We start from the raw sequence: 72,089 nt of genomic DNA, 5'->3' as shown, positions 1-72,089 counted from the left end.
GCGGAAATTCCCGGGTCGTCACAGTACCTACCCGTTAAAGAAATTTCGTCCCGAAATTTGAGTGAGGTCGTCATGGCTAACGATAAAAATGTTTTCATGACGAATATGAGTTGATAAAATAGAATTTTATTGCCATAGAGTAATATAGATATTATGATTCGATTACTTGAAGCGTATGAGTGAAGCTATCGCAAAAGACTGAAATGAGACAATAAATATTTGTCTTAACCTCTGACGTAGTCAAGGTTGATTTTCGGAATTCAAGGGATGAAAAATCTTCGAAATCTAAAAGATTTTATTCTTCGGGATTTATGGAATTTAAGATCTCTTTAATTAAATGCGATCATCTGTCTCAATTGTTTTGTCTGGTATTTTCACTATAAATGAACTTCTTCCGTTCCATTACTTTCACCACTCCAATACTTTCTTTCTCGATTCATACTTTCAATGATTGTGAATATGCTTAATCCAACTCTGGTTCTTAACCTCATTCTGACTATCACAACAATCATTCTTCTTTTTTAACTTCCACCAGAGGAATCTACTTTCTTCTACTTCGCCCTTGGAGTTATAGTGTTTTTAATTCTCCCGTGTCTTTCTGTTGTGATAAACATTGATATACACGGTTTGTAATTCATGTGTTGTTATCGGGCTTTATATTCTCCCTTATTTTTCGAAGCTCAATGCTTTTGTTTTCTCTTCCCAACTTTAAGTCAAGCGAATAATGATTCAGAATTCATAGATATGAATTTCGAAATGAACATAGTTAATGCTCTAAGAAAGAAATGGTAATAGCACGATCTTGATTCGTCAAATTACCAGAATATCCGGGAAAGATAGAACTATCAAGAAAATATGTTCTTGATATGTTTATATATCAGATAGAATGTAAGAGTCGTGTAACATGGCACATGATGATATTATGGTCTGTGAATCATCACGTTTCATTAGAAACTCAGCATGACTTACTGTAATATAATCACGTTGATCAAGTGTCATTATATTATACTAACTCATACTTCAGTTCCCAACACTACTTCAAAATTCATTCATAATTTATACTTAGGTTTTACAGAAGTTTCCAATATAATGTAATACAGATAGCACGAAGAGGTATATAATTTCAGACGAGGATATTTATGAAAATATCTTCAGAAATATCGAAGATATTTATGATGATATTTTGGAATTTCTAAGCTCGAAAGTTGATGAAGAAAAATTTTCCGCAAGATTTTAACATGACTTCGGAGCAAGATATTCTCTAAAGATTTCAACGGATCCAGAATTACCTGGATTCTTTGAATATAGAGTTTGGTCCTTGTATTTGTCCTCGGTCTCCTTCAGGGTTAGCTCAATCCTTTTTTCAGTACTAAATTTTCTATCGAGCGTTCCCAACCTTCCATTCTTTATTATCAAACTTTTGGCCATTTAGACCATCTACAATTTTGTTGTTTCCTCTGCATTTAATGCTACCATATCTAAATCATCGGTTATCAATCCGAGGTGGTTTCAAGAGAATTGTGTTTTTAGATGATTAAACGCTGAGGGTAATATGGTGGAATATAAAAGGTTCCCCGGTAATAATAAAAGAGCACGTATACATATCAAGGTTATAATAAGGTTGTTTCGAACGAAAAGTCGAAGTTGACTTGTTGGAGCTGTGACAAAATTTGCTACTTTGAAAGGAATTATCAACTTATTTTGGGTAATAATAATACTAAAGGAATTAGCATAGATACGTGTTAAACGTTTACTCAGGTTCCGAGAGTTTTCAAGTGCATAACTATATGCATCAATCTCTTCTTACGTAGATGAAATGCGGTTGGTTCATCCTCTCGATTGAGGTGTTTTCAAGAATTGTGAAAGGTTTGAACGCAGATTGTAATCGTCAAGATACAAATGAGGTTTAAGATGAAATCAAGTGGCAAACTTGAAGAATTGTTTAGTTTCATATGTTATAATCAATATTTTAATTCATTTTAATTGTCCAATGTTATTAGTCCACGGTCGATAGTCCACAGTTGACAGTCCAATAATTCATATATAGTTTAATATATAATATTCGAATTAATTAATACGTATCATGACCCGTGTACATGTCTCAGACTCGATCACAACTCAAAGTATATATATTATTTGAGAATCAACCTCAACCCTGTATAGTGAACTCGATCATTAAAGCATATAGAGTGTCTATGGTTATTCCAAATAATATATATGGATGCATCGATATGATATGTCAAAACCTTGTATACGTGTCCCGATATTTAAAGTGCGTAAAATAAATAACAGAAAATTAAATAACGATAAATAAAGTTGCGAGAATTAAAATTGCGATAAAATAAATTGCGATAATTAAATTGCTATAATTAAAATGTATTACGGAATTAACAGTTAGCTAGGAACAGTTAGCTAGGATTTCGTTAGCGTGGATTATTAACAAAATTTCTCATAGTTAATTTGTTTGTTTCTAACAAATTTTATTTTGTCCAACATTTTCTTCATTATGCCACTTGTTGGATTCTGATAGATCAAAATCCAAGTATGAAATTGAAAGGAAATGGTTATTCTGCGGTGAATGGTTACGTATATCTGTGGATGTAAGTAGGATAGAAAATGACCATTGAATCAGATTCGAAGAATGTACAGTGTAACTTATTAATGTGAAATCTTAAATATTCCTCGGGTATTACCTACCCGTTAAAATATTTTCATCATTAACAGTTTGTACAAAAGAATTTTTAATTACAATCTTTATGAAAACATATATACATATATATTTTCTTCAGATGTAATCATGGATTTAATGAGTCAATATGATATTCAACTCATTTGATTTATCGTTAGAACAAGAATATATAATCTCTAAAACATTAGAGATTACATAATCATCATGAAGAACGAAGATAATTGATGTAGAACAATACGTAGAGCGATGATTATACTCGAGGTACAGAATGAGATGTTGAAGCATGGATTGTTGATGGTACTGGTACTGTTACTGATGGTACTGTTGGTGCTGGTGATGTTGTTGAAGCTGGTGAATTTTTCACCATATACTCCAAATTGATTACTCGAGCGCGAAGTTCGTTGACTTCTTCTATTATTCCGGGATGATTGTCGGTTGGAATGAGCAGATGAATAAGGTTCGGAATTTTAGATAGAATATAATCGTGGTGAGATACTCTAGAAATGAGGCTGAAAATGGTGTTTCGAACAGGTTCGTCGGCAAGTGCTTCAGGTTCATCGTCAAGAGGTGAATTCGGTTGATGGAAAGGATCACCTTCTTCTTGTCTCCAATGATTAAGTAGACTACGAACCCATCTCTAATTCATCTAGAATAAATGATGGCTAATTGGTTGATTCATTCCGGTTACACTGCTTTCGGAGCTCGAGTGGAAATCCATATCGGAATAGCGGTCGGAATAACTATCGGAATAGCTATCGAAATTTGAGGGACTCGAACTGGTTGAGAGATTCATCTCGTACGATTTAATGAAGTATTTTTGATAAGAAATGGATTATAGGATGTAGGTTAGTACCCTACAATACATAATTTACATATGCATATATAATACTAAAATCCCATAAGTTACGGAGGAATCTACGGAAGCTGTCAGGCAAAGGTAACAATAACAGATACGCTAAGATATGAATTTATCTATATACTGTCTATGCAATAGAGGCAGTAAGACGTGTCTAGACTTTAAGGATGATAAGCAAATAATTTTCGACACTAAATGATAAGCAAAACTTTTGACATGCAGACACGGTCGAAGTCCAGACCCACTAATGTATCTAAACAACTATCAGTTAGACACACTAATGCAAGACCTGGTTCACTAAGACCACCACTCTGATACCAACTGAAAGGACCCATCCTAATCCATCCAGACGAATACATTACATTTGGTTACATCGCGAGGTACTTGACCTCTATATGATACATTTTACAAACATTGCATTCGTTTTTAAAAGACAAACTTTCAATACATCAAAAGTTGACGGCATGCATACCAATTCCTAATATATCCAACTATGAATGACTTGATAATAATCTTGATGAACTCAATGACTCGAATGTAACGTCTTTTGAAATATGTCATGAATGACTCCAAGTAATATCTCTAAAATAAGCAAATGCACAGCGGAAGATTTCTTTCATACCTGAGAATAAACATGCTTTCAAGTGTCAACCAAAAGGTTGGTGAGTTCATAGGTTTATCATAAAACAATAAAATTCATCATTTTGATAGACCACAAGATTTAAATCCTGCATGGTACAAATGGGCCCGAATCCTATACCCACTTGTAATGTACATGCGATATCTTTTAAATACAGTACACCTTTCTCGTGTACGAAATCATCTTTCATAAATCTTAGTAACCGTACACATATCTCGTGCACAAAAATAACATACACATAACCTGTGTATAAAATCATTCTCTCGATACATAACATTCACTTTTTATTTCTTTCATAGCTTGGCTTGGTAACCGACCTTAACATATAATGCGCATAATAATATCCCCAAAACAGAACATCTCGTCTGTATAATAATCATATAAACTTCGAAGTACTAAACACCACGCCCACTAGCCCTTCCGTCTAGTGAACATTCTGGGTAGGAGTGTTAAACCCGGTAGCTACCTTTAGGATTCGCGTCAATTAGGCGTACACTAATTCTCAAAATTAGTGATGTTCCCTAATTCTTAGGTTACCAAGCAATAATAATCAGGGGAAAAATATTAATATCAATTATGACAATTATCACATCCACATAATTCAGTGGTGGCAATTATCACGTCCACATAATTCATTCGAGGAATGTTTTGCTTGTGTCTATCTCGTCAAACATTTATAAAAGCATTTCATGCATTCGCAGTTCAAAATATATTTCAAAAGCATTTAATAAAGCAGTTGTAAAAGTAGCGCATGTATTCTCAGTCTCAAAAATGTAAAGAGTAAAAGGGAATCAAATGAACTCACCATAATGTATTTTGTAGTAAAAATACATATGACGACATTTAACAATGCAGGGTTGGCCTTGGATTCACGAACCTATATCATTTGTATTTTCATCATTACATATAATTGTAATTGAACCAATAATTATATTATTATTAGTGATAATTTTTATATTAATAACCTATATACTTTATTATATATTCATTTTGTATATTTAGGTAAAGTGTTTATATATTTAAGTTATGGTTATTATACATATTTTTATTTACTTAATCTTTTGTTTACAAAATATTAGTTGTAGTAATACTAGAGTAATATTAATAATAAAAATGATAATAATTATAATACTTAATACTGTTAATGAAGATAATAATGGTTATGATTTCATTAGTGATAAAAATAATGATATTAGTAATAAAAATAACTATAACACTAACAAAGATAAAAATCAAAATAATAATAATATTACTTAGAATGATAATTTAATCATAAAGATAACACTTGTAATATTTATATAAATAATAATAATAATAGTTATAATCCTTATAACTATGATAATAATAATAAGTATTATAATGCTGATAATAATAATAATAATAATAATCATAACAATAATAATAATAATAATTAATAGATAAAAAAATATGGATATACCCTATAATAAGCCTCCTAAAAAGGATTGCCCACGACGGGGCTCGAACCCGCGACCTTCTGGATACCCGCAAACAACCTTAACCACTCAACCACCTATGTTTTTCTGATTAAAACCTTCGACCATATTTATTTAACCATTACTATTTCTGTTTCCTTTTCTTCCTTCTTCTTCGTAAATGACTCAATACAAACCCATCGATACACTATCGTCTGTCCTCTATGTATCATCACAGAATCCTATCATAATCATAATCTTAATCAAATCTCCTCGTTCATCATATCACTATTATTTATTTAAAATCGACCTTGGCCCAATTGTGAAGTATAAATAAACGCGGCCCCAAATCAGAGTCTGAATTATGTGGCCCACTACACACAATACCAAATACTAGATGTTACTTGAATTAAACGAGTTTGGTGAGGTTTGTCTAGAAAAGCACCCGACATAGTTGCTTTTTAAAATGATAATGGACGTCCACTTTTGCTTTCTTCATTCTAATTGACCCAACTTGCATTAATCTAGTATATTATGAAAGTTGCTTTCGGTTACAGTAATCCTCACTAAGTATTTGTAGTTGGTAATATGACCGAAGTGGGCCTATACCGAAAAGCAACAGAAAAATTGAATAACATATAAATATATGATATTCTATTATGGTTTGTGAAAAAATATATGAAAAAGGTAGGGGTTTTGACTGTTATGGAGTTCTAATTCGACAGTGGAGATGAAGTAGAGAAATGATGGTGTGTGGTGATCAAGCATAGCCGAAATCTAAGGTGATTCTTAGTGTTTCACGTAGGATGGTGGCAATGGGGCATGGTGGTGGGAGGTTGTCAATGGAGGTGATAGGTGATTGAGATTTGTTCACGATAAAAAAAAAAGAGAGAGAGAAGAGAGAGGCGATGGAGAAGGGTGGTGATCGTTTGAGCTGGGTTCTCGATGTTATGGTGGCGGATGTTGATAATCTTATTCGTGGGGTATGGTTATGGTGGAAGCTCGATAATAATCGATGGTGTGGTTTTAAAGTGGGTGTGTCGATGGTAGAGGTGGTAGAAGGTGGTGGTTGCCGAAAGATGTCAAGGTAGTGAGGTTGTGATGTAAGATGGTCGTGGGTGATGGATAACGATGATGTTCATGGTAGTTCAGAGTGGCTTGGGTTGTTTATATCGATCAAGAAAAAGGAAGGGATGCAGGAATTCAAATGGGTTTTTGCAAATCTTAGTTTGTTTGCAATATATGTATGTATATTATGTGTAATTGAGTTAGTGGGTTTATTAGTAACACATATACTGAATTTCATCAATTGATAAACCTAGTTGCTCGACATAAATTGTTTATCAAGGACATAAATAGAATAAAAAATAAAAGTGAAAGGTATGTTAAACTAATTTTTGGTTGTATACTCTTGTTTCAAAAGACTGGAATCAATTTGGAGATTGGATCCAAAATCAACTACAGGATGATTGGAACATACAACTAACTCTGCTTCCTAATCTATTTTCACGATTTTTATATAAATGATTTTAATAATTAATAATTATAATTTATATTAATAATAATAATCTAAATAAAAATGATACAAATATTAATATTAATATTAACATAATAATAATGAAAGTACTAATAGTAATATTAAAATAACAATCATATTTTTAATGTGTAATTATATTTAACCTATTAATAGTATATATTATAACTGTACCACATATAACCTATGTTGAATATTATTTATTCGTTTTACTATAATACATTATATCATATGTTTTGTATATTAAATGTAATTATCTTATATATATAAGTATTATACGTATATATTTACTTGATGTGTTATATTCTCTTATTAAAATAAATTGTGACATATAATATCTATAACTTTTATATATATATTCACGTGTATATTTATTTACAACCAAATGTTCGTGAATCGTCGGGAATAGTCAAGGTAATTGAATATGTAACATAGTTCCAAGATTTTCAAGACTCAACATTATAGACTTTGCTTATCGTGTCGAAATCTTATAAAGATTAAGTTTAAATTTGGGCGAAAATTCTCGGGTCGTCACAACGGATAAAGAGATTTCCTCCGAGAGGACCTCCGGCCTTTAAGTAGAAAAATTTTTTTTAAAAAAAAATACTAATATAAAAATAATAATATACACCATAAAATTTGTAGAATCAAATTTTCACTAGTTTTAAATTCTGCCTAGAATTTAATTTAGGCTCTAAGAGTCAGTCAAGACGCTGTGATGACCCGGAAATTTCCGACCATATTTAAACTTAATCTTCATATGTTCCGATACGATAAGCAAAGTCTGCAATGTTGAGTCTGAAAATTTTGAACTATTTCATATATTCATTTGACATTCGACCATTCCCGACGATTCACGAACCACTATTTGTAAATTAATATGTGTGTGTATATATATAAATAATTGGAAATATAATTCGAAATATTATATGTTGTTGTTATAAAAAATTAATTATGTAAAATAAAATAAAAATATGATATTATAATAATTATTACTTAAAAAAATATTTATATATAAATAAAAGTATATTAAAAATACATATTATAGGATTGTAATACTCGTTTGATATTAAGTTTAATTCGAACCTGTGAGATGTTACAAATAAAAGTTGGTGTGTAATTGTGTTATATAAATTTTGGAGTTTCTAAAAATGTATTTAATTATATTAAGTTAAGTTTTAACACTCCGTACATTTTACTTGGGACTGAGCACTAATAATTGATCAACTTTTTATAATTAATTTTACATGTTAAAAGACCGATATGAACAAAGATAATTAATATAAAAACTTGGGATTTTTCCAAAAACTTTTATCCATCACTAATTAACAAAGGAGAAAGAAATTCAATCCGTGAAAGGCAACGACTAACTTAATCACACGTTTATTATTATTAATATTAATATTATTATATTAATTATATTTTCTGTTAAAATTGGATCCGTGAATCCAATCAAAGTACTATTTTTGTTTTGACCTCTTTGTAATTGATATCTTACTGATTAGATGAAATGTTATATATTACTTTTCTAGATTTGTGTTTGCCCGAGATTTCATGAAAACCGCCCCACCATTTGATTCTTTTTCAATTCTCATTCTATTCTATTTCATTTCTAATCATCATCACAAGAGTATGGGATTATTATAACATTATTAATTATGAGATTATATTTAATAATATATATATATATATATATATATATATATATATATATATATATATTCATATATCTATATATACAATCACACTAACATAACCCATTTATTCCCTCATGATTCGATCAAGCCACCATCATTACCATCACCTTCAACCTACAATACCACCATCAAACGGGTAACTGCCATAAGATTGAAACCCACCATCACTAGTGTTCGATGATTACATGCTATTGTTTGCTACTTCGTTCTGTCCTCCAGTTTAAAATCAAAGAACTCCACCATCGAACCCACTTCAAACCCAACACCACTTTCACCCTACATCATCACCCTAACACCTATTATCACCAAAACATCGATCACCATTATCTAAATTATATACTGTTACTACTTATGGTCTCGTTCAATCAACTTGATTCCACAACCATAACACCACGACACCCATCTCAATCGTCACCCATGATCATCCAAGAACAACCATCGACCACCATCAACTTAAAACAACCACCACCACTTATCTTTTTGTTTTCAGTTTCATCTATATCTACACTATCACTTCTTTAACACCACCACCTTCCAACATTACAACCACCACCTCACGATACTGCTGTAACCATGAACCATCAAGACGATAACCACCATCCAAACACCCTTCAATTGTTCCTTGTTTCTGTCTACTGCTATACGTACTATTTTTGTCAAGGAAATCCAACTCAAAACCAACCACAATCCTCACCAACCATCGAGCACACCACTGTTACGTTGCTGCTGCTACTTTGTATTATGTTTCTGCGTTCTTTTTTTTTTTTTGAGCTGCTGCATTCCTGTCCGACATGTTACTGCTACAATTCGAAATCACCATCTGCTCATTTCCCATTTCTTTTCCTGTTTTAAAGCCAACAAGAAACCCCAAAACTGAATATAATTATTGCCATTATGATTACGGTTTTCTTTTATAAGGTTAGGAATATGTTATTTCCTTTTGATTGTCGACAAATTGAAGCACTTTAATTGGATGTTGTGTTAGATAATGAAATAGTTGGTGATGGAGGGACCGAGGATGATGGGTGTTGTTTGTCACCTTTAGTTTTCAATTTTTTTTTTTATGGAGATTATGATAGGTGGTCGAATTTTGCAAGTGGTTAGGAGAAAAAGAATACACCACCTTTTACAATAAATCATTGACTACTGGTAATATTTTTTTTCCTCGTTCGAAATTATTGTTGGACCACTATGTTATCAATATTGTTTTGGGCCATATATTGTTAATTTTTTTCGAGTGGGCCGTGAATTCAGATTGCATTCCCTCTTCTTGTGGACTGAACGAATGGTCTTGGATTAATAAAGGTATTAATGAACTCCATGAAATAAATTGAAGATGGCATAGTGATAATGATCATGATATGCGATTATGCTGTGGATGAGTAAGATAGATTGATGTTAAGATGATGATGATGAATGATATAAGATTATGATGATGGTCACGAGGTTTATAGGATGATCTATGGTTATAATAATCAATGATGCCAAAGAGAGTGATGTTGATCACGAGTCGTAATGATAATGAATATGATATGATTATGATTATGTTATGATCATGTTATGATAAGATTATGATGATCAAAATTATGATCATGATTATGAAAGAATGATCGATGATGTGATAAGATGATGATGAATTAAAGTGAGTAATTCTGTAAATTAAGATGATAATGGATTATGAAGAAGGCAGGCACATAAGGGTTAAAATAAATAAATGTACTAATTGAATCAGAAAGATAACGTACAGAGCATTGGTTAGTAGCGTGTGTGTTAAAGGAGAGGTTGTGGGTTCGAATCTGGGCGTGGGCAGTTTTCTTTGAATCTTTTTCTTTGTAAGGTAGTTTCTTATTTTTATTTATTATTATTATTATTAATATCATTATTATTATTTTGGTTATTATTATTATTGATATTGTTAGTGTTACAATTATTATTATTACTAGTATCATACTTATATTTATAATTATAAATATTATAAACATCATGATCATTAGTACTTTTATAAGTATTATTATTATTATTATTATTATTATTATTATTATTATTATTATTATTATTATTATTATTATTATTATTATAAAGTTTAGCATTTAAGCATTATTACTATTATGATTATTTTTACTAAAATTAATATTATGTCTTTAGTAAAATTATCAATATTATCAGTATTATATATATATATATATATCACTACGTTTATGAAAATAAAATTTTAAAGATATTATTAATATTATAAGTACGTTTTAATCATATTAATAATTTTTATATAAATATTCATATATATAACAAGTTAAGATTTTTATTAAAGTACTAACTATATATATATTAATATAACTATATTAATATTAAACATTTTGAATATATATATATATATATATATATATATATATATATATATATATATATATATATATATATATACACAAATTAAATATATAATATATAATGTAAGGTGTAATATATAAAATTGTTCAATTACAATTATATGTATTAATATACATATAAATGATATAGGTTCGTGAATCTGAGGCCAACCCTGCATTGTTCAATGTCTTCATATGTATTTTTACTATAAAATACATTAGGTGAGTTTCATTTGCTCCCTTTTTAAATGCTTTTGCAATATATATTTTTGGGACTGAGAATACATGCACTATTTTTATAACTGTTTTATGAAATAGACACAAGTAATCGAAACTACATTCTATGGCTGGATTATTAAACCGAATATGCCCCTTTTTAGTCTGGTAATCAAAGAATTAGGGAACAGACACCTTAATTGACGCGAATCCTAAAGATAGATCTATCGGGCCCAACAAGCCCCATCCAAAGTACCGGATGCTTTAGTACTTCGAAATTTATATCATGTCCGAAGGAGGATCCCGGAATGATGGGGATATTCTTATATGCATATTGTGAATGTCGGTTACCAGGTGCTCAATCCATATGAATGATATTTTTGTCTCTATGTATGGAACGTTTATTTATGAGAAATGAAAATCTTGTGGTCTATTAAAATGATGGAAATGATTATTTATGTTAAACTAATGAACTCACCAACCTTTTGGTTGACACTTGAAAGCATATTTATTCTCAGGTATGAAAGAAATCTTCCGCTGTGCATTTGCTCAATTTAGAGATATTACTTGGAGTTATTCATGACATATTTCAAAAGACGTTGCATTCGAGTCGTTGAGTTCATCAAGATTATTATTAAGTCAATTATAGTTGGATATATTATGAAATGGTATGTATGCCGTCAACCTTCAATGTAAAGAAAGTTTGTCTTTTAAAAACGAATGCAATGTTTGTAAAATGTATCATATAGAGGTCAAGTACCTCGCGATGTAATCAATTGTAATGTATTCGTCCAGATGGATTAGGACGGGTCCTTTCAGTTGGTATCAGAGCTGGTATAACGCCATCCATGTGTGGCGGGTTAGTCGTAAAGGAGGTTCTCACAGTGTTACCTGTGACGAAGCATTGGCTCTTACTCCTTGCGATCCCTTACGAGGTTTGGCAGTATCCGAGAGGCAGGCCCTAAAATCAGTATCTGAGGTACACTCAGTGGTCACCAGGCGGTTAGCTGGGAAGGCACTGGGTGGGACGGTGGTTGTGCCCAACTGTATTTCAGTTGGTATCAGAGCGGTGGTCTTAGCGAACCAGGTCTTGCATTAGAGTGTCTAACTGATAGTTGTTTAGATGCATTAGTGAGTCTGGACTTCGACCATGTCTGCATGTCAAAAGTTTTGCTTATCATTTAGAGTCAAAAATTATTTGCTTATCATCCTTAAAGTCTAGACACGTCTTACTGCCTCTATTGCATAGATAGTGTATAGATAAATTCATATCTTAGCGTATCTGTTATTGTTACCTTTGCCTGACAGCTTTCGTAGATTCCTCCGTAACTTATGGGATTTTAGTATTATATATGCATATGTAAATTATGTATTGCAGAGTACTAATCTACATCCTATAATCTGTTTCTTATCGAAAATACTTCATTTAACCGTACGAGATGAATCCCTCAACCAGTTCGAGTCCCTCAGATTCCGATACCTATTTCGATAGTTATTCCGACAGCTATTTCGATATGGATTTTCACTCGAACTTCGAAAGCAGTGTGACCGGAATGGAACAACCAATCATCCATCTCCAATTTATCTGATGAGTTTGTAGTCGACTTAATTAACGGAAACGAGAAGAAGGAAATTCCTTTCCACCAACCGAATTTCCCTTTTGGTGAAGAACCTGAAACACTTACCGGCGAACCTATCCGAAACATCATTTTCAGCCTCACTTCCAGAATAGCTCAACACGATTATATTTTATCCACAATTCTAAACCTTATTCATCCGCTCGTTCCAACCGACAATCATCCCGGAGTAATACAAGAAGTCAACAAACTTCGCGCTCGAGTTGTAGCCTTGGGAAATATGGTGCAAAATGTACCAGCTTCAACAACATCACTGGCATCAACCGTACTACCAACAACACAAGTTTCAACATCACATGCCCCAATATCTCATTCTGTACCTCGAGCATAATCATTGTTCTACGAATCATTCTACATTATTTATCTTCGTTCGACATGGCAATTATATAATCTTTAATGTTTTAGAGATTATATATTCTTATTCTAACAGTAAATCAAATGAGTCTAATATCATATTGACTCATTAAATTCATGATTTCATCTAAAGAAAATATATATGTAAGTATATTTTCATAAAGATGGTAATTAAAAATTTATTTGTACAAACCGTTAATGGTGAAAATATTTTAACGGGTAGGTAATACCCGCGGAATATTCAGATTTCACATTAATAAGTTACACTGTACATTCTTCGAAGCTGATTCAACAGTCGTTTACTATCCTACTTACATCCACCGATATACAAATCCGTTCACCACAGAATAACCATATTCATCCAATTTCATATTGGGATTTTGATTTATCAGAATCCAACAAGTGGCATAATGAAGAAAATATTTGACAAAATAAAATTTGTTAGAAACAAACAAATTAACTATGAGAAATTTTGTTAAGAATCCAAGCTAACTGTTCCTAGCTAATTGTTTCTAGCTAACTGATTACATTTTATTTATCGCAAATTAATTATCGCTATTTACATTCTCGCAATTTTATTTATCATCATTTAATTTCTGTTATTTACTTTACGCACTTTAAATATCGGGACATGTATACAAGGTTTTGACATATCATATCGACGCATCTATATATATCATTTGGAATAACCATAGACACTCTATATGCAGTAATGATCGAGTTCTCTATATAGGGTTGAGGTTGATTCTACAATAATATATATATTTTGAGTTGTGATCGAGTCTGAGACATGTACATGGGTCATGATACGTATTTATTAATTCGAATATTATATATTTAACTATATATGAATTATTGAATAGCTAACTATGGACTATCAACTTAGGACTACCAACATTGGACAATTAAAATGAATTAAAATATTAATTATAACATATAAAACTAAACAATTCTTCAAGTTTGCCACTTGATTTCATTTTAAACCTCGTTTGTATCTTGACGATTATAATCTGCGTTCAAACCTTTCTTGATTCTTGAAAACACCTCAATCGAGAGGATGAACTAACCGCACTTCATCTACGTAAGAAGAGATTGATGCATATAGTTATGCACTTAAAAACTCTCGGAACCTGAGTAAATGTTTAACACGTAGCTGTGCTAATTCCTTTAGCATTATTATTATTATCGAGAATAACTTTACAACTCCTGTTCGAGATAGCTAGTTTTGTCACAGCTTCAGCAAGTCAACTTTGAATTTTTGTTCTAAACAACCTTATTATAACCTTGATATATATGCGTGCTCTTTTATTGTTACCGGGGAACCTTTCATATTCCACCATGTTACCATCAGTGTTTAATCATCTAAAAACACAATTCTCTTGAAACCACTTTGAAATGATAACCGATGATTCAGATATCGTAGCATTAAATGCAGAGGAAACAGAAAAATGGTAGATGGTCTAAACGGTCAAAAGTTTAATGATAAAAAAAAAGTGTTGGGAACGCTCGATAGAAAATGTAGTACCGAAAAGCGGATTATGTGAAATTATGAAGGAAGCCGTGGACAAATCACAAAGAATAAGTTTGACTTCAACGAATCTAAATGATTCAATGTCTGCTGAAGTCTTTAGCGAATATCTTGCTCCTTACTCTAAATCCTTGCGGACAATAGTTTCCATCATCCTCTGATCTTAGATATTCAAAGATATTATCATATCTTTCATTATAAATATCCTCCATATTTCTGAAAATATTTTTATAACTTTTCTTATATGAAATCATTAATCTCTTCGTGCTATCAGTGTTACATCATATAGAAACTGATAGTTTCTATATTCTGTAAACTTTCGAGCTTAAATATGAATGTTATTGAAGTAATGTTGGGAACTGATGCATGAGTTAGTATAATATAATGACACTTGATCAACGTGATTATATTACAGTAAGTCATGCTGAGTTTCTAATGAAACGTGATGATTCACAGACCATAACGTCATCATGTGCCATGTTACATAACTCTTCCATTCTGATTAACTTCTGAACATATCAAGAAAATATATTCTTGATAGTTCTATTCTCAGTGATTCTGGTAATTTGACAAATCAAATCGTGCTATTACGTTCTTTCTCGTTTAGAACATTAAGTTAATTCGAAACTCCATACCTATGAATTCTGGACCATTACTTACGAAAAGAAAACAAGAGCATGAAGCACCGAAATAGAAAAAGGGTATAAATCGTAGCAAATAAGAAAGAGCATTAACTGTGAATAACATTGATTATAGAAGACGGAAGCAGGGACTCCGAAATATAAGAGAAAATATAAAGCCCAATAACAACACGGAGATTACAAACCGTGGATGTTAATACGAATAGCAATATAAAGATATGGTATAATTAAGAATAGTATCACCCCAAGGAAATAGTTGAAGTAAACAGATTTTTCTGGTGAAAGATTAAAAAGAAGAATGACAGAAATGATAATTAAGAAAATATCAGGAATTAGAATGGGATTAAGCATTTTCAGAATCTTTTGGATGTAGGAAATAAGAAGGAAAGTATAGGAATGGTGAGAATAATGGAACGAAAGAGTTTACTTTATAATGGAAATATCAGACAGAGTAATCGGAGTAGATCACCGTATTTAATTAGGGAGATCTTAATTTCCTTATTCGCCGAAGAATCAGATCTTATAGATTTACAAGATTTTCTTTTGAATCCCTTGAATTCCGGAATTCAACAGTAACTACGTCAAAATTTAAGGCGAACAGTTATTTCCACATTTCACTCTTTTGCGATAGCTTCACTTATACTCTTCTGTAATCGAATTATTTTATCTATATTAACCAATTATGATAAAGCTCTAGTTATAAACTCATATTTGTTAAGAAAACATTTTTATTGTTAGCCATGACGACCACACTCAAATTTCGGGACGAAATTTCTTTAACGGGTAGGTACTGTGATGACCCGGAAATTTCCGACCAAATTTAAACTTAATCTTCATATGTTCCGATATGATAAGCAAAGTCTGCAATGTTGAGTCTCAAAATTTTGAACTATTTCATATATTCATTTGACATTCGACCATTCCCGACGATTCACGAACCACTATTTGTAAATTAATATGTGTGTGTATATATATATAAATAATTGGAAATATAATTCGAAATATTATATGTTGTTGTTATAAAAAATTAATTATGTAAAATAAAATAAAAATATGATATTATAATAATTATTACTTAAAAAAAATATTTACATATAAATAAAAGTATATTAAAAATACATATTATAGGATTATAATACTCGTTTGATATTAAGTTTAATTCGAACCTGTGAGATGTTACAAATAAAAGTTGGTGTGTAATTGTGTTATATAAATTTTGGAGTTTCTAAATGTATTTAATTATATTAAGTTAAGTTTTAACACTCCGTACATTTTACTTGGGACTGAGCACTAATAATTGATCAACTTTTTATAATTAATTTTACATGTTAAAAGACCGATATAAACAAAGATAATTAATATAAAAACTTGGGATTTTTCCAAAAACTTTTATCCATCACTAATTAACAAAGGAGAACGAAATTCAATCCGTGAAAGGCAACGACTAACTTAATCACACGTTTATTATTATTAATATTAATATTATTATATTAATTATATTTCCTGTTAAAATTGGATCCGTGAATCCAATCAAAGTACTATTTTTGTTTTGACCTCTTTGTAATTGATATCTTACTGATTAGATGGAATGTTATATATTACTTTTCTAGATTTGTGTTTGCCCGTGATTTCATGAAAACCGCCACACCATTTGATTCTTTTTCAATTCTCATTCTATTCTATTTCATTTCTAATCATCATCACAAGAGTATGGGATTATTATAACATTATTAATTATGAGATTATATTTAATAATAATAAATATATATATATTATATTCATATATATATATATATATATATATATATATATATATATATATATATATATATATATATATATATATATATATATATATATATATATATATAAGTGTTGTACTCGAGATATAAACACACACAATCACACTAACACAACTCATTTATTCCCTCATGATTCGATCAAGCCACCATCATTACTATCACCTTCAACCTACAATACCACCATCAAACGGGTAACTGCCATAAGATTGAAACCCACCATCACTAGTGTTCGATGATTACATGCTATTGTTTGCTACTTCGTTCTATCCTCCAGTTTAAAATCAAAGAACTCCACCATCGAACCCACTTCAAACCCAACACCACTTTCACCCTACATCATCACCCTAACACCTATTATCACCAAAACATCGATCACCATTATCTAAATTATATACTGTTACTACTTATGGTCTCGTTCAATCAACTTGATTCCACAACCATAACACCACGACACCCATCTCAATCGTCACCCATGATCATCCAAGAACAACCATCGACCACCATCAACTTAAAACAACCACCTCCACTTATCTTTTTGTTTTCCGTTTCATCTATATCTACACTATCACTTCTTTAACACCACCACCTTCCAACATTACAACCACCACCTCACGATACTGCTGTAACCATGAACCATCAAGACGATAACCACCATCCAAACACCCTTTAATTGTTCCTTGTTTCTGTCTACTGCTGTACGTACTGTTTTTGTCAAGGAAATCCAACCCAAAACGAACCACAATCCTCACCAACCATCGAGCACACCACTGTTACGTTGCTGCTGCTACTTTGTATTATGTTTCTGGGTTCTTTTTTTTTAGCTGCTGCATTCCTGTCCAACATGTTACTGCTACAATTCGAAATCACCATCTGCTCATTTCCCATTTCTTTTCCTGTTTTAAAGCCAACAAGAAACCCCAAAACTAAATATAATTATTGCCATTATGATTACGGTTTTCTTTTATAAGGTTAGGAATATGTTATTTCCTTTGGATTGCCGACAAATTGAAGCACTTTAATTGGATGTTGTGTTAGATAATGAAATAGTTGGTGATGGAGGGACCGAGGATGATGGGTGTTGTTTGTCACCTTTAGTTTTCAATTTTTTTTTTATGGAGATTATGATAGGTGGTCGAATTTTGCAAGTGGATAGGAGAAAAAGAATACACCACCTTTTACAATAAATCATTGACTACTGGTAATATTTTTTTTTCTCGTTCGAAATTATTGTTGGACCACTATGTTATCAATATTGTTTTGGGCCATATATTGTTAATTTTTTTCGAGTGGGCCGTGAATTCAGATTGCATTCCCTCTTCTTGTGGACTGAACGAATGGTCTTGGATTAATAAAGGTATTAATGAACTCCATGAAATAAATTGAAGATGGCATAGTGATAATGATCATGATATGCGATTATGCTGTGGATGAGTAAGATAGATTGATGTTAAGATGATGATGATGAATGATATAAGATTATGATGATGGTCACGAGGTTTATAGGATGATCTATGGTTATAATAATCAATGATGCCAAAGAGAGTGATGTTGATCACGAGTCGTAATGATAATGAATATGATATGATTATGATTATGTTATGATCATGCTATGATAAGATTATGATGATCATAATTATAATCATGATTATGAAAGAATGATCGATGATGTGATAAGATGATGATGAATTAAAGTGAGTAATTCTGTAAATTAAGATGATAATGGATTATGAAGAAGGCAGGCACATAAGGGTTAAAATAAATAAATGTACTAATTGAATCAGAAAGATAACGTACAGAGCATTGGTTAGTAGCGTGTGTGTTAAAGGAGAGGTCGTGGGTTCGAATCTGGGCGTGGGCAGTTTTCTTTGAATCTTTTTCTTTGTAAGGTAGTTTCTTATTTTTATTTATTATTATTATTATTAATATCATTATTATTATTTTGGTTATTATTATTATTGATATTGTTAGTGTTACAATTATTATTATTACTAGTATCATACTTATATTTATAATTATAAATATTATAAACATCATGATCATTAGTACTTTTATAAGTATTATTATTATTATTATTATTATTATTATAAAGTTTAGCATTTAAGCATTATTACTATTATGATTATTTTTACTAAAATTAATATTATGTCTTTAGTAAAATTATCAATATTATCAGTATTATATATATATATCACTACGTTTATGAAAATAAAATTTTAAATATATTATTAAGATTATAAGTACGTTATAATCATATTAACAATTTTTATATAAATATTCATATATATAACAAGTTAAGATTTTTATTAAAGTACTAACTATATATATATATTAATATAACTATATTAATATTAAACATTTTGAATATATATATATATATATATATATATATATATATATATATATATATATATATACAAATTAAATATATAATATATAATGTAAGGTGTAATATATAAAATTGTTCAATTACAATTATATGTATTAATATACATATAAATGATATAGGTTCGTGAATCCGAGGCCAACCCTGCATTGTTCAATGTCGTCATATGTATTTTTACTACAAAATACATTAGGTGAGTTTCATTTGCTCCCTTTTTAAATGCTTTTTGCAATATATATTTTTGGGACTGAGAATACATGCACTATTTTTATAACTGTTTTACGAAATAAACACAAGTAATCGAAACTACATTCTATGGCTGGATTATTAAACCGAATATGCCCCTTTTTAGTCTGGTAATCTAAGAATTAGGGAACAGACACCCTAATTGACGCGAATCCTAAAGATAGATCTATCGGGCCCAACAAGCCCCATCCAAAGTACCGGATGCTTTAGTACTTCGAAATTTATATCATGTCCGAAGGAGGATCCCGGAATGATGGGGATATTCTTATATGCATATTGTGAATGTCGGTTACCAGGTGCTCAATCCATATGAATGATATTTTTGTCTCTATGTATGGGACGTTTATTTATGAGAAATGAAAATCTTGTGGTCTATTAAAATGATAGAAATGATTATTTATGTTAAACTAATGAACTCACCAACCTTTTGGTTGACACTTGAAAGCATGTTTATTCTCAGGTATGAAAGAAATCTTCCGCTGTGCATTTGCTCAATTTAGAGATATTACTTGGAGTCATTCATGACATATTTCAAAAGACGTTGCATTCGAGTCGTTGAGTTCATCAAGATTATTATTAAGTCAATTATAGTTGGATATATTATGAAATGGTATGCATGCCGTCAACCTTCAATGTAAAGAAAGTTTGTCTTTTAAAAACGAATGCAATGTTTGTAAAATATATCATATAGAGGTCAAGTACCTCGCGATGTAATCAATTGTAATGTATTCGTCCAGATGGATTAGGACGGGTCCTTTCAGACGCCAATAAATCGACAATTGTTGTCGATTCAATAGAGCCGTATAAAATTACCGCTTAATTATGGATATTAAGTGTGAACTAAAATTTCGATTATGGATATTAATTACCCAAAACAAACTTGTGATTTATTACAATCGCTCAAATTTAACTAGTTATTCACAATCGTACTAGCAATTCACCCTTAAATTGGACTTAACATTGACACAAAGTATCAATTTAAATTCAATAACGGTATTACAATCAAAATCATAATTGTATAAGTGTTAAATGTTTTAAGAGTTAAAAAAAGTAACACCTAATACAAAAATGACCAATAAAAGTAATGTAATTTTTATAATTTCTAAAAAAAGATGATGATGTGGCATTTATGTGATGTCTACATGATGATGATGTGAATGTCAGCTGAACAATATTACCTTCATTTCACACATTTTCAAATTATAATCCTTTCTAAGTAAAAAAAAAAAAAAAAAAACGTTACCTTTTTCAGCATATAAAAATATCAAATTACCTTTATTGATAAATTAAGTAACTTATATTAGGCCTTTAATTAATAATATGTCTCTTTAATCCATGATGGATACTCTTTGAAAAAGTCCAAAAGAAGTTGTTAAATTCTTCTGAACCGACTGATAAAGTGAATATAATATTCTTCTCATTATACGAGTATTTTTATTATATTTACTTATTATTTATATCTATATATTATATTATATTTGCAAGTATATTAGTAATATATTAATAGTATATCATCGTATATGAAATATACAGATAGACCTTGAAACAAGCCATGTTGGCTTTAGAATCTCCAACACATCTTTTTCACACCTCACTTCCTCTACATCATTCTTCCTAAAAGTTTTTACTTTTCAATCATTTTCAAATTTTTCTTGATCAAACTTTCATGCAAAAAGTTTTAATCTTTGCTAAAACCCCTTGTCTTAATTCACTTTTTAGCTGTAACCCATATCCACAAACATTAAATTTACCACTCTTACACATGTTCACTTACATTACTGTTTCATTGATTGCACAAATCTCTAAAAGGGGTCCAAATAACATTAAATCAAGATTCATGGGTTTGAAGTTTTAAGGTTTGATTGAACAAAAATGAAGGAACTTTTCATCAGGGTTGGTAGTAATTTCATCTTTTTAGCTTTCATTTTGCTTCCATGTTGTATTGCACAACTGAATTCAGGTGATTCAAGAATCCTTTTTCAAGTCCAACAAAAACTTGAGTACCCACAAGTTCTTCAAGGATGGAGCAATTGGACAAATTTCTGTTTTCTTCCTTCAAATCCAAATCTTGTGGTTGTTTGTTCAGGTAATCACATCACTGAATTAACTATTGTTGGAAACAAAACAAACCCAAAACTCCCTGCAAGTTTTTCTATGGATTCTTTCTTTACTGACCTTACAAAGGTCTCAACTTTAAAGAAATTGACACTTGTGTCTCTGGGGTTGTGGGGTCCACTTCCACCCAAGGTTGATAGGTTTTGGTCCCTTGAAGTTATGAACTTCAGCTCAAATTTCATCAATGGTGAAATCCCATCTTCCATTTCAAAAATCAAGAATTTGACCACACTTGATTTGTCAAATAATATGTTAAATGGGAGTGTTCCAGATCTAAAAGGCTTGCAACATCTTGAAATTATTGATTTGGGTAGTAATCATTTAGGTCCAAAATACCCTTCCTTAAGTTATAATCTTGTGTCAGTTACATTAAAGAACAACTTAATTAGAACTCAAATACCTTCAGATTTTTTTAAGTTTATTCATCTTGAAAGACTTGATATCTCTTCTAATAAGATTGTGGGTCCCATCCCTTCTGTTCTGTTTTCACTCTCTTCAATTCAGTACCTTAATCTTGCCAACAATCAATTCAGTGGAGCAATGCCTACAAACTTATCATGTACCAGCAAACTAGGATTTGTTGATGTTTCTAATAACCTTTTAATTGGAAATTTACCATCTTGTATCGCTACAAACTCTGCGAATCGAACGGTAATTAGCACATGGAATTGTTTAACTAATTCAACCTCAAAGTATCAACATCCTAAAAAGTTTTGTCAGAAAGAAGCAATAGCAGTTATGCCTACAAAAAAGAGTGGTGAAAGCAAGAAAAATGAAACTACTGTGAAGCTTGGGCTTGTTCTTGGTATCATTGGGGGTATTGTGGGAATTGCAGGATTAATTGGGCTGTTATTTTTGGGTATTTATAGAAAACGTGCAGCAAAAAGGGCGAAAGAATACCGATCTGATAGTTTTGCTGTCGTCAAGAATGCTGACCGTGCTCCTTCTTCGATAGCTAAAGAAGGTATCAACTCCTTTTTATCAAACATATGCTATTGTCAAGGTTCATAATGGCTAACTTTTGATATGATGAGATGTTTAGGATGTTGGTTTATATGCTTATGTGCTTGTTGTTTATTCTTAATTGTTTGATGGATTTTTCTAACAACAGCTCTTAAGGTTGTCGTTAAGGTTTGCATAGTACAAAGCGGTTAATGTTGACTTTTACATGACAGTTATTAGAAGTACAAGTCTTTAATGCACCTTAACGACAGTCATAAGGGCTGTCGTTAGAAAAATCCTTGTTTATATGCAATAATCATTTATAAACTTAATACTAATAAGAATAAGAATCTAGCTTTCTTATGATATCATCATTTACATTTAATTTACTTTGAATGACCTTCAACTTAGTTGACTTAACTCAACTAGGTCCTACAGTGCCGCAAATACGTAGACCGCAAACGATGAGGACGGCTGCACTAGGCCTACCACCATACACCATATTCACACTTGAAGAAATTGAAGAAGCAACAAACAACTTTGATTCTATGAATTTGGTTGGAGAAGGATCTCAAGCACAAGTAAACATCTCAATTCCCATCTTCATCTCATTCGATCGGGTTCATTTTATTGTATTGTAATTTATAATTTAAAATTTCAATTAACCTTTTTTCTTTTTTAGCTTTATAAAGGGTGGTTAAGGGATGGTACAACGGTGCTTATCAAATGTTTGAAGCTAAAACAAAAGCATTCAGCGCAAACGTTGCAACAACATATGGAGGTTATATCTAAACTCAGGCATAGGCATCTAGTGAGCGTTCTTGGTCACTGCATCGTCTCGTATGTGGATCATCCTAACTCGGGAAGCACTGTTTTTGTTGTTCTTGAAAATGTTTCAAACGGGTCATTGAGAGATCATCTTACAGGTATAATGTTCAATTAATAGGTTTTTCTAACTATGTCTCTTGCTAAAGGTGGCAAGATGAACGGGTTGGGTCATTTTTTAAAACAGGTTTGAAACAGGAAGTTTAGTACTCCCTCCGTTCCAAAATAATTCTCCATTTTGACTTTTGAAAATCTTTCTTTTTCAACTTTGACATTTAATTTTTTGTTTATGTTTTACAATACTTGATGAAAATTACAATAAATAAGAAAAAGTTTGATACCCAGTTAATTCATATAAATTTCATTAAGGATCATATAACACAAACAAATATTTAAAGTCAAGGTTGAAAAGAAAGACTTTCAAAAGTCAAAATGGGACAGTTATTTTGAGACGAACAGAGTATGTGATGAAGTTGGATGGTTTTGAGAAACATACACTTGTCGTTTTTCGAGTTTTGACAGATTGGAAAAAGAAAGATTTCTTGAAATGGCCACACAGAATGGGAATCACAATGGGAATTGCTAGAGGAATTCAATTCTTGCACACTGGAACTCAACATGGGATTTTTGGGAATGATTTGAAGATCGAAACTGTTCTTTTGGATGACAATCTCACTGCAAAAATCAGTAGTTACAATATTTCATTACCGTCAAAGGTAACTTTCAAAACTTATAATCACATTTATTAAACATAATCTAACTCAATTTGTCTAATTTTCCATCAGCAGACAGGTTCAGAGAGCCCTCTAAATAGCCATGATGCTTCCCAGGTTTTTAACAGGTGGGATTCGATCTTACGCTGCTTACTAGTTTAAAAAAAAAAAAAAAACTGATTATAAAGTAAACTTTGGTTAGATATTTTATGCATTGATCATAATAAACATGTTACTAAAGCAATATGTTTTGACCCGAACTCATTTTGAGTCTTTTGACCCATTACCCAATTAGCCCTCACACTAATTTTACCACATCTCCAAAATATCCCATCCAAATCTTATTGAAGATTATAGTAACAGATAAAAAATTTCATATTGCAGGCAAACGAATCCAGAAAAAGACGATATATATCAATTCGGAGTCATCATCCTACAACTCATTTCAGGAAAGCCGGTCAACTCAGAAGATGAGATAACCGAACTCAAGAACCAGGTAAAAATCAATAAAAATGTTAACTTGATTAATCATTCACTAAAAATGACCTAACTTAACTAATTTCAAATGGGGTTTTCGAGTTTTCAGTTAGAGATTGGTTTAGCTGAGTCAGCAGCAAAACTCAAAGAAGTTGCAGATCCATCACTCAGAGGAACATTTGCGTACGAGTCCTTAACAACGGCTGTTCAAATAGCAATAAATTGTCTTAACGAAGATGTAAGTGCGCGTCCATCGATTGAAGATGTTCTTTGGAATATGCAATATTCTGTTCAAGTTCAAGAAGGGTGGAATAGTAGTGGCAATCTTAGTACAATGTTGTAAACATGCTTCACTGTTTCGAACAAAAGCTGGCTACTTGATTCACTTTCTTTGTGAAAAAACAGGAACAATGGATGTAGTTTTCGTATATTGTGTAGGAGATCATGAGCATGTAATAATGATTTTCCCTAAGTTAATAATACTATTGCCAAATTCTGCAATTAGAATACAGTCTGAAGGATTTTAGCTAAACCTTTTGACATAATCAATGTGTAACAAGGTGATGTTGTTCTCTTTCTACTACACTATCTCCTGTTAAGTTTCTGCATAATTATGCAAGCTACAAAATAATGCATACAAACAATGTTTTGAACACAAAATACACACTCAATTTCAATACATAAATGCTCCTTTATATAAAATTGAAGTTGCAAAATGAGCAGCCAAATAAAGACTCGACCTCTAAAAACATCAATAGATCCCAAGTTCAAATACTAGGAGGAAAAAAAAAAAAAATACCCCTTGTGTTCACGGAGGTTCACCTAGGATTAGTCAGTTCGCAAAAGGATCGGATATCAGAATTAATAAAAAAAAATTAGCGGCCAAAACACATATTTTAAAATAACTAGTGTAATATATGCAATCAGAGTCGAGTCTGAAGTACTAACTACACAATTTGAGCACTTTGTTATTTAGCTTGTTAGGATGTTTTGCACACAAAATACACTTATTCAATCAAAAAGCATTGGGCGCGAACGCATTATCTGGAATAGAATTATAGAACTCACTTAAAAACCGGCCATGAAAAGACGTTACAGCATTTTACAGTACTCGTTTAGTCCGCAGTTTAGCTAGCTGTGTTCAACAACGTGCAGCTTCCAAACTGGCAGGTGAGTTTGGGGGTCAGAAAGCAATGAGAAGAGGTTATAAAGATGCATGTATCGTTTGTTATATAAACATGTCTCAACTTAATCCTTCTACAATTACCATGGTGCGTAAGTTATCCACCGAATACGCATAACTCTAAAACGATCCAATAAAAGAACTAAAAAAAAAAAAAAACTTATTGTGTAGGGGCTGCGCGAACGCAAGCCCCCACTGCCACAAATTATGACGTAGGCTCGACCCATTGGGCCGACCTTAGGTTAGCACCCCTCCAAAGTGCAATGACGATCACCAACCTAAGCCATGAACCTTCTTGATCGTCCATTGAGCTCGTCCAGGTAAGTAAGTAATCCAATAGCCGGGCTCACTTTATATACTCCCTATATCCCCTTTAGCTTCTCTATTCCCATCGATGTGGGATAACCTATAATAACTTTACTATAATTATACAGCTATAACTATTTTGAGTTTTCAAATCCTAATATACTAAATCACAGAATGCCTACTAGTTACACCTATTTTAACTTATACTCTAACTAATTTAATATCATGTAATTTATTTATCTTTATTAACTATAATTCATATTTATATGTATATTTTAAATTTAAACTTCAAAAAAAAAAAAAACAATGAAAAATACATTACTTGATTTATACATATCAACCCAATATTATCATAAATAACGAGAAATATATGATGAAGAAATTGTATATATCACCCACACAAGAAATATCATTATAAAAAAAGTAACTGAGTTCGCCTCTGTTGCGTGTTTCACTTGCAAAAGAGAAAGACACAAGTAGAATTGTTGGTTTGAAACTTTGAATGCTTATGTGCTTGTTCTTTGTTGTTTATTCTTATTGCATATACACAAATCCGAATACTAGGTTGCAAAAATCACTACTCTACTCGGCCAGGACTTTTTATGCCGTACTCGGTAACTCGGGGAGTACTCGAATTTGACCACTTTTGACTTTGGTCAAATTTGACTGAGTTTGACCAATTTTGACTGATTTTTCGAGTAATCCCAAGTTTTGACCGATTTTACGAGTAATTCCAAGTTTTGCCCGAGTTTAACCAAGTTTGATCGATACTCTCCGAGTACTGCCCGAGTTACAAAAACCGACTACTCACCGAGTAATTTTGAATTAAGCAGTGTTTCAAAATAAGTAATTCGAAACACCCTCTAGTGAAATTCGGAGAGATTTAAACCGTCTGCAATTGTTTATATGATGCAATAGTCGTTTATGAAGATTAATAGTAATAAAAATAAGAATCTAGCTATCTTATGATGTGATCATTTACATTTAATTTACATCGAGTGACCTTCAACTTATTAGCTGACTTAACTCAACCAGGTTCTGCAATGCTGCAAGTACGTAGACCGCAAACAATGAGGACCGCTGCACTAGGCTACCACCATATACCATATTCACACTTGAAGAAATTGAAGAAGCACAAACAACTTTGATTCAATGAATTTGGTAGGAGAAGGATCTCAAGCACAAGTAAATAACTCAATTCTCATGTCCTTTTTCATCTGATCGGATTCATTTTAACCTATTTATAATTTCAATTTCAATTAACCTTTTTTCTTTTTTCTTTTTTGGCTTTACAAAGGGTGGTTAAGAGATGGTACAACAGTGCTTATCAAATGTTTGAAGCTAAAACGAAAGCATTCAGCGCACACATTGCAACAACATATGGAAGTTATATCTAAACTCAGACATAGGCATCTAGTGAGCGTTCTTGGTCACTGCATCGTCTTGTATGTAGATCATCCTAACTCAGGAAGCACTGTTTTTGTTGTTCTTGAAAATGCTTCAAACGGGTCGTGAAGAGATCATCTTACAGGTATAAATACTGTACAATTAATAGCTTTCTCTAACAATGTTAAAGTGGGAAGTTAAACGGGTTGGGTCATTTTTAAAACAGTTTTATTTGATACAGGAATTTTAGTATGGATTGAAGTTGGAAGGTTTTTGACTCAATTTCAGTTTCGCAAAATTGAATGTTGAAACGCCAAACTTAAAAACTGAAATGTGAAACTGAAAACTGAAACCTGATAAGTGAAATAGATATGTGAAACAGAAAACTAAAACGCCAAACGCGAAACTGAAATTTGAAATGCAAAATTGAAAATTGAGACACGAAACTGAAAACCATCCTGAAACGTAAAACTGAAACACAAAAATGAAAATTGCAACGCGAAACTGATACTGAACTGTGAAACGCAAAACTGACCCAACCTGGCCCATGACCTGTTTCGACCCAAACCCATATGATCCTTGACCCAACCCGACCCGACCCGACCCGTTTGCTATGTATAGTTTTGAGTAATGTACACTTACTGGCCGTCTTTTGGGTTTGCGGACTTCCTGGTTCCTTAGAGAAGTTGAAAATCAGGCTCAACGCTCTGCTCTCAAATGCAACTACTGGTGGATATGCAGGACCATTGTCTTCTGTTCACAAAACATTATGGTTAAAAAAATTAATAAAAAAGTAAGTTAAAAAAATTAGGCTCATCGAGCACTAACTAATACTTACTAGGCACCGGAGGAGTGGGATTAAAGCCCGGGTCTAATAGATCCACGATAGGGAAACCCGAACCTCCCGGTGTAGGTAAGGTTTGTGTCATTGGCACAATTGGTGATGTCAGCATATCTAATGCACTAACTGAAGTTTATTCTTATACTGACTAACGGAAAATATATCAACTGTATATGAACCGTTTTAAGCTGAAGGTGGCCCGGTTGATAACAGATCCAGTAGAACATCTGTACCACTTTTTTGTGGTTGCATTGTACCTGTAATGATCAAAGTAAATATGGCACATGAGATATTATGAGATATTTAAAATAAGGTAACCAGTTTGGTCACATGCTGTCAATAATATTAATGCATCCGACTAAAAACCGCTGCTAACTTAAAGACTGGTCCAGTTCACACTGCAAAGCTCTTAACTTGGAAAGGACCCACTGAAACTGAAGGTGTCAACTGCAACCCATTTATATGAAACGGGTATTTATGGTTTTATTTGTTTGATTACATCAGATAAGCCGGGTTAAAGAAGTCAAAGCCTTCTAAAAGTTACAAATACCTACTAAGTACTAAATTATTTTAATTAGAAGAAATTACACATCTACACTAATTAAGATAAATAAATATTACACATCAACAATTCGTAATACAATAGGTAAAGAAATCAAGGCTGCAAAGCTGCACTCTCAAGCTAGTAGCTACCTAGCATAAATAGAATTAGAATATCGATTCAAATCACAAGAAAAGAGATATCCTTCATGAAATATCTCTATAGCTTTAGAGGTAGAAATTTGAACCCATGTAGTTATCAAAGGGCAGATTTGGATTATGTTTTCAACTCAATAGGGTCAAATTAATCAGTGTTGCAAACTTGGAATTACTTGGCGACTTCTCGGTGAGTACTTGGTTTTTGGAACTCGGAGAGTACTCATTCAAACTCAGAATTACTCTGAAAATGGGTCAAAATTCGGTCAAAACTCGGGATTAGTCGGAAAATGGGTCAAAACTTGGTCAAAATTAGTAAAAGTCAAACTTGGTCAACATCCGAGTACTCCCCGAATTGCCGAGTACTCCTAAAAAAGTCCCGACCAAGTACTCCCCGAGTAGCGATCTTTGCAACCTTGAAATTAATATACAAAATTTGCAGCAAAAAACTCATTTCATCAACTCAAAAGTAATTTCACAAGTAATGAATTTAACCTGACTGCGTTGAAGTTGACATCACCACCAAGAAGGTCCTGAAGAAAACCGTTGTAGTGTAAGTAGATAAGTAACACATCGGGAAAAATTTAATTCGAAACGATTGATTGTTGTAAAAAAAAAGGTAACCAACTTTGATCCAATTTCTATTACAGTAGCCGTTTTTTATAGTTCAAAACATGATCAGTGTTATAAAATGCTCAATGCTCAATTGCAGGTAACCTTCTTAGTTAACTAGTTTGCAGGAGGTGTTGCAAAACTTGGAATTACTCAAGGAGTACTTGGTTTTTGCAACTCGGTCAACCTCGGCCAAAACTAGGGTCGGAAAATCAGCCAAAATCGGTCAAAACTTGGTCAAATCAGTCAAACTTGGTCAACATCCGAGTACTCCCTAAAATGTCCCGAGCGAGTAATCCCCGAGTAGCAATTTTTGCAACCTTGTTTGCAGGTGACACTCAGGAAAAGTCATGTTGGTCAAAGTGATTAACATGACAGTGCCATATTCATATAAAGTCAAACGTGACCAAGGTAATTATGAGGATTATCTAAAACGGAGATGTAATTGTGTGTAAAAAGGTTTTTGACTCAATTTCAGTTTCGCAAAATTGAATGTAGAAACGGCAAACTTAAAAACTGAAATGTGAAACTGAAAACTGATAAGTGAAACTGAAAAGTGAAATGGATATGTGAAACTGAAAACAAAAACGCAAAACGCGAAACTGAAATTTGAAATGCAAAACTGAAAATTGAGACACGAAACTGAAAACCATCCTGAAACGTAAAACTGAAACACAAAAATGAAAATTGCAACTCGAAACTGATACTGAACTGCGAAACGCAAAACTGACCCAACCTGGCCCATGACCTGTTTCGACCCAAACCCATTTGATCCTTGACCCAACCCGTTTGCTAGGTATAGTTTTAACATACACTTACTGGCCGTCTTTTGGGTTTTGACAGATTGGAAAAATAAAGATTTCTTGAAATGGCCACACAGAATGGAAATCACAATGAGAATTGCAAGAGGAATTCAATTCTTGCACACTGGAACTCAACATGGGATTTATGGAAATGATTTGAAGATACTAAATATACATATTCAATACTGTCAATAGAAAAATGCTCCTTTTTATATAATTAAAGTGGCAAAATGAGCAACCAAAAACCTCGAACATGGTGGCTTAGTAATAAAATACTTGACCTTTAAGGGTGAAAAATATATAGGTTCGAAATTTGAATCATTTGAGTAAAAAAATACCCCTTTTGTGGCCATGGAGGTTCACCCTCGACAACCCCGGGCTACCCGCAAAGTGGGTGGTCTAGGATTAATCGGTTCGCAGAGATATCAAAATCAATAAAAAATAATAATGAACGGCTGAAATACTTATTTTGAAATAACTGGTGTAATATATACAATCAGAACAGAGTCTGAGGGACTAACTACACAATTTGAGCACTTCCCTGTTTAGCTTGTTAGGATGTTTTGCACACAAAATACACTTATTCAATCATAAAACATTGGACGCGAACGAGTTATCTGGAATAGAACTCACTTAAAAACTGGCCGTGAAAAGAAGTTACGGCATTTTAAAGTACTCGTTTAGTCCGCAGATCTAGCTGTGTTCAACGTCGAAATGGCAGATGAGTTTGGGTTGGGTCAGAAAGCAATGAGAAGAGATTATATAGAGATGCATGTGTATGGTTTCTTATATAAATAGGTTGATAGATATACAAAAAGACAATGTGCAACATAAATAACGGCTGCAATGAACATACAAAACATGTAATCTGAACTTAATTACTTTTAACAGACTCCAAGTTATCTACAAACTGCGTACAACTTTTAAACAAATTAATAGAAAAGAAAAAGTTAAAACTAAGAGTATTGTGCAGGGGCTGCGCGAACGCAAGCCCCCACTGCCACAAATTATGACGTAGGCTCGACCACTTGGGCCGACCTTAGGTTAGCACCCCTCCAAAGTGCAATGGAAGTCACCAACCTAGACCATGGACCTTCTTGATCGTCCATTGATCTCGTCCAGGTAAGTGACTAACCCAATAACCTGCCTCTCTTTTTATACTCCCTACTTCCCCTTTAGCTTTTTTCTTCCCATCGATGTGGGATAAAATCAATACTCATCCAAACCTAACTCAGGAAGCACTGTCTTTGTTGTTATTGAAAACGTTTCAAAAAAGGTATAATGTACAATTAGTAGCTTTTTCTAACAATTTCACTTGCTAAAGGTGGCAAGATAAACAGGTTGGGTCATTTATTAAAACGGGTATTGAAACATGGATTTAGTTCTCCCTCCGTCCCAAAATAACCGTCCATTTTGACTTTTGAATATATTTCTTCTTCAAATTTTACTTTAAGATTTTTGTTTATGTTATATGTTACTCTGAATATAATAATTGATAAAGTGTATAAAATAAAAAAAAATTATTTGAAACCCAGTTCATTCATATAAATTTCATTTTCATCAAATATTAAGATATGCTGATTTGAGACCTCTTGTAAGGATATCAATACCCCAACCAGAGGTTGGTTTTAAGATGCTTTTACTTGAAACACGAATTTTACTACGTGTTGAAGTTGGATGTTTTTGAGGAAACGAACACTTACGGGGTGTTTTCGGGTATTGACAGATTGGAAAAAGAAAGATTTCTTGAAATGGCCACACAGAATGGGAATCACAATGGGAGTTGCACGAGGAATTTAATTCTTGCACACTGGAACTCAACATGGAATTTTTGGGAATGATTTGAAGATCGAAACTGTTCTTTTGGATGACAATCTCACTGCAAAAATCAGTAGTTAAAATATTTCATTACCCTCAAAGGTAACTTCCTATAGCTTAAATCACAATTATCAAACATAATCTAACCTCAATTTTTTATAATTATCTGTTAACAGGCAGATTCAGAGAGCCCTCTAAACATCCATGATGCTTCCCAGGTTCCTAACAGGTGGGATTCAATCTTACACTGTTTACTTATTCTGATTTAAGGTATATATTTAGTGCATTGATCATAATAAACATGTTACTAAAGCAAACTGTTATGACCCGAAGTCATATTGAGTCTTTTGACCCATTACCCAATTAGCTCTCTCACCCTTTTTACCACATCTCCAAAATATTCCATCCATATCTTATTAATTTTATTAAAGATTACACTAACAGATAAATTTCTCATATTTCAGGCAAACGAATCCAGAAAAAGACGATGTATATCAATTCGGAGTCATCATCCTACAACTCATTACAGGATAGCCGGTTAATTCAGAAGATGAAATAACCGAAATCAAGAACCAGGTGAAAATCAATAAAAACGTTAACTTGATTAATCTTTCACTCTAAAAATGACCTAACTTAACTAATTCCAACTGGGTTTTCAGTTAGAGATTGGTTTAGCAGAGTCAGCAGCAAAAATGAAAGAAGTTGCAGATCCATCACTCAGAGGAACATTTGAGTACGAGTCACTAAAAACAGCTGTTCAAATAGCGATAAATTGTCTTAATGAGGACGTATGTGTGCCGTGTGCGTCCATCGATTGCTTTGGAATATGTAATATTCAAGTTCAAGAAGGGTGGAATAGTAGTGGCAATCTTAGTACACTGTCGTAAACATGCTCCACTGTTTCGAACAAAAGCTGGCTACTTGATTCACTTTCTTGGTAAAAAAACATGAACAATGGATGTAGTTTGAGTATATTGTATAGGAGATCATGAGCATGTAATAAAGATATTTATTAAAGTTAATAATACTATTACCGAATTCTGCAATTAGAATACAGTCTGAAGGATTTGAGCACTTCCTTTTTTTTTAGCTAAACCTTTTGACATAATCATTATGTGTAACAAAGTTTTGAGCACTAAATACACATACTCAATACATAAGTGCTCCTTTTTATATAATTAAAGTGTCAAAATGAGCAGCCAGAAACCTCAAACGTGGTGGCTTAGTGATAAAAGACTTGACCTCTAAGGGTGAAAATATATAGGTCCCAAATTTGAATCATATGAGTAAAAAAAACATATGGAGGCAACGCCCCCGGGCTATACCCGCAAATCGGGTGGTCTAGGATTAGTCGGTTCGCAAAGTGAATCAAACATCAAAATTACTAAAAACAAAAATGAACTCTGCCGAAACACTTAATTATAAAATAACTGGTGTAATATATGCAATCAGAATAGAGTCTGAGGGACTAACTACACAATTTGAGCACTTTCTTGTTTAGCATGTTAGCATGTTTTGAACACAAAATTCACATTATCAATCAAAAAGCGTTGGACGTGAACGAGTTTTTTGCAAGGAATCTGGAATATAACTCATAAAACCGACCATGAAAAGAGTTGCAGCATTTTACAGTACTCGTTTAGTCCACAGTCTAGCTGTGTTCAACTCATACTCTTCTTCTGTTGTAGCCGCGTTTCATCTCATTAAACATCCGAATAGTCGGGTGAGTTTGGGTTGGGTCAGAAAGCAATGACTCATTTGTATTGTTTGTTATTATGGGTTGGGATCAGAAAGCAATGACTATGAGACTCCAACTCAACATCAATCAAAATAAGGTCAGGCCAAGTGGCAAAGCTCAAAGGCAGAAAAAGTTTAAACTGCAGTATTGTGCAGGGGCTGCGCGAACGCAAGCCCCCACTGCCACAAATTATGACGTAGGCTCAACCACTTGGGCCGACCTTAGGCTAGCACCCCTTCAAAGTGCAATGAAAGTCACCAACCTAGGCCATGGATCTTCTTGATCGTCCATTGACCTCGTCCAGGTAAGTGCTTTGCTCAATAGCCTGGCTCACATTTTATACTCCCTACTTCCCCTCTAGCTTTTCTCTTCCCATCGATGTGGGATAACCTCAATACTCATCCAAACCTTTCTTCTTCTTATATACGGAGTAACTTATACTAATTACTAATTACTAATTTACTAATAACTTTAATTATACAACTATAACTATTTTTAGTTTTCAAGTCTTGTTACACCTATTTTAACTTATACTCGACTTACTTTAATTTCATGTAAGTTATTTATATTTATATTTAAATTTATTATTATTTATTTTTATTATAGTATAATTACAATTTATAATATATATTTATTTATATTTTAAATTTAAACTTCAGAAAGAAAAAAAAAACCAATGAAACATACATTACTCGATTTATACAACACAGATCACCCCAATATATTTTTATAGAATGCAACAATTTTATTAAACTCAAAACATAGTATAGGAAGAGAATAAGCTCATTTATAGAGCATGTAGTCCCGAAGTGGACAAGTATATCCAGTAATACACACAAATAACGAGAGACATATGATGTATCAGTTATATAAACTGAAGAAACTTTATATATTACCCACACACACAAGAGATATCATTATAAAAGAAGTAATTGAGTTCGCCTCTATTGCGTGTTTCACTTGCAAAAGAGAAAGACACAAGTAGAATTGCTTGAGCGGAGCTACTCGTCAGATATTGTATTTGATTTGTTAGAAACTTGATTCGAGCATAAACACGTCTAAAAAATAGTTTAGTAAAACATCTCAGACTTTTTATATCAAGTTCAAATATGTTCGCGAGTCTAATTTTTTTTATTTTAACGAAAAACTGGAATATATAATAAATATTTTTCACAAAATAGTGAAAAACTAGTTGTGGAGCCCTCGTTCGCGCCGGGGGCTCCGTTTTGAATGCGAGTTAAAAAAAAAATCTTTCCTTTTGTGGATCTATTTTGTAAAAAAAAAAAAAAAATTCGACATCTAACATTGAAGGGTTGTTCCTTTTGTGAAAGTTGCTTCTTTTACCGTTAAAGTTAGTTGATCTATTTTGTAAAAAAAAAAATTATTTTTCGACATCTATTGGTAGCATTGAAGGGTTGTTCCTTTTAAGAAAGTTGCTTCTTTTATCGTTAGAGACAAAAAAAAAAAAAAAATGTAGCACAGTAGTGACCTATGTGGATCCTACTGTTTGAGCGCAGTGTAGAAGCCGGTAAAGCGTGGTGGGTGGTTTTGGTGTTAGTGATGGGATAATAATTTATAATATAAGGATAAAGTAGGGGGTTCGATTTGTATTTTAATGAAAGTTGGGGGGTTGGTTTGTAAAAAATGAAAAATTGAATAGTACTATTCATAACAAATAAGACAAATTTTGTCTATTAGTTATATTTGTAATTGTAATTGTAATTAGAGATACAATAAGCGGAAAAAATGGGCTTTACAACACTCTAGCCCACTAACCAACAATCATTAACATGAGAATCATGGACAATCCCATATAAATCCCATCCCATACAAAATGACGAAATCAGTAGCAAAATAAACTTAAAAGAAAAGGAGATTAGTTTGACTGTAACAAGGCCGAAGAGCTTGATCACAAAAATGCTCACGGCTGCACGCTTGCACCCTTCAAACAAATAATTGATGGAACTCGTATGTTTTGTATTTACTAGCCATTGAAAGACCTTAAGCTTGTCGTCCGTGCATCAAGCACCCACCACACTTGTCGTCCGTGTCGCTTCGAAGACATTGTCTATAACTCAACATCTCCTGTACAAGCACCCCACCTTGAATCGCTAGCCAATTTAAAATAACAATTTTTAAAGGGACTTGTTTAATCCAAGCAACTTTAACCCATTCGAACTCTAAATCTAAATTAGAAGCCAACATAACGTGCACCCCTTCCTCAATCGTGAACACTTTATCACTCGAATGCACCCACAAAATACCATCATCTTTGACAAGCTCGAAAACCATATGCCTTACCAAACTCTAAATTCCTAAGAGATTGTACTTGAATCTCTACTTATCCAACCGACACATTTGGAAAACCAAAATCCCATACCATTTCCCCTAGAAAATTAAAGTGACCCATATCCGTAATACGCCCATCTCTTTTACAAGTTTTGAAGGAATAAAGTGGTTAGAAACTTGCTCTCCATCAAACATTACACCTCTCCATTCTTCTTTAAGAACACTAGGGGATACATTATCATCAATTGTTTCTTGACTAGCAATAAATTAACCTTGAAATTTATTGATCAAATTGTACAGTCTTCTACCTTTATTTTATTCCCGAGTCCCCTAGAGTTCCATGTAGCGATCATCATTGTTTAACTTTGTTCGGGTGTTTGCTACTATCGAACATACCCTCTAAAAATTTCCCAAATACCTTATTTTCCTCCTTGTTATTTAGATATTTTTTTGGGATTCAAAAGCTTACCGTAAACTTTAATGGGCTTGGGAGTATACTAGTCTACGTTTTCATCTCAGTTAAGATCAACCTCTTCATTATCCGAAATATCTACAGCTCCTGCCCCAACATCCTCCAAAAAGTCCCTAGCTTCACCTTTCGTTTTCTTGTTGCTTTTAGCCAGACTAGGGTGTGTAGATGCCACCGTATCTTTATGTGCTAGAGCTTTGGATTTGTGGGAAACCTTTTTTTTGTAAACTGCACAAGATGATCTACAATCCATAGTAGGGCAACGATGTGCGTCAAATTTGTAGTGAGAAAATCGAGCCGAGTAAAAGAAAGTCGGATTGTCAGGACGTTCCACATCAAAAGCAGTTTCTTGCTGGGCATGTGGACTTATTACAAGCTTTTCATAACCAGGCCCATTACCATTATTTTTGGGCTTTCCACTGTGAATGTCCATTTGAATGGGACCATCAGTACCATTTTTGTTATACACAGCACTATTCGGTACGCCTATAATAGGGTTAGAAACCCTAAATGTACTTTCTAGGTTGACTTTGAGGTTATTTGGTATCTTCTCCACAAAAGAACTATGCTCCTTCTCCTTTATAGACACATATGCCGATTTTTTCTTTAACACGGTTCCTTTATATATTTCATACACATCCAAATTCAAATTTGAATTACAAACCCCTCTATTACTCACTGATCGAGGATATTACCCGCTAGATTATTTGGTGGGACCAAATTTGAAAAACTTGTGACGTGTTCCCCACTATTCTCCCTGACCGGCGTTCTTGGCACCTTTTCTGGTGCATAATCTTTCTCCGGTGAAACAGTGTCGACGGCATCCACAACATCATACTCCGTAGCAGGCCGATCATCATCATCCTTATTTTCCAACTGAGACTTTATCTCTTTATTAACACCAACAATGAAATCCTCATTGTCTTCGCTACAATGTGATCCAAGGGATCAAATTCATTGTCTACCTCATGGATCCATAAAGTTATTTTTTGTTTATTTTTTAATTCGGCATAAACCATTTTATCGATATGTTTGGCATCATAAAATTCCATGAAAATAAATAAAGATTCTGCTTGAATTAAATCATAAGATGTTTTTGAATAGTAAAGAACTTCTCCCATAGCTTTAACAGCAGCCATGACACTTTCCATACATCCATATTCAACCGGGATGCCTCTAACTTCGATCCAAGTGGCTCTAAAATACTTACCCAACCTCTGTTTCATTGGAAAAATTCTCAAGAAGTCCCCATTGTTGCATCTTAGGCTATCACCATGAAAAACCTTGTGGAAGCTTTCATTATCAGCACACCTAACCAAACATCCGTATTTTCCCCAAAGAGAGCATTTATCAATTAAAACCTTTCAACTAATAAGTCATTCCGCTAGTTTGTTTGTGGAGAACTCCACCTTATCAAAGATCATAACTGTTCTTTCCATACCGTCATTAACGTCACCATTCAATTGTAACAGAATAATGTTACCATCAGCCTCCTTCTTTGGGGCATGGGTGGAATCTTTTCTACCACATTGACAAGCATGTGGTGGGTTATTCGTGCTTTCGTTCTTCCAATTTGACCCTTTATCAAATTTAGCAAATCCCACTCTTATTTTGTTGCCCAAAAGTGTTCTACCATTCATGTATTGAACCACCTTCCAGGCTTGATCGGTATTAGCAAATTTGATGAAAGCGTAATTACGTCCATTTCTCCAAGCGATATTTTGAATTCATCCAAACCTCCTAAAGCATTGCTAATCACCATAGTGTAGTCAATCTAGTGATATTTCCTAAGTATACAGTTGAAATTTTTATCTCCTATTTTTGATCGGTTTGTTTTGACTTAAAACCATCTTCCTCATCCGCCTGTTTCACAAGACTCTTACCCACAAGTGCTTCAACAAAGGAATGAGTTAAAGGCGAGGGTTGATTGGTGGGAATTGAATGTGAATTGTAGGTAGGATTTTTTTATGAATTGGGGGTGGGAAGGGAAACGGAAATGGGGTTAATTTTATGGGTGGTTTGTGACGGTTGAGAGGGATGTACGGAGAGAGATTGGGACATTGTGTTTTTCTCTATTTTCACTTGTTCGCGAGTCTAAATGATAATTTCTATTTATATACATTAATTAATCTTTTTGTACATTATATAATATTAATTAAAGGCTATGCTATATAATTTTTTTTAACAAAAAGCTTGAAATCACCTAGGGGTACTAAACTACCCACGCGATCATCTTTCGCAGTTGCATAACTCGCCCCAAACTGCTATCTTGGAGAAAACTCGGACCAATCCGAGGGTATGGTTGGTAAAACCCCCCATCCTCACTGTCTCCCGCAACGCAATGTGTGAAAGACGACCTTAAGTGGATTTCAAAGTTAGGGAATAACCTTGTGTGCAATGTTGTAGTTCCCGGGAGTTGAACTCCTAAGCTCTAACAAATAATGCACTTAAGTTACAAACAAAAACAAAAGTTATAATTATAATTATAATATGAATAATTAGCGAGTCAAAACGAGTCGAATTTAAGTTTGTATAACTTTAAATAAGCCGAGTTCGAGCTTAGTAAGCTCAAAATGAGTCGAACTCGAGCTTGTGAATTCTAGTCGAGCCGAGTGAAACTCGAGCTAGGTCCGCTCGTCTACACACCCAGTGTAGTGACCCGTCCTAATCCACCTGGACGAAGTCTTCAACATCTGGTCCCATTGCGAGGTACTGACCTCTATATGATACGTTTTATAAATATTGCATTCATTTTAAAAGACAACTCATTTCAACATAACCAAATGATATGTGTTTTCCAATAATATAAATGACTAATATGCCATTTACTTAATAACAGTCTTTTTGAACTCGACGACTTGAATGCAACGTCTTTTGAAATATGCATGAACGACTCCATGTAATGTCTTTAAAATGAGTAAATGCACAGCGGAAGATTTCTTTGATACATGAGAATAAACATGTTTTAAAAGTGTCAATCAAAATGTTGGTGAGTTCATAGGTTTATCATAAACAATAAAATTCAGTAATTTTGATAGACCACAAGGTTTAAATACAGTACACCTATCTCGTGTACGAAATCATTTTTCATAAATGCTTGGCAGAGATAGGTTCCTATCCTTTTCTCCCCCGTAGGTTACCTCGCGATTTTTAATAACCGTACACATATCTCGTGTACAAAATATCATACACATAACCTGTGTATAAAAATCATCCTCTTTATATATAACCTTGCTTGGTAACCGACCTTAACATATAAAGCGCATCATGAATATCCCCAAAATAAACAGAACTTTCAGTCTGTAATATACAAGTATCGTCTGTATATATATAAACCTCGAAGTACTAAAGCATCCGTAACCCGGATGGGGATGGTCAGTATCCATAGATCTACCTTTAGGATTCGCGTCATTTAGGGGCCATTTTCCTAATTCTTAGGTCAACAAGCTATAATAATCAGGGGCGATATTCGATATAATAACCTACAGAATTCGTCTGTATAATAATTCATTAGAGGAATGTTTTGCTTGTGTCTATAGCGTCAAACATTTATAAAAGCATTTCATGTATTCTCAGTCCCAAAAATATATATTGTAAAAGCATTTAATAAAAAGGGATCAAATGAAACTCACGATATGATATTTTGTAGTAAAAATATGCATACGACGAAACTGAACAATGCAGGGTTGGCCTCGGATTCACGAACCTATATCATATATATATATATATATATATATATATATATATATATATATATATATATATATATATATATATATATATATATATATATATATATATATATTAATACATATAATCGTAACCGAACAAATTTATATATTATATCTTAAATTATATATCTTATATATTTAATTTGTGTATATATATATATATATATTTAATTTGTATATATATTTAAAATAGTTAATATTTATATAGTTTTATATATACATATGATTAATATTATATTAAAAATCAATAATTTGTTATATGTAAATATTTATATAAATAATCTTAATATATATAATTATATGTAATATTATAATTATGGTAGTTGTAATAAATATACTCTTATATAGAAAATATTTATTTATTATAATAATATTGTTAATATGAAAGTAATAATGATAATAATTATAATAATATTGATACTAATAATAATCTAAATGATAATTTTAATAATAATATAAATTTTTATAAAAATGATAATAATAATAATAGTAATAATTATAATTATAATAACTATAATAATAATAATTTATCTACTAATGATATTAATAATAATAATAATAATAATAATAATAATAATAATAATAATAATAATAATAATAATAATAATAATAATAATAATTAAAATTTAATTACTACCTTAAAGAATGAGTTCCTAAAATTTTTTTTTGCCTTGGTCCGGGCTCGAACCCGAGATCTCTTGCTAACTCGAAACACACCCAAACCACTCCACTACCCATTCATTTCTGTTTAAATTCGTAATCCGTTTATAATTAACCCAATTATGCTCAAATGGAAGCCCAACTAGTTAGCCCAAGAAAAATTTATTTGACCCGATTACTAGGTTAGCCCACGAGCTGTCAAGAAAAAAATAATACCCTTGAGTGCTTCGGTTCATGGTGAGGCTCGACAGAAGCAGAAAGAAAACGTTCACGAGTGTAGCAGCGAACCACATCTCACTCCATCACCGTATAATCATCCTCATCGTCGTAATCATCATAAGATCATCAACATCATTATCATACACTATTCATCATCATCATCTTCGAATAGCAGTGAAGAGTAACAACGATGGTGGGTTTCGATTTGAATAGGAAACATCAAATGATGATGGTCGTGATAAATGATGATTTTATGTGGGATTGTTCGAACTACAACAGGAGCAAATACAGTTGCAGGTTATAGGGATGTTCGTTGGTGATTGATATGGTGATTGAATGGGGATAGTTATGGTGGTGATCGTTGGTCAAACTGAAAGAGAACAGAAGTAACACTTGACGATTAGCAGCAGTAACAGTTACTGATATTACTGTGACGACCCAGAAATTTTCGACCAAATTTAAACTTAATCTTTATATGATTCCGACACGATAAGCAAAGTCTATAATGCTGAGTCTCAAAAATTATGGAACTATGTTCATGTATTCAATTACCTTCGACCATTCCCGACGATTCACGAACCATTATTTGTAAATGAATGTGTATATATATAAATATAAATATAAATATAAATATAAATATAAATATAAATATAAATATAAATATAAATATAAATATAAATATAAATATAAATATAAATATAAATATAAATATAAATATAAATATATGTATATATATAATAACTTAAAATAATAATATATGATATTACTATAAATCTATATATATATGAAAAGTATATTGAATATATATATATATATATATATATATATATATATATATATATATATACATATATATATATGATGTAGAATTTATTTAATAAACTCTCGTAGGACTCGTTTGTCATCTTGTTAGTTATTAATCAAGTTAAAAACGAACTTATGTGATTTTTAAAAATAAACGGTAATCCGAAAATGAGTTCTATAAATTTTAGGCTTACTAAAAAAATATATTTATGACCTAATTATTAATTTTAACAATATTAAATTTTGATTTGGGATCGAGCTCGAATGACAGGTCAATTTTTATGGTTGATATTAAACAAGTCTAAATATGAATTCATGATGAGATAAAAATAAAAATTGATCCATAATTAAGTTATATAAAATTTAGAATTATAAAAAAAAAAAAATTACTTTGATGAGTTGAGTTTTAATACTCCGTACAGCTTACTTGGAATTAAAAAAATAAATAATAGACGAACCTTTGGATCAAGTTTTAAACAGTAAATGACCAGAATAAATAAATGGACTTAATTTAAAATTTGGGGATTTTTCGAAGAAAAAAAACTTTTATGTGTAACTGTTTAGCAGTGGACACAATATAGTGCTCTGTGAATTAGTGTCGATAGAAGAAGACTCCAAAGAGCCGGCTGCTATACTATTACCTCTTTCATATAACACGTTTTTTTTCCAATCATTTGATTACTTTAATATTTATTATTATTATTATATTTGATTATTAGATTAAGATATCTATCAATATATAACTATGATATATACATACACAAGGATAGGCAACCATGGATCAAATCATTGCCGGCACCACCTGTACACCACCGCCACTAACCTCACCATCACCGGAACCACCACCATGTTTAACCTCCACCACCATCATGATCCACCACCTTCATCTCTCTCTACCTTTTCTTCTCTCCTTGTAACCAAAGACTATGAACAACCATCATCACCTAATCTCCATTCGCCTGACACCCTCAGCTTTCCATAACCGCCACCATCCTCCATCACTACCATCATCACCAACTAACCAACCATCGAGAACGCCATGTTAATTATCATTGTGAAATCATTAGAACACCCCATCACCATAAAAACAGTCACCACACTCATTATTTTTTTTTTTTGTTTCCTAGCATGAATCACAAACCCTCACCTCCTGCACCATCTATTCGATTTGATTCCTGTCGTGAACAACCGAGGTAAACCATCATCAAACCATCATAATATCCATCGCAAACCACTTGTAATTTCATGCTATCGTTTATGTTATTAATTATATGTTTGTTTTCTGTTTCTTGTTTCCTTCATGAGCTCATCACCATAACCAAATTAACACCCTTTATGTTCCTACTAATTCTGTTTTTCTATTACTTTAATCAAAACCCACATCACCACCTTTGTGTCTGTTAAAACTTCTATTAAATCACTACAGCAGTTTTGAATCCTGTTCTGTCGAGTACAACCGAAAAACCAGATACCCTATTATTATTATCTTTTTTCTTTCTTCTTCTTTCTTTTCTTGCTGTACGAAACGATATTCTTTTTCTGCTCCGTTTTCTGTTTCTCACCGAGACCATTGAGATATAAAATCATTGTGATTGTTTCCTGTTCCGGCCAAACCTAAAATCACAGCTACAATAAACCTGCAATCCAGTGGTTACTAGCTACTCATATACTATGCTACTTCTATTTTTTTTATTTACATTATTTTTTTTCCGCTGTTAGACTGCTGCAAGACGCAGCTTGTTCCTTTTGTTTCCTGTTCAATCTATAATAACAAACATCATCACCCTCTTCTGTTTACTACTCGTGAGCCGCTGCTATGCTTAATATTCAGTTCTGTTTACATTCAAGAACAAAACCCACTTATTTCTTTCCAAGAATTCAACGGTTGCTATCAACTATTTCTGTTTCTGTGACGAGACCCAAACACCACCCTTAATCCCTTCCATTCGATCTCTTAACTAAAATGATGAAGATGATGACACTATGATGAAACAAAAATAACGATGATTAAAGAAGATGATGATGATGGAAGGAAAAGGATATGTCTGCTGCCCCACTTTTCCAATTCTAATTCGTTATTTTTTTTTATATATATAAACCGATAGAATACTTGTGGATCAGACTTAGATTTTGGGTCGTTTAGTATTTGTTAGTTGGGCTGATTGCAATTGGTTCTACTTGGGCCGTTTCTTTGTTAAAAGCTTTGCAAATGGGATTTTGAGTTGGGCTTATGAAATTTCTGTTGGGCCGAAATACATCTGGGCCGAGATTCGGGTTATAAGTAATTGATGTGAGTAAATCTCATAAAAACTATATTGGACGAATGGTATGGGTGTTTGTCGGGGAAGCGAGAGGTCGGGGGTTCAAGTCTGGGCAGTGGCATCTATTTATTTTAAAGCTTGTTACTTGGAGGTAGTAATATTATTTTTATTACTTATTATTATTATATTTATTATTTTTATTAGGTATTATAACTATTATTATTATTATTATTTATACAAGTATTAAGTATCATTTATTATTATTATTATGACTAGGGTTACAATTACTAATATTATTATTATTTATATTATTATTAATGTTATTATTAAGTATTAAGTATTATTATGAATATTATCATTATTAGTATTAAAATGAGTATCATATTTATCATTACAAATATTAATTGAGAATTACTATAATAATTATCTTAATAGACAAATGATATATATATATATATATATATATATATATATATATATATATAAAGATATATTTAATACTTATAACATAACAAAATTAATATTTTTATATACAAAATGAATATATGAGACGTATATATAGTATTAATATAAAAATGATATAATTAGTAAATTTTATATATATACAAACTTATTCGATTACGATATGAATATTAATAAATATACAAATGATATAGGTTCGTGAATCCGAGGCCAACCTTGCATTGTTCAATATAGTCATATGTATTTTTACTACAAAATACATTAGGTGAGTTCATTTAATTCCCTTTTACTTTTTACATTTTTGGGACTGAGAATACATGCGCTACTTTTACAACTGCTTTATTAAATGCTTTTGAAATACATTTTGAACTGCGAATACATGAAATGCTTTTATAAATGTTTGACGAGATAGACACAAGCAAAACATTCTTCGAATGAATTATGTGGACGTGATAATTACCACAATTGAATTATGTGGACGTGATAATTGCCACAATTGATATGAATATTCTTCCCCTGATTATTATTGCTTGGTAACCTAATAATTAGGGAACATCACTAATTTTGAGAATTAGTGCACGCCTAATTGACGCGAATCCTAAAGGTAGCTACCGGGTTTAACACCCCCACCCAGAATGTTCACTAGACGGAAGGGCTAGTGGGCGTGGTGTTTAGTACTTCGAAGTTTATATGATTATTATACAGACGAGATGTTCTGTTTTGGGGATATTATTATGCGCATTATATGTTAAGGTCGGTTACCAAGCCAAGCTATGAAAGAAATGAAAAGTGAATGTTATGTATCGAGAGAATGATTTTATACACAGGTTATGTGTATGTCATTTTTGTGCACAAGATATGTGTACGGTTACTAAGATTTATGAAAAATGGTTCCGTACACAAGAAATGTGTACTGTATTTAAAAGATATCGCATGTACATTACAGGTGGGTATAGGATTCGGGCCCATTTGTACCATGCAACATTTAAATATTGTGGTCTATCAAAATGATGAATTTTATTATTTTATGATAAACCTATGAACTCACCAACCTTTTGGTTGACACTTGAAAGCATGTTTATTCTCAGGTATGAAAGAAATCTTCCGCTGTGCATTTGCTCATTTTAAAGACATTACTTGGAGTCGATCATCGCAATGGGACCAGATGTTGGTGACTTCGTCCAGATGGATTAGGACGGGGTATGACAATTACGATGAGTGTTGGTGGTTTAAATGATTGTCAATGGTGATCGGAGATGGTTGCGAAAGCGAATGTGTTGTTGCGTGGGTTTGATCAGGAAACAGAAGTAACCGGTTGTGGTACATGGCTCGAACAAAACATTAAGTAGGAACAAGAGTAGTAGTAGCATACGAGCAGTTTGATGGGTTTAAGTGGTAGTGGAAATCAAAGGTACAAAAAAATATGGGTTTGTTGATTGTGATGGTTCGATGGAAAACATAAAATATAGAATTTGATGATGGTGGTGTGGTGGTTTGGGGTGGTGATTGGTGGTGGAGGAAGGTGGTGGTCCTTCGGTTTGCAAGTGGTGGTTTAAGATGGTTCATCATGGTGAGGTGGTGATGGTTTACAAGTAGAGAGGGAGAGAGAGAAGAAGTGAGGTGGTGATAGGGTGGTGGCTCGAGGTGGTTCTTGGTAGGGTGACGGTTGGAAGTTTGAAAGGTGGTCAAGGTGATCTCCGGTGGTGCTGCATAGTGACCGGAGCAAGTAAAAAAATGGAGTTGGGTTGTCAAGCTGTTGAAAGAAGTAAAAACCAAGGTGCTGGTTTGCTTCGGTTGTTCACGATGGTAGGAGAAGAACAAAAAAAATAAATTATGGTGGGTGTTGTTTGATTGAAATGGGTGATCTTTCGATAACGTTTATATGTTGGTGTTGAAGAAAAAGAAACACACATGGTAGCGAGAGAAATGTGGTTGATGGTGAAGTTGGAGGCTTCGGTGATGGTGGCCGATGGGTCTTCAATGGTTGAAGGTGATGAATGATTCATGGTGTGGGTGAAGGTGATGATAGAAGTAGAAAAAAAAAATATGAAGTTGTGATTCTCGGTGGTTCATTTTGCATACAAGTATGTCTTGTATATATATAATACTAAAACAATAATGTAATAATAGTACTAATATAATATCTTAATCCAGTAAAAGAACGTGCAACATAAATAGTTCAGCCACCATCTATTTGTTTTCTTATAATCATGTATGCATAAGTTATATGTATATATTTAATATATTACCCTGTAATCAATTGAGATGATGGGAAACAAAAGACAAAATCAACATAATTTATTTTAATCATTCAATCATAATATCAATCATAACTAGTGAAGCCATCGAATATTTGGATTCTAATTACCGACAGTTTTCACGGACTACTATATCGTGCTCCGTTGATAATTCAGTGGTGGATAAAAGTCTCCAGAAAAATCTCAAAATTTTAAATTAAGTATATTTATTTATTTTGGTCTTTTAGGGTGTATAATCAATCATAAAAAGTTGATTAATTATTAGCGCTCAGTCCCAAGTAAAAAAATGTACAGAGTATTAAAATTTATCAAAATATATTCTAAATATATTTTTAATAAAGCTATAATTTATATAACTCATTTTCGGATCACCGTTTATTTTAAAATCATATAAGTTTGAATTAATTTACTTAATATCAATCGAAACATCAGACGAGTATTACAATCATTTAATATTTATTTTTAATATACTATATATATATATATATATATTTTATATATATATATATATTTTATTTTACATAGTTAATTAAAGCATATAAAATTTTAAATTACTTCATATTATTATTATATATTTACAAATAGTGGTTCGTGAATCGTCGAGAGCAGTCGAAGGGTAATTGCATACATGAAAATAGTTCAAAATTTTTTAGACTTAACCTTACAGACTTTGCTTATTGTGTCGGAATTATTAAATCATTTAGAGATTCAAATTACAAATAAGTCGAAATTTTCCGGGTCGTGACACCCAGACCCAAGAGAAAACACTGAAACACATATCTTCTATAGTTAATATTAAAATCCTACAATGATGATGTCGTTATTAGGCTAATTCCTTTGTTAAAAAAAATCAAAAAAGAAAAAGAAAAAAATCTAAGCATGGTGGGTGATGTCATTAATCTAAATAATTTTAAATTAAAATTAAATCTTATTAATTAATTAATTAATTATTATTAAATCTTATTAATAATTATTTTAATTATTATAATTAAATAATTTTGAATTATTTTAATTAATTATTTTGAATTGAGTACGAGAATGTATGAAAGCTAGGCAGAAGGAAACCAATTTTAAATTTATATTTTTAAAATAAAATGACAACCAATATTATCTCTTATTATTGGATGTGGGTTGTTTAATATGCATTTTAGGTGTTTGATGAAATGTTCAGCTGACGAGTTTCTTAGTCGAACTCTGTGGTTCCACGGGTCATTAAATTAAATAACTTTAGCATTTACGTTCATTTAATATCTAAAACATATCATTAAACTGTTTCGTTTAAGCAAACCCGTTATTCCACGGGCCATTTCACTAGTTTATATATTTATAAATGTAAAAATGATACATTTATTATTGGGGGCATATATATATATATATATATATATATATATATATATATATATATATATATATATATATATATATATATATATATATATATATATATATATATATATATATATATATATATAGTGGTAGGATCAAGAGGGAAGTAACCAATTGGGGGGAAGCGGGGGAAGCAAAAACTTTTTTTTTCTTTCGTTTTTTTAAAAAACTTTGTTCACGAACATTATAGATGGGATAAAAATATGAACATTTAGTAGAGACACTTTGTGATAAATGTTTTTATTTTGGCGGGAAAACGCTCGAAGAAGTAATATATAACAATTATCGTGTTTTTCGAGCGTATGTTGAGGTTTTAGCTATTGGGGTTTAGATATTAGGGTTTAGATATTAGGGTTTAAATATTAGGGTTTAGAAATTTAGTGTTTAAGGTTTAGATTTAGGATTTAGACTGAGTTTTTAACACGAACGGTTTAGAGTTTAGGGTTTAGGGTTTAGGGTTTGGTGTTTTGGGTTTATGGAATAAACCCAAAACACCAAACCCTAAACCCTAAACCCTAAACTCTAAATCGGGCTAAATTTTACTTCACAAAACATGAAAAAAACGTTCATATTATTCACGAACAATATTATCTTGAATGTTATTTTTGTCGATCGTTTTCCCGCCTAAATAATAACATTCATCACGAAGTGTCTCTTCTAAATGTTCATATTTTCGTGTGATCTTGATGCCGGAAAAAAAAATTCTAAAAAAAAACGAATTTTTTTTTTTGCTTCCCCCGCTTCCCCCCGATTAGTTACTTCCCCATTCATCCTGCCCCTATATATATATATATATATATATATATATATATATATATATATATATATATATATATATATATATTACTATAATAACATGTCTCTTTTACATCCACACAAAACCGTTAAATTAACAACCAACTTCATCTCTTTTTTCCTTCACCTCTATCTTCAATGGCTTCTTCATCATTATGCTCTTGGTTTCCTTCAATTGTTCCTCAACGTAATCCCACAAACAAAACCCACTTGAAGTACTACTGCCTACACTCACACTGGAAAATCAAAAAACATTTTTACAAATTTACTCCAACAATAACCGTTTCTTCATTCAATGATGATTCCATCTCACAACCACCTAACCCTGAAAAATCCGAGGTGAACAAACTCAAAATATCTTTTTGATAAAAAAATGCATATATATTTGTACATGTAATTGTAATTGGAGTTTAAATAGTTGATTGATTGCAGATGAATTATGATCCTTCAGAAGATCTCTTTGGAATTTCTACCTATTTGCAGCCAAGGTATCATGAATTTGATTACTTTATCCAGTTTAATGGATAACGATTTTGACTATTTGGAGTCAAATTTAGATTGTTATACTGCAATCTTTGGGAGAAAATTATTAGACTAATTAGGCTTGGTCAGGCTCGATTGTGGTTTCATTGCTGTTAGGTTTTATTAGATTTTTAGTGTTTCATGTAATCTATAATAGTTGATAGTTGATAGTTGATAGTTGATGAATATTGGATAATAGTTAAAAGGGGGTTTTCATTGCCTAACATGGTATCGAGAGCCCGACCTTGAGGTCATGGGTTCGAGTCCTGTTTAAGACATTATTCGTGTAAAATTTTGTAGGGTGTGTGAGTTTGCCGTTAAAAAAAGGGGTTTGATTCCGAGACCAAGTCGGTCGTCATGAGCCGTTGTCTGTATACCACACCATCAAACTTCCCATTCACTATCTTCTTTGTTGTTCATCATCTCTCTATCTGTTCTAAATGACACAAAACTAATAAACTCTAACGGACCAAAACCACAATCGAACTTGGGCCGAATTAGTCTAATAAAAATAGATTCTTGATTTAGAAGATGATACACTACAATCTTGTTGAAGCTCTAGGCGTAAATATTTATTCTTTTTTATGTCAAAATTGTTGCTTTACTTTAGATCTTAGGGGAACTATTATATTTTTTGAATTTTAAAAATGTCCTGCTATTAAAGTTTCTCATATATATAGTTGTGTTAGCAGTGAAGCACATACTCCTTAACATGTAACTATTTTTTTTTTTTTTTTTGGGTAAAGGATTTTACCCGGTAAATATTATTAAAAAATAATAATAAAAATACAAGGCCCCAAGAACAACCAAACGACCAAGCTAGAACCTAAACACAAAAAGAACTAGCAAAACCAACACATCTAACTACCTGCCTAACCACGGACACAACCTATAACCAGCCTGATTTCACACCAAACGTAGTTCTTTCATTAGAAAAAGTTTTCGAAGCCATAAACTCAGCAGTTTCATCTTTATTAGATTCAACATCGCTTTCTTCATCAATTAATCTAAACGCCTCTTCATTCAAAGCATCGAACGCGTTCTGAGTTTTCACTTGTGAACTTTTACTTGTCCCAACTTCAGGCTTCTTTTTGTCACCTGGAACACTCTTACGCAAACCATCATTAGAATCAATATTTTTCTTGGGCCTATACATCAATCTTTGCTTCGGCTTACTTACACCAAAAGTAACCTTCTGTTTGTTATTACCCTTTATCGCCTCTTTAGCCACCTTCTTGCCAACTACCTGAAAACCATCTTCATCGATAGACTGATTACCACAGTCACCACTTTTGGAGTCACCACTTTTTAACAATGGTCATCTGAATGCCCAAATTTTAGACACTGAGAATCTGTGTGTCCAAAGATAGCACAACACGCACATCGTGGAGGCTTCCATTCATATTCCACTTTTAAAGAACACACGGATTTACTCTTACCATCAATACTCGGAATCGCCAATTGGATATTCTCTTTTAACTCCTTATTCGACGATACTTTAATCAATGCTCGAGCAAAATTTGGCCTCCCCCACGACTCAAGACACATTGTGCTCGTGTATGAATCCAACCTCATAGGATAACCGATATTTGATGCTATGACACTCAAACCGGTCTCGGTAAATTCTGCAATCGGTATATCATGAATCTTCACTCAAACTGGGACCCGGGATAGATCCTCCTTTGTTAATGGAACATTAGGAGACCATGTGTTGAGAGTAATAGGCATTGAACGAATAATCCACGGGCCCGATTCTAGAACTCCTTGCAATCCCGTTTCCGATGCAAACTTAAGAAGAAGAAACCCTTAGAGTTCATCATTATTTTTTCCAACCCAAACTTCTTCCATACGTTTGTAACATAGTTTTTAACCACCGGATATGCCACTCTATTGCCTAGAAAATACCCATAAAGAGTATTATTATATCGTTCATTTACTTCTATAATAGAATCCAATGGCAACTCAACATCTATACCATCATCTAAGCTAGCAGAAGGCTCAATGAACCTAAAATTCACTGTCTTCTTCTGAGTAGTTAATCCCCCAACTGCATGTAGATACGAACCAGAAGGCATATTACTTTTATCACTCTCAAGCTTACCCTCCATCGAAACATTCGGATCTAGCAATTTTTCCTGATCACGATCATCAATTATTCTATCTGTGGTTTTTCCACCAGCATGAGTCGCTTGGACAGGAGCACCTTCCTTTACTTCAGCAGTTCCAGTCATCTTTATTTGCTCATCAGACTTAGGATTTGACTTCACCGGCATGGTTTGCTGAATATTAATAGTTTGAACCTTATCCATAGAATGTGAACTTCTAACATTCTTATCATGGTCTCCAAATGCAGATACATGTGATGAAATTCTAACATTCTTTTGACTCTTATCAAGATTAGAACCCATTATGATCGAAGGAGACTTCTGACCATCTTGATTAACCTGATCTCCCATAGACTTCTCACCCAACATAATATTACAAACTTTAATGGGTTCATCATCTTCAGATGACGCCGCAACAGAATGAACGCTCACCCTATCCTCTTTATCATCAACATGAATATGAGATATTCTTTGCTGCATCAACACTTTCATTCGTCATCTCCGTCTCATCCATACCAATTTTCCGATTACGAAGAACCCTAGGCACAACTTTTTGAGTCGTTTTTTGTTTATTGTTTCCCCCCGATGATTTTCCCATGCGCACAGAACCTTGTAGGATTAATAAAACGATTTAATTATAAGATTAAGGATCAAGAAAGCAACTGGATGATCGAAAGAAAAAAATCACTGTGTCACCAATATCGCCCTATAATCACGGAGAGGAAATCATATTTATTAGGTAATGTTTAATTTTTCCTTAACATGTAACTAAAATAACAGGAAAGCTGTTTCAAGTGGTTCGAGTCCAAGGTCATGGTTTGGACCAAATGGTCAGTATATTAGAGAACTGCCTTGCCCAAGCTGCAGGGGAAGGGGTTACACACCATGCACAATTTGTGGTATTGAAAGATCAAGATTAGACTGTTCACAATGTAATGGCAAGGTAACCTTTACATAATATATTTTTCTTCATTATTTTTACATTTTTTATTTTCATTTAATTAATTACCCCACAAACTGAAAATGTTGATGGTGTATATAACTGTTGCAGGGTATGGTTACATGTCACCAATGCTCGGGAGAATGCGTAATCTGGGAAGAGTCCATTGATGAACGGCCATGGGAGAAAGCCCGTTCGATGTATCATCTTCAATCTTTTTTTGACTTTACATATTTATATTCTTGTACGTTTTTAATGTAAAGAACATTTCTTGAATTCAGTTCTCCGTTGAAAGTTAAGGAAGATGATGAAGTGGACAATCTTGAAATAAAATTAGCTTCGAGGAAAAAGTCAAAGCGTGTATACCAGTCTCCGTCTCCAGAAGTTGGTTTAAAGATTAGTAGATCTTTGAAAGCAAGTTTGTTTCTTTCCTTGTAAATATTAATCGAGTTCTATACCAAAATGTGATTTCTCAAATAGTTGGGAAAGTTATGAACTAAATCTTGTGTTTTTAGTTTTGTGATTGCAGAGCCTGAATGCTAAAACAGGACTATTTACAAACAGAATGAAAATCATTCATGGCGATCCTCAACTTCATGCTCAAAGAGTGGCTGCAATCAAGGTTCTAATGACTATATTATATTATATCTATAATGATAATGAAGCTGCTTTTCAGTTAACAAAATGTGAATGTGGGACCCACGTCTTTTTTATTTTAAAAACAGTATTATTAAATAATCATCTACATTGCTGAATTTCACGAGCTTGGACCTTGTATGCACTAAAAGTAAACATTAAGCGACCATTCGCCTTTTAGCTAAATCTCTTTATTTGACCTGTTTTAGTTAAAACTTAATCCAAAACGACTCATTGCCATCTATACGTAAATGAGTCGAAATTGCCACCTTTGTTTACTGATAGGTGGTTGTGATTGCCTTTTGACAGAAATCTAAAGGTTCCATTGATGCAAGGAAACAAGCTTCTGAATCCATGAAAGCCTTCTTTAGTGATCCAGAAAACCGACGTAGGAGAAGCATTTCAATGAAAGGTAATTTTACTTACATAGTTAATTAATATTTAAACCTAATATTTCAACTTAAAAAAAGTGACAGTTGAAATTGCAGAAAACAAAGGTTAACTGTTACGTTTTTTATTCGGTCTAGGAGTTAACTTCTACTGCAAAAACTGTGGTCGCGAAGGGCATAGAAGACACTATTGTCCTGAACTAGATCACACAGATCGACGGTTCAGTTGTAGATTATGTGGTGAAAAGGGTCATAACAGAAGACGATGCAAGAAATATGATACGATTGAATCGGATAGTAAAAAATTTAAACCACCCTGTTGCAGCATTTGTGGGAAACAAGGGCATAACCGGAGAACTTGCCTTCAACGAACAGGGGCGGGACCTATTACAACCACCGAAACCATAGTAACTAAAAAAGCGCCTTCTGACATTTAAGAAAAGGGTGTATACTTGTAGGGTGTGTCATGAAGGTGGTCATAATATTAGGACTTGCCCATCTAGAAATACGAAGTTTGTTCATCTGTAACCTATTTATTTAAACTGGTAAACGGATAAGGTTGTTCATGTGGTGATACACTTAAAAACGGTTCATCGTCATCATTGTTATTTTCATTTGTAATAACATGTCCCACATCAATTTGTGAAATGAATACACAGTCTTATAAGCTTAAAGTAGTGACTAATTAATATATTCCACCATCGTTTTTAGCTGTGAGGAGTGATAGACTGACGGGCACACAAATTGTACATCTCTTGACGTTTCATCATTAGTACTATATATATATATATATATATATATATATATATATATATATATATTTTGGTAGGATCAAGAGGGAAGTAATCAATCGGGGGGAAGCGGGGGAGGCAAAATCTTTTTTTTTTCTTTCATTTTTAAAAAAAACTTTGTTCACGAACATTATAGATTGGATGAAAATATGAACATTTAATAAAGACACTTTGTGATAAATGTTTTTATTTTAGCGGAAAAACGCTCGAAGAACTAATATATAACAATTATCGTGTTTTTCGAGCATATGTTGATGTTTTAGATATTAGAGTTTAGATATTAGGGTTTAGATATTAGGGTTTAGAAATTTAGGGTTTAGGGTTTAGATTTAGGGTTTAGATTTAGGATTTAGATTGAGTTTCTAACACGAACGGTTTAGAGTTTAGAGTTTAGGGTTTAGGGTTTAGAGTTTGGTGTTTTGGGTTTATGGAATAAACCCAAAACACCAAACCCTAAACCCTAAACTCTAAATCGGGCTAAATTTTACTTCAGAAAACATGGAAAAAAAAACGTTAACATTCTTCACGAACAATATTATTTTGAATGTTATTTTTGTCGATCGTTTTCCACCTAAATAATAACATTCATCACGAAGTGTCTTTTCTAAATATTCATATTTTTGTGTGATCTTGATGCCTGAAAAAAAATTCAAAAAAAAAAAAAACGAATTTTTTTTTTGTTGCTTCCCCCCACTTCCCTCCGATTGGTTACTTCCTCATTGATCCTGCCCATATATATATATATATATATATATATATATATATATATATATATATATATATATATATATATATATATATATATATATATATATATATATATATATATAGGATCAAATGAGAACTTTTATTGGTGAGAACTTCATATTCGAGCAAAAACATTACACGGGCGAGCAAAATTGCACATGTTCGAACAAACATATAAAAAGCACGGGCATATCTCATCTTTAATTTCCACCTACCCCAAATTCTTTCAAGTCCTAATAATTCTACCAAACTCCATCTTTATCTTTAATTTTCACTGGATTTTTGATTAAAAAAGAAGAAGAAATAAAGCACTACTTTTATCTTCAATCAATCGATCTGCCGCTACCACCAATATGTTGCAAATCAATTCAATTTTTAACCAAACACAATTATGTCACATGTGCCTACGTAACTTTGTAAACCCACTTCAATTCTTGATGGTTTTTTGATTTTATTATTTGGGTTTGTATAAATTTCAAATCTTTTGTTGATTCTTGAAATATAATGGATATTTTGTAATTGTTCTCGTGATTGTAATTGCATTTATCATATAAATTAGGAACACGAAGATTAGAATTTTGTTGATTCTGCTGAAAAAAAATCGTACAGTACCGATAAAGACTGGTAGGGAATTCTCAAAATCAAACGTATTTTGTTCAAGATGCAGACACGAAACTTTTTGATATTTTAGTTATTATAATGTTTGTTTTAATAGAATTTTGAAGTTTTTAACACATAAGTAATTTACAGGACAATGGATACTCTGTTTTTTGGAGATAAATAACAGATGCATTTACTTGCACCTTTTTTTGTAGAAGATGATGCATTTACAGGACAAAAATCGAATAATTTTTGGCTAATTCGAACAAAAAAAAGAAGGGAGAGCAAATATTTTGATATTAGAACAAAAAATTTGAAATTAGAACAAAAAATTTGAAATTAGAACAATTTAAGTTCTATAATTTAAGTTCTACAAAAAAGATGCATCATCTTCTACAAGATGCATCTCAATTTTGTTCTAATACCTTAAAATTGTTCGCCCTTGTTTTTTTTTTGTTTTGTTCTAATACATCAAATTTTGTTCTAATACCTCCAATTTTGTTCTAATACATCCAATTTTGTTCGCCCTTGTTTTTTTTGTTCTAATACCTCCAATTTTATTCTAATACATCCAATTTTGTTCGCCCTTGTTTTTTTATTCTAATTGCTCGAATTTCACCATTTTTGCTCGCCCGCCATTTTTTTTGCTCGAATTTTACCAAAATTGTTCGAATTTTTTGTTTTTTGTTCGCCCGCCAATTTTTTTGCTCGAATTTCACCAAAATTGCTCGAATTTCACCAAAATTGTTCTAATTGGAGTTCTCAGGTTCTCACACATGCTAAGTTCTCACTGGATCCTCTCCCCATATATGTATGTATGTATGTATGTATGTATGTATGTATGTATGTATGTGTGTGTGTATGTATGTATGTATGTATGTATGTATGTATGTATGTATGTATGTATCATTATCACCACAATCATCATAATGAACATGGGATTTTGGGGTCAACATACTAAACAAATATAAACAAATAAATTGCTAACAAATATCTTACATAAACCCAATTATACTAGTTTGTTTCATAATTTGAAAAAGAAAAACTGAAATTACATTAGATTTTTAGGTAATTAACACGTAACTAAACCAATTTTACTTGGATTAAATGGAAAGCAAAGAAAGATATCTATCACAACTGGAAGGTAAGACATACAAATACTCGTAATTGATCTGTTGAGTGTTAGACGAGATATATTTGTAAGCCCACTGGGCCATTAGCTTTACTTGTCTCTTAATGTTTAGAAGGGCTAGGTCATTCATTAATGCTCTATATATATGAGCCGATGTATTATTATGTTTGGAGTAGCAATCAAATAACAAACATATCTTTTCCATACATGTATCGTATCTCAATTTCTAACATTGAGCTGCGCCTAGCCCTTTTTACCACTGCTGAAACAACCGAAGATTTTCTTCAGCACAGATTTGAACACATTACCGCGAGCAGCACCGGCTTTTTTCATTCTTTCTCCTTGTATAAAACCAACAAGTATGCAAGAAATATCGATATTCTTAGTTATGTTTTTAATGACTAAGAATCTAATAATATATCTGCATGATATATGCATGTATATATATAGGAGGAGGAGGGGTAGTAGTATTTAAGGTTCTTTTCTTAGTATATGAAATGAAATTTGCACATATTTACCTTCCATCTCTATGAAATTCAGGCAGTTGGTGTTTACATGTGTTTTACTGGATCAAAGTCCCCAGAAAATAACCAATAACTTCTTGATTATATTTTTTGTTAAATCATATGTTCAATCTCTTATAAACTCTCATAAGCTCTAATAAAAGCTCGTCGGTCAAACATATTCAATAATAAAGTATGTAAATTTACACTATGAACACATAAATGTTTTTGTATGCAACTAAGACACACCTACGTTACTTGTCAAAATTTTCACCATATACATAAAATAATTAAAACATTCATCACACTTTATATGGTAGTTTCCATGAATTTTTGTTGAAGTTTTTATACATTTTGATCAATCGAAGGTAAGTTTGAAAAAAAGAAATGAACAAATTTTCCTTTTGCTTCTTCATTTTGTTTTTCATGTAATATTTAAAATTTAGAATGATGAATGAAGTTCATAAAATATACTTAGGTAGTAAAATTCTCAAACTTTTCTGAACATTGGAGTGAAAGTGAATATTAAATGCATCAATCAATTATAAAATGCCGAGAAGTAATTAATGGGTGTATCCAGCCTTGTAGAGTGCGTAAGGGCCCATATGTCATAGCTCTTTTAGGCCACATAGTCTAAGAAAGTACTAAAACATGGTTGGGCCTACAGGTGATAAGGTTCTCTTTGCACAATGCCTAAAGGGAAATTGACAAAAATAAGCATTTTAAAAAAAAGAAAATTGCAAAAATAAACTAAAGGTTCGAACGAACCCTTGTTCGAGCCTAGGTTGTTGGTCAAAAAAACTTTGTTGACCGAGCAGATGCACTGCGATCACGTAAACTAGGTTCGAACACTACTGTGTTTGAACTCGAGTTCGAACAAATATTTAAATTGCTCGAACAAGAAAAATGTTGATTAACTTCTTTGAATTCAGGGACATATGATTCAAAGAAAACATATGTATAAATTTTTTTAAGAAAAAAAGGAAGTCTAAGATCATTCGCTACGCATAATAACGGGACGATTTCGTTGCCTCACAAAGGGCTCTGTGGGGCCATTATCGGCGAGTTCGTTGTACCGTTGTGGGGTGGACTACGAAGGCTACAACGGTCGGTGTTTCCAGATGGAGAGTTTCGATTGGATGGAGCATATAGTCGTTGGCAACTGTTTGTTTTTTTTCAGAAATAAAAAAATATATTTACAATCTATATAAATCAACACTTCTACATCCATATACAATTTAAACACACACATTTTCTTTTTCATCCTTCATCATTCTCTCCAAAAAAAATTATCAAAATGTATAAACAAAAACAAGTTGAAAAAACACACGAGATGTTTAAATATGTTATGGAATCGGATTCGGACGGTGAAGAAGCCGTTAAATTTATAAAACTTGCTTACGAAGCCGAAACCTTAGTTGAATATAAAAGAGAAAAAATACCACGAGATTACATCTATAGAGATCTATATAGATCGTGAAGGTGCTGCCTGTAACATCCCTGTTTTAGCCTACGTGTGCATCGTGCACCATTATAACGCGCCGCGCAATGTCCCATATCAGCAGGGATTGTTTTGCTAAATTTGAAAGTTGTAGGGCTTGGCTGCAATTTCGGGTATTAAACCCAAATATCTCCTAAAAGTTCCAGATTGTTTTCATATCTTTTTTTTGAAAGACAAACTCACACACACCATTAACACGAATATTTACAATCACGAATATGTCTCAAGTGGGACTTGAACCCTCAACCTCTTGGTTGGAGAGCCACCACGATACCGCTAGGCCAAATGTCCTTTGGTGATTGTTTTCACATCTTCCCTAGCTTCAGTTGTAGAAAGAAAGAAGAGAGCAAGCATATGTTAGGGTTTGACACAAATCATCAAATTTGAAGAAATTAATCCCGAATTGAAGCATTAGACAACTGAAGGAAGGCTTCTCCATAGCTATTTTGTATCATTCACATCTCTTCTCATCTTTTGGTAAGAAGCCCTAACTTTTAAAATGTTATATTTTGGGGGGTTTTGCTATATTATGATGACTTAGGGTTGTGTAAGGCTTGAAAAGTTGTGTTCTTTTACGCAGTAATTGAATTAGAAAGTTTTGTATGTCATTTGGGTCAAGAACTGACCAATTGTTTAACAAATTTTGGTTAGTCATGTTCATGTGTCAAGTTAATGACAATTGTTATGTTGTTCATGGAAATGGAAGTGTATGTGTGAAATTTGGAGTAATGGAACAGATAGATTAATAAAAGGAGGTGTATCATTTGAAGTCAACACTTTTGAAGGTGTCAAATTGGGTATGAGTTAAGTTGTTTAGAAGAAGCTTGTAATTTAAGTGAAGAAAGGTTAGTTGATGAGTTTGGAAAGTAATTTTGTATGTGTTACTTTGTGTTATTAGCTAGCGGAAAGGATAAATCTTACTTTTTGTGCCGAATACTTACTTTTTGTGCCAAATAGTGGACGATTGAACCCTCAAGGTGAGTATTTATGTGGTAAATGGGTTACATGTTATTGACTTGCACTTGAGCAAGTAATGACATGTGATTTGGATGAAGATATTATCTCAATTATGCTTAGTTAACTAACATAAGCTAGTATGCTTAGGTGGCAATAAGCCTTGTGCGATTGTCACAAATTTTTTTAGGCTTCGGATCCGCTAGCAATGTATGTAGTAAGTGTTACTACTTTTGTATGAATATGACATGCTTAGTTGTTGTAGCTATTTACACATATTTATTAGCTAAGTGTTTTGCTTACTTTGTTTAGTTGTATGTATGTTGTAGGTGAAGTTGGTTTTAGTGACAAAGGCAAGGGCAAAGGCAAGGGCAAAGTCAAGGTCTAGCTCGTTTAGTTGAAAATTACTTTTGGTAAGTGGATGCTCCAGTTCTAGACCTCGTGAAGACATCATAGCTTGAATGTAAAAACGCTCATTTGTTCTTTTGAACTTGTTTTTATGAACGAATTTAAGTTGGTCTTTTGAAAATTTGATATTGGTAGCATGCCTAGCGTTTGATATATATTGAAGGTTTCAGAAGAATGTAACTTTTTTGAACATGATGCAAAATGAAGCCTTATAGACTTTGAAATGCATATGGTATTGCTCGAATTGCACATATTTATCCTCGCAATATCCTCCTTAATTTGTTGTGTTTTGATGAAATTAGTGATAGTTGGTGATGATCATTTGGTTAGAAGACAGTTCAAGGAAAAAACAGTCTGAAAGTCCAAAATTGTGCAAAGAAATCAAGATTTGAGCCTAATAAGTGAACCAAGTGAAGTTTTGGAGTGAAAATGAAGTTCTAGGGTCAAAAGCGGCGCACCTTAAAGCTGAAAATGAGAAAAACAACATCGGAAGCCAACCAAGGCAAATGGTGCGGCGCACCTCTTCATAGGTGCGGCGCACCTACTTCCTAGTGCAATGGTGCGACGCACCATTAGGCAGGTGCGACACACCTCGCTGTTTCAGCCCAAAATTTAGCCTACCTATAAAGCATATTTGGGGGTTTTGAGCAAAGGGAGCTGCGATTGTGGTCCAAACTGGAGCCCTAAAAGGGTCCATTTCATGATTCTAACAAGATTAAAGCCAAATTTCATGTCCTAAGTCAAAGATTAATGAAGACTGAAGTTAAATCTCCATCATCCATTCTCCATTTTGTATTCTCTTTCCTTTTTAGCACCATTTCTTTTCCATTTTAGTTGTAATGATGAATACTTTAGTTTTGATTGATTTTTTTTCTTGTTTTTCTTATAATTATAACTTAGATTAGTTGTGTTCACTTGACTTGATTGCAAGACTTGATGTTTGGATTTTGCCCTAATTAATGATCTTGATGTTTGAATGAGTTGATAATTGTTGTGCTTGGTTGAAGATCCATTACTATGATTGTTTCAAGCTTTATTTTGATTATACAAGTTGTTAAACACCTCTAAGTGATTTAAAATGTGATTCAATTTGTACTTCAATACCATTTGGTGATCTAGATGATCAAGTATAGAATAAAAGTGTCGGGTTTGGTCCATGCTCAACAACAATAGAGGGAGATTTAAGGGTCATTCGAGTTTAACTCTTCGGTTCGGTGTACCGTGAATAACCCCTTGCGAGATGAGGATCTCGACATGGGTGGTTAAACGTCGACCCACCATCGACAGGATAGCCGGTTATTGATGGCTCGGTTTAGTGTTTAGGGTTTGTGTTCATAGAACGTTACCTGTAACCGTGAACGAATGAGGTTATATGCTATGAATTCCGGTAGCGCTGGTAGATGTTGCGCTGTAAGGATAGCGCATGAGATTTCGTATGTCGTACCTGGATACTAAAAATAGTATAGGTATGAATCTCAATGAATGATGATGCCACTGTCTTATAAAAAGGGTCCTTTATTTATAGTCACGGTGTTTTTTACCTATTGGTGCAACGTATCCTCCATCGCCTTTTCTTGTCTGTACCGTCCTAGCAATTTGAAAGGGAGACCAGGGAACAATACTTCCTACTTTTATGTCGGCTGTCTGTACTTTCTTTTGCTACGGGGACCATGGCACATTTTTTTAAACAATAATGAATTTGACAATATTATCTCAATTGCACAGTTTTTCAAACAATAATTCTTTTCGAACAAAAATTGAACTAACTTATCCTTTTCACGCATCAAAAAAACCATATTACCTTATTGTCAAATTTGATATTATGGTTACCTTATTGTCAAATTTGGTATTATCGCCCTTAATTTAATATATTAGTAAAATGAGAATAATTATTCACATATATAAAAAGCAAACTAGATTTATAACATATTTTAAAACATTAAACGAATCCAGTATAACAACATGTTGAAGCTATGGTACAAAGAGGACCAAGGCATAAATTCACTCTACTTTTTTAATGATAACATGACAAAATTTACATATGATAAATCCTAGGTTTAATCTTAATGAAGATTAGGAGTGTCTTCAATATTTATTACGAAAACTAACGTTTCATTTCTCTGGGACCAATTGGTGGCATCACAACTCCTTGGTTTTGTCTTGCTACATTTCCTTCCCATCCTAAATATTTCAAAAACAATGACAAAAACTCACTATAGATCTTATTATATCACATTAATATAACCAGAAGTTATAGGTAATAATATTGACTTATATATTACTTCTAATTAAAATTTTTTTGATAAGATTTCTTTAATTACCTAGAGATGGCTCAAATCCACGGTACTCAAGCTCACGATATTCTTGGCCAAGAGCACACATCTCACAACAACAATGAATTAAACAATCGTTGCAAGGTTGCTCAGGCAACATGTATTGTTGTCGTAACTTAGAACGAAACATACATGAGTATATGCACTCACATCCCGTACATAGACAAAGTATTGAATAAAGGGCTCCGTGTACACCGCAAGCTGTTTTTATAAATATCAATAAAAATAAAAAACATTAATTAAAAGGGTAATATATCGTAATGATTGACTAATCCAATTGATCTGCATAGGATATGTATCACGTATCACGTGTAACTCTAAGTGATTCTTGGGTAGCTTTAATTTAAACTTCTGTAAATTTTTTTTTTTTTTAATTTGACTACTCATGTATTGTACGCAACCTATTGATACTTACATGTAGTTCCCTTATCAACAATCTCACCAATTTGTCCGAAAGTAATGCACGGGCACCAACATGTCAAACAACCTATAACTTTCAAACAATACAAAATTTTAATAATTCGGTACAGTTTAACAAGTTATAAATGACTAATATATATATAGGGGCAGGATCACTGGGGAAGTAACCAATCGGGGAAAGCGGGGGAAGCAAATTTTATTTTTTTTTCTTTTTTTTGGGAATTTTTTTTTCCAGCATCAAGATCACACGAAAATATGAACATTTAGAAAAGACACATCGCGATAAATGTTATTATTTAGGTGGAAAAACGATTGACAAAAATAACATTCAAGATAATATTGTTCGTGAAGAATGTGAACGTTTTTTTTTCCATGTTTTGTGAAGTAAAATTTAGCCCGATTTAGAGTTTAGGGTTTAGGGTTTGGTGTTTTGGGTTTATTCCATAAACCCAAAACACCAAACCCTAAACCCTAAACTCTAAACCGTTCGTGTTAAAAACTCAATCTAAATCCTAAATTTAAACCCTAAACTCTAAATTTCTAAACCCTAATATCTAAACCCTATAAACCCTAATATCTAAACCCTAATAGCTAAAACTTCAACATACGCTCGAAAAACACGATAATTGTTATATATTACTTCTTCGAGCGTTTTTCCGCCAAAATAAAAACATTTATCACAAAGTGTCTTTATTAAATGTTCATATTTTCATCCCATCTATAATGTTCGTGAACAAAGTTTTTTTAAAAAACGAAAAAAAAGTTTTTGCTTCTCCTTGCTTTCCCCCGATTGGTTACTTCCCTCTTGATCCTACCAATATATATATATATATATATATATATATATATATATATATATATATATATATATATATATATATATATATATATATATATAGGCACGATCCGTGGCTAAGCTTAAAACGAGTACAAACCGGATAAGCAAATGTGAACCACAAAATATCATAAAATTTCATTTTTGCTTTAAAATACATTGAAGGGCAAAAAAGTAACTTTAAAAATTATAATTAATAAAAATTAATTATACAAAAGTTAACATATTATGAACCACCACTCACCACCACTCACCACCACCACCTACCAACATCAACCACCACCACTACCACCCACCCCCACCAGCCCCCCACCACCACAACCAACCACCATAACCACCACCACCACCACCACCACCACCACCACCAACAACTACCACCAACCACCACCACCCACCACAACCCACCACCACCACCACCAACCACCACACACCACCACCCACCACCACCAACCACCAACCACCACTAACCACCACCACCACCAACCATCACCCACTACCACCACTTACCACCACCTCCACCACCACCAACCACCACCACCTCCAACCACCACCACCACCACCACCCACCACCAACTATCATCACCACCACCCACCACCACCATCACCACCAACTAACACCAACCACCACCACCACCACCCCCTCCCCCCAACCACCACCACAACTCACTACCACCACCACCAACCACCACCACCACCAACTACCACCTCCACCCACCACCACAACCACCCACCACCTACCACCCACAACCACCACCCACCACTAGGGATGGCGCCCGCGGGCGACAGGCGCGGATCTTTTATATCCACGACCCGCCAGTCGAATTTTTTTTTGCTCGCTGAGACCCGTTACCCGCTCGCGGGTAAAAATACTTCGCCATGCCCGTTACCCGCGAATACCCACGACCCACGTGTAGACCCGCAGCCCCGCGGGTAATAAAATTATGCAACTTAGTTAATAAATTTTTTTATAAAGTCAAATAATTATACTAGTTATCTGTATAAAAATGTATTGTTTCGTGCTTTTAGTCTCCATAGTGGATAGATGTTGATATGGGTTTTGGGTTGCTGACTTTATAACCCCATACCACACAGGATACCACACATGATGTAAGTTTGTATACATATAACATATCATTTGATTTATGTGAACCATGTAGATTTCCTTATCCAAATCACCGTGAAAGAAATCAGTCTTGGCATCCATTTGTTCAACCTCAAAATCAAGACTAGCAGCTAACCCAAGAACCACTCGGATAGATCCCATCTTCACAACCGGTGAGAAAATCTCCTCAAAATTAATACCCTTTTTCTGGCTGAATCCTTTGACAACTAAGCTAGCTTTGTACCTTGGTTGAGAAGTATGCTCTTCTCACTTTAGTTTGAAAAACCATTTGTTTCTCAAAGCTCTCTTGCCTTTAGGTAACTTCACCAGCTCATAAGTATTGTTCTCTTGTAAGGAATTCATCTCATCTTGCATGGCTTCACCCACTCCTTCTTATGCTCACCTTTCATAGCTTTCGCATAACACTCTGGCTCTCCCCCATCAGTGACTAATACATACTCATCAGTAGAATATCCAACAGAAGGATGACGGTCTCGGGTAGACCGCCTAAGTGGGATAAATGGGCGAATATCTGGTACTGGAATCTCTACCTGCTTCGGAGCATCATTACCATCAGTACCATGTTCATTATCATGAACACCATCTCCAACATGTGAATCAACATTTTGTGGAGTGACCATATCCAAATCAGCAAGATCAGCACTATGTTGACGAATTGACTCTGTCTCCGTCTTCTCAACACCTTTCAACATCTGATCTTCTGAAAACACAACATCTCGTCTTCGTACAAGTTTCTTCTGAACTGGATCATACAACCTGTACCCAAAATCATCTTCACCATAGCCGAGGAATACACATGGCTTAGTCTTTATATCAAGCTTTGACCTCTCATCTTTAGGAACATGAACAAATGCCTTACATCCAAAGACAAGTAAATTACGGTAAGAAACATCTTTGCCACTCCAAACCCTGTTAAGAACATCAAAATGCAAAGGAACACATGGGGTTAGATTAATAATATGAACCACCGTATTTAAAGCCTCACCCCAAAAGGAACCAGGCAACCCTGCATGTGAAAGCAAACATCTGACTCTTTCAACCAAAGTTCTGTTCATCCTCTCTGCTAAGCCATTCAATTGAGGTGTCTTTGGAGGAGTCTTCTGATGCCGAATACCATTCTCCTTACAATAAGCATCAAATCTTCCAATGTATTCGCCGCCATTATCAGTCCGAATACACTTAAGCTTCTTCCCCATTTGCCTTTCAACTAGGGCATGAAAATTGTAACATCCCGCGTTTTTCCGTTAAATTTAATTTTAACACCGTTTTTTTTATATAATATTTTTCGTTATTTAAATTCGTATTTTTCGATGACTAACGTTCTTAATATTCCCGTTATTTAATTATAACATCACTCGTTTACTCGAGCGTTTTAAGAAATATTCATTTGGTTAACTCCCGCACCCGACAACAAACTTGAGGGACTAATCTTGGCATTTGGCCAAATGTTTGGTGACTAGTCACAACCTCCCCGTCTCATCCATTCATTTTTCCTCTTCTCCTTCTACCTCCTTTCTCTCTTCCATTTTTGAACCATAAAGACCCAACTCACAAATTCATCATCTAAATCCGATTGGAGAAGCAAACATCAAAACAAATTACATTTTCGTGATCCTCTCTTCATCCTCTTCGATTTGGTACCAATTTCATAGCTTGGGATAAAGTTTCTAAAAACTCTAGATTTCTCTAAATTCGTGTTTTTGACTTGAAATGGTGTTAGTTAGTGTCTATGGCTCGTGTATAACATGAATATATGTTTTGTTTGCTCGATTCGTTGTTTTGAGTAACTAGTTTGAACATTTAAAATGGGTGTGCTTAATCCTTGATTTTGGATGAGTTAATGTTGTTAAATTGTCAGAGTTTATGTTTTAAAAGTGTTACTAGCATCTTTAGCATCAATTTGATGTGTAGGTTGATTTGAAAAACATCATTAACATGATTATTGGTTTTGTGATTATTGATTAGGGTTTGATGAACTCTAAAAGGAAATTTTGATGCTTTGAATGCCATGAAATGTTATTAGTTAGTGATTAGTTGTATTGTATGTTTCATTACCTTCAAAACGGCATATCATATGTGTGAATTGCATTCCCGAATCTTAAAATGCGTTTTGTAAACTTGAAACGATGGTTTTGAACATTTAATGACCACTTGACGAGATTTCGGCTATTGTAAATGATGTTTTTGCTTGATGAAAAGTGGTTAGTTGTATTCCTTGTCAAAATACCTTTCCAACGATATAAGATACTTGTTTTGGATGTTTACGGTTTAGGATTTATGGGTATTTGAAGTTGGATTCGTGCTTGAGTGTGAAAACTGCCAGACTTGCTGATCAGTTATATGGAGCGGCGCGCCAAAATCCGCGCGGCGCGCCATTTGGGCCTGTCCCAAATTCTTTTGATTTTCACATTTTCACCCCCGCTCACTCGTAACTCCGATTAACATGAAACTTGGCAAACATGTTTATATATGAATTCTAAGCTTAGGAAAATTGTCGGATACCCGACCCGACCCCGTTGACTTTGACTTTGACTTTGACCAAGTTTGATTTTTAGTCAAACTTAACCAAACTTTTATGCAATCGTTCTAACATGCTTTTATACGTGATTCTTGCATGAAACTTGACAACGTGATTCACATGCTACATAATCGAGTCGTAACGAGCCATAGAACTTATTGAACACATTTCACCCGACCTTGTGTCGTAACCGGTTAATTGATACAACTTATTTGTTTAGGTCAAGGCTAAGCAACTATCATGCACACGTTTACTTTGTGAAGTACTTTTATACTCGTGCACTCGAGGTGAGATCATAGTCCCACCTTTTCAACAACTTTTTATACTTTTAAATTGTGGGCTGAGAAACATATACTTTGTTACATTTTGTACTACTTACTTTTATACTTTGAACACAAGTACAAGGAAAACAAACATTCCACAGCGAGTTAGAACAAAAATCCTCAATTCGATTATCATTAGTTACACTTGCAGGGTGTAAGCGAGAACTTATATTGTGTGGCCATACGGGTTTGACAAACCCTCATTTCGGACGGTTCGCTACCGTCTACGGATGAAATATATTTTCGAGAAACAGTGTATGTTCTAACACTATTGTGATGGGGTTCTATGGAAGGAAATGTTAAGTCTTGATAATTGGGTGCTCGCGAACAATACTTTTGGAATGCAAACGATTTTGATAATCAACGTTATGGGAATACTAAATCTTGTGGTTCAAAAACAACGTTTATTACAAACACCTATGATTTCACCAACGTTTTTCGTTGACAGTTTTCTATATGTTTCTCAGGTTCATACTTGGCTATTTGATACATGCTTCCGCGTACACTCATACTTGCTTGGAGTCGAGCATACATGCATACACTCTGATTTCTTGCTTGGGGTCAAGCATACATACATACATACGCTAGTGATAGCACCTTTGGATTCAAACATATCGTTTACATACTTACTCTATTTATAGCAACCGTGATTTTAAACTAATTATGTCGCAAGTTATCTCATTTATAATTTATACTTTTGCAAACTTAAAATTGTTGTCGAACGGTTTTGTAAACTAAACTTTGCAAGCATGATACGTTTCAAAAGAACGCGACATAATTTTGGTCAAATGAGTCTCATATAGGGACTACGACCACGTAACGGGACTTAAGTTAGCGGCGCCATCAATGACGATTTTGTCGGGTCGTTATAGATGGTATCAGAGCGTTGGTTGTAGGGAACTAGGATATGCATTAGTGTGTCTGACAGAGTCGTTAGGACGCATTAGTGAATCTAGACTACAACCAGATAGTTAGCCATTGCATTCTGACATACATTTGCTATAGATAGCACTTACTTGAATACTTGTGCATTATACTTGAATCATTCTTAGACAAACTTTTTAATGGTACCCAACCTTCATCATACAAACTCGTATTCCGCCACTTTTTGGTAACACACGTGAATTCAAGGTTTATACGCATACGGATGACCACGACTTCGTTAGTCACTCTAGTTCGGGAATTCTGACTCCTTGGTTGTTATCCACCCCGTCTCAGCTTACTATCCACAAGTGTTGTAAAGTTACCACCACCACTCTAGATGAGTATCGTCATCACTATTTATCACTACGGTTGCGTACTACTCGTTATCATGACTCGTTACTCTTTTCATACCTAAATACATTATTGTCTGACTCGAACCACATTGACGTGAACAATCATTTATACACTTCCCTCGGGGAACGCTTCCTTAGAGTTGCAGAAATTCTTTCAATTTAATACGAGTCATGTTTGAGACGTCGTTACATTTTGTTCATTTTAGATCTTCACGATGACACGAACTTGAATCTATGGAGTGATGTGGGAGTGGAGGTATGAGTTAGCGTAATATAACGACACTCGATCAACGTGGTTATATTACGGTAAGACATACCAAAGTTCTAATGACACGTGATGGTGGTTAGACTCGATCAACCTAATCACCACCATGTGCCATGTACATGACTTCATCTATTCATGTTTGGACATCTGAAAACTCCGAAAGTACTGACAACAACCATACCGGGGACACACCTTCGAATATTGTCGAACCATATTTATGCTTCCGAATGAATGACGAATTCTTTCAACTTCAAACATACGTTATACATGAATACTATCTCGTCCTCGCACAGTTTTATCAACGAACTACAATATACCTGTTATGCTCACACCGAGGTGGACACTTCTCTCGTATTACACTCGTACTTCCGTATAAGGAAATCTTTGATTCTAAATTTTCAATGGAGAGATAGACTCTTCACGTTATACTAGTACTCGCCTCGAGGGTGAATAGCCCCGACGAACGTTTTCAGAAACCGATGAGAACTTGCTCCGACAAACGTTTTTGGAAACAGATAAATCTTTCGCGACGCAAATTTCTTGAGAAACTTGTTCTAACTAACGTTTTCGAGTCCTGATGTACCCGTTCAAACATACCTTACAGAAATGTACCTCATTTCAGATCGAGATTCTTGTTTCACTTCTAGATTTCGGAGTGCTTTACGAAAAGCCCCGGGACCACGTTTAAACATGAGTACAACACATCAACGCATCTCGAAGGGCCAAAAAAACATACGATTCAAACCTTGGAAATCATAAAACGAATTCGTGTTATCGACTTCAAAATTTCTTGAGAAAAGTCATTGCCTTTACTAAATTCTCTTACGCCGATGGTTATCATTCAAGTCTTAACGTCACACCTTTTGAAATCTTATGTGACCGGAAACGTCATTCTACTTTTGTAGAACCAAGTAAATGATAATCAAACCACTGAACCCGAGCTAATTCATGGAACAACCAAGAAACTTCTTTAACCTCAGAAAGGCTCGAGACGACCGTAGTCGCCAAAGGAGCTATGCCACTGTTAGACGTAAACTTTTCAAATTCCATGTGGAAAACCGCGTAACGTAAAAAGTCGCATCTTGAGGAGGTGTAATTCATTTCGGGAAACGTAGAAAGCTAAATCCGCTATATTTTGATCCTTTTAAAAATCTTGTGGCGTTTTGGACCCGTTGCTAGCCATTTAGATTTTTCGATTCATTTGAGCCCCGTTCATCCTACATTCCGTATACCAAACTTAAAGAAGTGTCTTGCTGAGCAAGAACTTGTTATTTCTTTTGATGAACTTACTATCGATGACAAACTTCACTTCCTAGGAGAACCGGTTGAAATTATGAATCGTGAAACCAACTTTAAAACAATGTAAAATCCCGACCGTCAAAGTTCGTTGAAATGCCCAAGGTAGTACCCTCACTTATTCGTAGAATTTACAATGCAAGGTTTCGAAGAAGAAACAACAACTACTACTTCCAACTAAATTTCGGGACGAAATTTCTTTTGAGGTGTGGATAATGTAACATCCCGCGTTTTTCCGTTAAATTTAATTTTAACACCGTTTTTTTTATATAATATCTTTCATTATTTAAATTCGTATTTTCCGATGACTAACGTTCTTAATATTCCCGTTATTTAATTATAACATCACTCGTTTACTCGAGCGTTTTAAGAAATATTTGTTTGGTTAACTCCCGCACCCGACAACAAACTTGAGGGACTAATCTTGGCATTTGGCCAAATGTTTGGTTACTAGTCACCACCTCCCCATCTCATCCATTCATTTTTCCTCTTCTCCTTCTACCTCCTTTCTCTCTTCCATTTTTGAACCATAAACACACAACTCACAAATTCATTATCTAAATCCGATTGGAGAAGCAAACATCAAAACAAATTACATTTTCGTGATCCTCTCTTCATCCTCTTCGATTTGGTACCAATTTCATAGCTTGGGGTAAAGTTTCT

At 33.2% G+C, this 72,089-nt stretch overlaps 2 protein-coding genes and 3 non-coding genes across 12 annotated transcripts; 2 read left to right on the top strand and 3 right to left on the bottom strand.

Annotated features, from left to right (window-relative positions):
* Positions 1–21,633: 21,633 nt before the first annotated feature.
* LOC139897689 (probable LRR receptor-like serine/threonine-protein kinase At1g14390) lies at positions 21,634–25,604 on the top strand. 6 transcript variants are annotated; one of them, XM_071880388.1, is made up of 7 exons: positions 21,634–23,098; positions 23,488–23,657; positions 23,759–24,002; positions 24,424–24,617; positions 24,687–24,742; positions 24,999–25,110; positions 25,194–25,350. In XM_071880388.1, exons 1-7 carry the CDS (start codon positions 21,892–21,894, stop codon positions 25,218–25,220), a joined length of 2,010 nt encoding a protein of 669 aa, XP_071736489.1. In that variant the 5' UTR covers positions 21,634–21,891; the 3' UTR covers positions 25,221–25,350. The 6 variants fall into 6 exon arrangements, with proteins under 6 accessions (XP_071736489.1, XP_071736488.1, XP_071736484.1 ...); XM_071880387.1 differs by having other exon boundaries at positions 21,641–23,098; positions 23,515–23,657; positions 25,201–25,604; XM_071880383.1 differs by having other exon boundaries at positions 21,642–23,098; positions 25,201–25,604.
* Positions 25,605–26,441: 837 nt separating this feature from the next.
* LOC139903689 (U1 spliceosomal RNA) lies at positions 26,442–26,602 on the bottom strand. Its single transcript, XR_011778494.1, has one exon. It is a non-coding gene; the product is annotated as a U1 spliceosomal RNA (small nuclear RNA).
* A 5,285-nt stretch (positions 26,603–31,887) lies between these two features.
* LOC139903681 (U1 spliceosomal RNA) lies at positions 31,888–32,048 on the bottom strand. Its single transcript, XR_011778486.1, has one exon. It is a non-coding gene; the product is annotated as a U1 spliceosomal RNA (small nuclear RNA).
* Positions 32,049–34,625: 2,577 nt separating this feature from the next.
* LOC139903684 (U1 spliceosomal RNA) lies at positions 34,626–34,786 on the bottom strand. The gene has a single exon (XR_011778489.1). It is a non-coding gene; the product is annotated as a U1 spliceosomal RNA (small nuclear RNA).
* Positions 34,787–49,894: 15,108 nt separating this feature from the next.
* On the top strand, positions 49,895–55,063 carry LOC139897688 (uncharacterized). 3 transcript variants are annotated; one of them, XM_071880380.1, is made up of 8 exons: positions 49,895–50,147; positions 50,241–50,296; positions 53,216–53,378; positions 53,487–53,575; positions 53,657–53,789; positions 53,905–53,997; positions 54,321–54,423; positions 54,539–55,063. In XM_071880380.1, exons 1-8 carry the CDS (start codon positions 49,947–49,949, stop codon positions 54,835–54,837), a joined length of 1,137 nt encoding a protein of 378 aa, XP_071736481.1. In that variant the 5' UTR covers positions 49,895–49,946; the 3' UTR covers positions 54,838–55,063. The 3 variants fall into 3 exon arrangements, with proteins under 3 accessions (XP_071736481.1, XP_071736483.1, XP_071736482.1); XM_071880382.1 differs by having other exon boundaries at positions 54,500–54,632; XM_071880381.1 differs by having other exon boundaries at positions 54,488–54,617.
* Positions 55,064–72,089: the final 17,026 nt, after the last annotated feature.

The sequence above is a fragment of the Rutidosis leptorrhynchoides genome, chromosome 3 (assembly GCF_046630445.1).
Source record: "Rutidosis leptorrhynchoides isolate AG116_Rl617_1_P2 chromosome 3, CSIRO_AGI_Rlap_v1, whole genome shotgun sequence".
Classification (NCBI taxonomy): domain Eukaryota; kingdom Viridiplantae; phylum Streptophyta; class Magnoliopsida; order Asterales; family Asteraceae; genus Rutidosis; species Rutidosis leptorrhynchoides.
This window is presented reverse-complemented; position numbering and strand designations above follow the sequence as displayed.

What these genes read in the sequence shown, in the direction of transcription:
- LOC139897688 (XM_071880380.1), top strand. Translation starts at nt 49,947, where the DNA reads ATGGCTTCTTCATCATTATGCTCTTGGTTTCCTTCAATTGTTCCTCAA. An exon ending in CTAACCCTGAAAAATCCGAG is followed by an intron (nt 50,148 to 50,240) that starts GTGAACAAACTC and finishes GATTGATTGCAG; the next exon opens with ATGAATTATGATCCTTCAGA. An exon ending in GAGAAGCATTTCAATGAAAG is followed by an intron (nt 54,424 to 54,538) that starts GTAATTTTACTT and finishes TATTCGGTCTAG; the next exon opens with GAGTTAACTTCTACTGCAAA.
- LOC139897689 (XM_071880383.1), top strand. Translation starts at nt 21,892, where the DNA reads ATGAAGGAACTTTTCATCAGGGTTGGTAGTAATTTCATCTTTTTAGCT. An exon ending in TTCTTCGATAGCTAAAGAAG is followed by an intron (nt 23,099 to 23,487) that starts GTATCAACTCCT and finishes CCTTCAACTTAG; the next exon opens with TTGACTTAACTCAACTAGGT. An exon ending in GAGAAGGATCTCAAGCACAA is followed by an intron (nt 23,658 to 23,758) that starts GTAAACATCTCA and finishes TTTCTTTTTTAG; the next exon opens with CTTTATAAAGGGTGGTTAAG.